General features: G+C 33.4%; 4 protein-coding genes and 1 long non-coding RNA gene across 5 annotated transcripts; 4 read left to right on the forward strand and 1 right to left on the reverse strand.

Moving 5' to 3' along the window:
- The first annotated feature begins 3,174 nt into the window (after window positions 1–3,174).
- Window positions 3,175–8,018, forward strand: LOC112780130 (cell division control protein 48 homolog C). Its single transcript, XM_025824470.3, has 10 exons — window positions 3,175–4,382; window positions 4,859–5,460; window positions 5,556–5,708; window positions 5,976–6,092; window positions 6,208–6,312; window positions 6,738–6,803; window positions 6,906–6,970; window positions 7,053–7,248; window positions 7,352–7,483; window positions 7,578–8,018. Exons 1-10 carry the CDS (start codon window positions 3,386–3,388, stop codon window positions 7,623–7,625), a joined length of 2,481 nt encoding a protein of 826 aa, XP_025680255.1. The 5' UTR covers window positions 3,175–3,385; the 3' UTR covers window positions 7,626–8,018.
- Window positions 8,019–18,314: 10,296 nt separating this feature from the next.
- LOC112777864 (uncharacterized) lies at window positions 18,315–19,550 on the forward strand. The gene has a single exon (XM_025822249.1). The coding sequence runs from the start codon at window positions 18,315–18,317 to the stop codon at window positions 19,548–19,550; it is 1,236 nt and encodes a 411-aa protein (XP_025678034.1).
- Window positions 19,551–19,566: 16 nt separating this feature from the next.
- LOC112777865 (uncharacterized) lies at window positions 19,567–20,487 on the forward strand. The gene is made up of 2 exons (XM_025822250.2): window positions 19,567–19,921; window positions 20,057–20,487. Exons 1-2 carry the CDS (start codon window positions 19,567–19,569, stop codon window positions 20,485–20,487), a joined length of 786 nt encoding a protein of 261 aa, XP_025678035.2.
- Window positions 20,488–36,497: 16,010 nt separating this feature from the next.
- On the reverse strand, window positions 36,498–43,693 carry LOC112779568 (uncharacterized). Its single transcript, XM_025823884.3, has 3 exons — window positions 43,329–43,693; window positions 42,770–42,899; window positions 36,498–37,715 (listed from the first exon to the last, which is right to left on the reverse strand). The coding sequence occupies exons 1-3, from the start codon at window positions 43,459–43,461 to the stop codon at window positions 36,740–36,742; spliced, it is 1,239 nt and encodes a 412-aa protein (XP_025679669.1). The 5' UTR covers window positions 43,462–43,693; the 3' UTR covers window positions 36,498–36,739.
- Window positions 43,694–67,677: 23,984 nt separating this feature from the next.
- On the forward strand, window positions 67,678–69,536 carry LOC112779569 (uncharacterized). Its single transcript, XR_003190766.3, has 2 exons — window positions 67,678–68,617; window positions 69,170–69,536. It is a non-coding gene; the product is annotated as an uncharacterized lncRNA (long non-coding RNA).
- The last annotated feature ends 2,553 nt before the right edge of the window (window positions 69,537–72,089 follow it).

Genomic DNA, 72,089 nt, shown 5'->3' on the forward strand with positions numbered 1-72,089 from the left:
TCAGTCAGTCCGGTCCGATTTTTACAACTATGGATCGGATAAAGAGTTTTAAAAATAGACCCGATTATTATTTCGGATCGGGTCAGATCAAGGTGAATCCAACTTCATTCGGTCCATGTGCATCCTAAAAAAAACTAAAAGAAATATATATGTTTTAAATTAATTTCAATATTATGTTATATTAATTATAAGCTTATTGTTTTATTTTTAATCACACTTGTTGAATTAGAAAATAGATCAAAGAAGCATCAAATTAAAATTTATGGATAAATTCAAGTTCAAATATAGATATCAATTTTTCGGTAACAAATTTCTTCTTTATAAATAAGTGCATCATAAATAAGTTTTTTAATAAATAATTCTTTTTAAAATTTTAAAAATCCAATTTTCACTCGATTTAGATTCGATATAGTTGTGGTTCGAAAATGTTTAGGTTTTATCGGATTTAGAATTGGATTAGGGTCTAAAAGATAGACTCGATATATATTTAAGGCCAGATCAAGATCAGGACAAACCTAATTTCACCTTAGTCATGAATTCATAATTCAAAGTTTGATATCCAAACTAATTAAGGTAAGGTATATTTGATTACATCGGATTATCATAGTAACTAAAATAATGGAATCAAATTGGATTTTATCAATAATTGGATTATCCGTTGTAAAATTTTTTTAGAGAAGATATTTGCGATTTTATTCTTGCTGAGCAATAAAAATCTTTTGAATAATTAATTTTATTTTGAAAAATATTAGAAAATCAATAAAATTTATTTTTTTAGCTAGTAGTTAGAGGAAGTATAGAAAGTCAATAGAATATTTATACAATGTGTACAATGGAGATTTAGAGATGTTCAATTCAGTAGGATATCAGATGTTTATTATCCTTGGTATCCGAATGGATATTCTGGATAATATGGGTGTATTGTGTTTGAGAAATTAGTAATATTTTATCTTGGATGTTCATTTTTAACTCATATTCGGTCAAATAAATAGCCCATTGTACATATTGTACAAATATTTCATTGGCTCCCTAACGAGATTCTTAACGATATTTAAAAATATAAACTAAAAATATATTGAATTACTAGACTAAAAAATTTAAATTATTAATTAAAAATACTGATAAAAAATAATAAATTTTATTCATTTTTAAATTTTTGTCTTTTACTTTTATAATGAATACTATACTACTTTTAATTTACTAAAAAAAAAAATAATATTTAATAAATTTTAAATATTTAAATATTTTATTTTTTACTTTTATATTGTGTTGAACAGTAAGTAAATTTGCATACCGGTGTAAAAATTGTGAAAAAACATTCTTATCGATATAAATTGCAGCTTAATTTGTTTTCTTCAAGTAAAGATTAATTAAGTAACGAAGAATATTTTTTACTTCTTAGTTAAACAATTAAACTACATGTATATATAGTCTAGGACAGTGGCGGATCAAAAAATTTTACAAGAGGAGAGTCAAATTAAATATAAAATAAATTAAAATATAATTTATAGTATATAGGTTAAAATTAATAATATATTATATAAAAATTAACATTCAATTACATACTTTTAAGTTTTAGTATTTTTAAATTTATTTTGTAATATTTTATATAACTAAAATGATCAATTTACTATCTGAAATAAATTTTGAAACATTCTCTTTTTCAACATATATAATCATATAATCAGCTAAAAATTTATTTTTTATTTTATTTTAATAATTTTTATTGTTTAAAAAATCTATTTAATTGTTATTGTTGTCATAAAAAAAATCAAAATAATTTTTTTTAGTTATTAATTTTTTACATTAATCAAAACCTATATATTTCAATAACTTTTCAATTATTTATATATTTATAAGCTTTTATTGTATTTTAAATTTATTTTTTATTTGCTACTAATATATTATAATACACATTATAATTTATACATATTAAATTATTATGTATTTTTTTAGTGTGTAATATATTAAAATATATTTAATTTATAATTAATATATAGGGTAAAGTACTAAATTCGTCCTCTAGGTTTGGGCGTAATTCTGTTTTGGTCCTTAAGGTTTAAAGTGTTCTATTTGAATCCAAAAAAGTTTCCTTTAGCATCAATTTAGTCCCACAGTGAAGTCAAAATTAAATAATTAACAAAATGTCCTACATAACAACAGTACAAGAACAAAATCGATAATCTGGAGAATAAGTACAAGCTCCAGAGGCATAAAATCAACCATTGATACATCAATACATTTATTTATTATTATTTTATAATATAAATAAAATATTTTCTATAAAACTAAAGAAAATGATAAATAAATGTATTGATGCATCAATGGTTGATTTTGTGCCTCTGGAGCTTGTACTTGTTCAGATTATCGATTTTGTTTTTGAACTGTTGTTATGTAGGATATTTTGTTAATTATTTAATTTTGACCTCACTGTGGTACTAAATTGATACTAAATGAAACTTTTTTTTTATTCAAATAAAACACTTTAAACTTTAAGGATCAAAACAGAATTACGCCCAAACTTAGAGGACAATTTAGTACTTTATCTTTAATATATATATATATATATATATATATATATATATATATATATATTATATAATAATAATAAACTAATAATACTATTTTTTTTAAAAAAGAGGGACCATGGCCCCTTGAAACCGCCATTGGTCTAGGATGTTCATATAATAATTTAAAATCCATTTCTTGAAACTTTACTGGAGAATATTTTTTAACAATTATTTTTCATTCCAAGAGTTTTCTCCAAAAAATAATCTAGACAACATAAAAAATATCAAATAAAAAAGTTAATTAACTTTGTATCAATGATCTAAATTTAAAGAATAAATATAAATGTTTTTTATCAGTTAGTCTTTAATATTTATATGAATTCATAATTTATATTTTCGTATATTAATGTGACTAAAATTTTTTAAAATAAATGAATGAATAAATAAAAACTCTTTTAATTTATTAAAACTAATTATATTTGTAAAAAAAAAAATCTTATGTTAATTTGGACGTCAAACACATTTAGACCTCAGTAATTTTTAACTTCAAATAAACTTGACCTCCAAGCATAAACTAACCTGACCATCAAATCTAACTCGTTAATGTGTTTCACATGCATATGATCTTCTACTTTAACAGTGAAATTCTTTCTGAGATTGAGCATTTGTGTCAAATTTTTGGCACAACAGTTATAAATAATTATTTAATATATAAATTGCATTCTTCATTTACATTATTAGGGTTTATTGTTGCTGCGGTGCTGCCTCGTGTGGCACTTTCTGTCCCTCACAGCCTCACTCCACCAATTACCAGAGGCAGAGTCTTCTTCTTCTTCTTCTTCTTCATCATTCTTCAATTTCTCACAGACGGTGAGATGGGGAGAAGAAACGGGGGAAGGCCACTGCTCGGAACTCTCCGTCGTCGATTGGATTCGTGCAAGTCCCGCTACACCACCGTCGATGACATCGTTAACCACCTCCGCTCCACTTACCCCGATTACCAGCGCACCAAGCAGCAAGCCCTCACTCGATTAGTTCAACAAGTCCTCGAGCCACGTGCCAAACACGCGCCGCCCAAAGTCTCTCCCACGCGCGACGACGAAGACGATGACGAAGAAAGAGGTCGAAGCGCGCCCCGAAGGAGACGGAATACAATCGACCAAGGCGAAGAAAGGTTGCAGAAGATGGAGGCTTTGCACCTGCGTAAAAGGATGCAGGGAGAAGAGGAAGCTCAGGGTTCTGCTTCTACGTCCTCTGCTTCAAGCTCGAGCGCGTCCGGGAGCAGCGGCAGTGAGGAGGAGGAGGATGATGATGATGGCGCAGTATCTATGTCGACATCGGAGGACGCAATTTACGGGGAGAAGTACGAACCTGCTTTCGATTTGATGAAGACGATGCTGCGGAATAAGTACACTCCCAAAAAGGATGATAATGTGAGGAAGAAGAAGCCAGTTGTGGAGGATAAGAACGTTGAATTGGAGGTGGCCAATAGTAGCAAGGTTACTAACGAGCTTTGTGCTGTGAACGGAGGCAGAGGCGAAGCGAAAGCTGCTGCGAAGGATGTGAATTCAAAGGGTTCCGTTTCGAATGGCACCGGTGGTGGTGGCAGCGATGTTGAATTGAAACAGAAGACGGGACCGAGGTTCAGTGATTTGGGTGGAATGCAGGATGTTTTGGAGGAGCTGATGGAAGTGATTGTGCCATTGTATCATCCCGAGTTGCCAAGAGAGCTGGGTGTTACTCCTACTACTGGAATCTTGCTGCATGGGCCACCTGGTTGTGGCAAGACCACACTGGCTCACGCCATAGCTAATGAGACCGGTCTTCCCTTCTATCAGATATCAGCTACTGAATTGGTTTCAGGAGTCTCAGGTATTTCATAATAATTTCCTTCCTTAAACTTGAGGTTTCATTTCGAATGTTCTTAGATCAGTATTAGGGACCAACCACAGGCATTATTTATGATGATAGGGATTAGGGTTTAGGGATTAGACATATTATTGATAGACATTAAGAAATGGTTGCGCGTGTTCTTGTAAGATTAATCCTAAAGAATTTGATCTTTCTTCGAAAAATGGAGTTTCAAATTAGTGCTTATTACAAATTAGTGTCCTTGAAGGGGAGCCTTGGAGCAACAGTTGAGTTATCTCCGTGTGATCTCAAGGTACCGGGTTAAGCTGAGGAAACAATATTAGGTTAGGCCTCGTACATTTACCCTTTGAGTGCGGCCTTTTCCTGGACCCTGCGTTAATGTGGGATGCTTGTGCACCAAGCTGCCCTTTACAAATTAGTGTCCTTGCCTGTTATTACTGCTTATTTTCATCCCTATTGTCCCATGAATTCTTAAGGTGCATCTGAAGAGAATATTAGAGAGCTTTTCACTAAAGCATATAGGACTGCCCCATCAATCGTCTTCATTGATGAGATTGATTCAATTGCTTCGAAAAGAGAGAATTTACAACGAGAGATGGAGAAGAGAATTGTAACACAGTTACTGGTTAGCATGGATCAATCAAGTAGGCGTATGGAATCTGCTAATGATTCGGACAGTTCTAAAGTTCATCCTGGCCATGTTCTTATAATTGGAGCAACAAATAGGCCTGATACTCTTGACCCGGCCTTGAGAAGGCCTGGGAGGTTTGATCGTGAGATTGTTGTTGGCATTCCTGATGAATCTTCAAGAGAGCATATCCTTACTATGCTTACACGCAATCTTAAACTTGAGGGTTCATTGGATCTTAAACATATAGCAAGATCTACGCCAGGATACGTCAGTGCTGATTTGGTAGCTGTGGTTAAGGAGGCTGGTAATTTGGCAATAAAGAGAATCATTTCTGGAAGGAAATGGGAACTATCTCAGGATCATACAAGGTGTCTTGGAGACTGGTGGAAGGAACCTTGGTCGCATGAAGATGTGGATAAGCTTGTTTGCACAATGTCTGATTTTCAGGTTCCCTAGATTTGTTTACTTTGTCTTATTATTGTTGTTATAATGTTATTATAGTTGTTAAACATGTTACTCATATTTATGGGGTATTCATGCAGGAAGCAGTGAAAAAGGTACAACCTTCATTAAGAAGAGAGGGCTTCTCATCCGTTCCCAATGTGAAATGGGAAGATGTTGGGGGCCTTGATTGTTTAAGGGAGGAGTTTGAATCCAGTATAATAAGGCCAATAAAATATCCCGAGGTTTATCAGGTATTTTTCCGAAGTACACTTTACTTTCTTGTCCTAAAGTCTAACCTAGAGAAAACTTGCTATTAGATTAAACAGGCTTTTTTGTCCATATAATAGGCTTTCGTATTCTCTGAGAATTGGTTGATAGCAGTCTCTTAGTTCTTGCACTAATTGCATTTTGTCATTTGAAAATTGATGAATTGATTTTTGCCTCCCCTCTTTCCATTGAAAATAGTGGTTAGTTTAATTTCATTGGTTGATGAATGTTGTTGGATTTATCTATTTCAGACATTTGAGGTGGTAAATGAGACGGGAATTTTGCTTTTTGGGCCCCCTGGTTGCGGTAAAACTCTTATTGCCAAAGCTGTTGCCAATGAGGCAGGAGCTAATTTCATTCATATTAAGGTTTATCTAAATACTTCATCTTTCTTATTTATTTTTGGTTTTGCTTTTGCTTTACTGAAACTTACACTATATCGAATAAACCCTTATTTCAAATTGGTTTTGTTGAATTATTCAGGGGCCTGAACTCTTAAATAAATTTGTTGGAGAAAGTGAGCGAGAAGTTCGACGAGTGTTTAGTCGTGCAAGGGCATGTTCACCCTGTATAGTATTTTTTGACGAGGTTAGTAATTTAATCTCTTAATGAATGTTCAAATATTTGACTCGATTTTATCCAAATTAACTATAAAAGTATATGTTAACTATAAAAGTCAGTTCCTGTGTGTTTAATTATTCATTGTTAAGTGCAAGTATATGCGCTAGAGGGGAGGGAGGCTTTAAACACGTTATGTGGCTTATCTGTTAACTTATTTTGCTTATACAGAGAGTGTTAATTTTGATTACGTTTGTGCAATTTTTTTAGAATGTTGTGTAAGGATCCCAATACTGAGTTAGTTAGAGAGGTTAATCACTATAAATGAAAGGTAGGAGAAATTATTTAGTCTCTTGGGAGAATTTGAGACCAACTCTTGAATTATGGTTCTTGTATTCTGTTACTTTGATTTGGGAATAATACCTGTTCTTTATGACTATTTTAATCAATTTTAGGTGGATGCTCTATCAACCAAACGGGATTCGGAAGGTGGATCGGTAGTCGAACGAGTAGTGAACCAGGTCAGACAATTACTAATTATTGGATAAATAATTCTCATGTTGGTATCGTACTACTGATTTAATTCTGTTGTTAAAAAATGACACCATTGTTTGCAATTGTAGTTACTTATTGAGCTAAATGGTGGCGACCAGCGCCAAGGTGTTTTTGTTATTGGTGCTACAAATAGGTAAAATTTTGTTCACCATATCTAACTAGTTATTTTTCTTCCCATCTCATCATTTCACTGAAGTAAACTTCTCATTTTTCAGGCCCGATGTGATGGATGAGGCTCTCCTCCGTTCTGGTAGACTTGGTAAATTTCTTTACGTTCCTGTGCCGAACGCTGACCAGCGATTTTCAATATTGAAAGCTCTTGCAAGGAAGAAGCCTGCTGATTCTACTGTGGATTTGAGAGCCATAGCTGAAGCTTGTGAAAATTTTAGTGGCGCAGACCTTGCTGCATTGGTTTGTCTCTGCTATATCTTTTTCAGCTTGTTTTAATCACTTTATCAAGTTATTTGTAAGAAAGGAGGAATAATCGGGGGAAGTTGTGATTTTCTTGATACAGATGAATGAAGCAGCTAAAGCTGCTGTCAATGAGAAATTGACCTCAGTTGAAGCTACTAGTGATACTAATACATACATGCCAAGGCATTTCGAGATAGCACTTACTAAAGTCTCTCCCTCTGTGTCTCCCGCGGTATGGCCCATTCTTCTATGTATATTTCTTTCCCACATTAAAGCTGCTATCTTACTGCAGAAATGTTGGAACTTGTTTCACTTATTTGGATCAGGAAAGGCGTAGGTACGAGCGTTTGGCAGAGCGCTTTAAAGCATCATGAGGATCATGAGTGTTTCAGAACATTATACTTGGAGTTCAAATGTTTATTGTGTTTTGTTTTAACTTTGTCTTAGTGATCTCCCTATGTTTTGTTCTTTTTGTTTAAAAGTTTGGTACTTTATTTAGGAAAATGAACATTGCCACTCTAATTTTGATAACACGACTCTTTTTTTTAAATATAAATAGCAAATATACAATACAAAAAAAATCATATGTAGAGTAGCATTATCAAAAAATAGGAGTGGATCTATTATTTCCCTTTATTTAGATGTAGTTGTTTTCTCCGAAAGACAATAGGTGAAAATTAAATTATTAGATAGCTTAACATTTTAATTAAATGATTATTTAACGGGTTTTTATTATTATCTTTAATATGAATACAATTTCATACCAATAATTTGCTTTTATTTATCAAACAAAAAATGGGAGATTACCTATGATATCTAAAATTTTATTCAATAACAAGAAAAAGTAATATAAGAATTTATCATGTTTCATATTTTCTGATTAATTCATTAATATTCACGTTTTACCATAAAAAAAATGTGTAATCTGAATTGACCCCTTTTTTAGTCATTATTCCAAGTTTCCAACGAGTATTTTTGTTAACAAAACCTCACATTAGGAGGGGAGAAACAATAAACTCCCTAAAACTTAGGTTCATGAATATTTCATATCCTAAATTTCTAAAATGTATAATTTGTTTTTTGATGTTGAAGTGTACAAGTCGAAAGGATGTTATATTAATATTTGGACAAGATACCAAAATAAATATAATCAAATGGACTTCAAAATTATGTAATTGTAATTTTTTGAAAATTGTTACAGATTTGTGTCATATACATGGGTAGCACGAATTAGTGAATTACGTTAAAAAAATTTTATGCAGAAATTCCTACAGAAATATAGCAGTTTTGAACATGCATAAACCGCACTAAGATACAACGATTTATAAAGAAGTAGTGCTCAACCGCAACAGGATACAACGGTTTATGCATGTATAAAATCGTTCATAAAATCGTTATATTGCGGTTTCTATGTGAAAAATTTTTCTACATAATCCACGCTACTTCTGTAGCGAATTATGTATTCATAAACCGCTATATTCCTGTAGCGATTTATATAGAAATATAAAATGACACAAATATGTAACAATTTTTAAAAAGTTGCAATTACATAATTTTAAAGTCTGTTTGATTTATTTATTTAACTTGCCCTTAATATTTCTACACTCTATAAATTCATTTGTATGTTAAGTGTTGCCACTTAGCTTTGAATAGATTATACTACTGTAAAAGACTTATAATTAGAATTAGGTATAGTAATAATCCTTCCTTTGTACTGGAATTTCTTACTCCTTACTTCTAATATGATCTAACCAGTGGTATGGATGTGCGGATAATTCACTAGTTATGATTTTTGGATTTAGATTCTCTAAAGTTTGAATTTCACTTTAAAGAGTAAAGTGTGATCTTCTACCCTTGAATAATTTCTCTTTCATATTTATTATTGGTCTCATCTATGAAATTAATGGTAAAAGATTACACTTTACTCTCTAGAGTGAAAATTCAAACTTTAGAGGATCCAAATCCATGATTTTTTATACATTACCTTCCTTTCTAATATGAAAACCAAAGTATTTATGAAGGAGACAAGATATGGTTGCATTTAAGAATTAAGAGAATAAGCAACAATGCAGATAATTCGAGTGCTAGGACTTCTAGAAGAAATGTTATATTCACTATTTTTTATATATCTTTTATGTATATTTATACATTTGGTATAAAAAAATGATTGATAAAAAATGATAGAAATTAAAAATTTGTCAAGGTGTATATTTAGTGGTGTAAATATAATTTTTCCATTTTTATTATTTTTTTGGAGTTTAAACATTATTAAAAAAAACTGAGGGGATAATATTATTATTAGAGAAATATAATTAAAAGACTCAGAGAAAGTATTAAATTTAAATACTACACAAATGTAAAATGAAAATGAGAATTTTGTTATAAAACTTTAAATTAACAACTCCTCAGTGAAGAATAACACTTCTGCCCCCCAACCCTTCCTTTTTTTTCTATATATATATGTGTGTGAAAGTACACATTCAAGATTCAGGTCGATCCTTAGCTATCTTGTCACTTTTCGGTTTGATTGCAACCGTCACCTTAAATTTATTTTTTATACACGTACTACAAACAATACAATGTGCATTGTACTATTTATATTTATGTTTATAGTACTGCTTTGTGATGGACCCAAAAAAACTAATAATAATAATAATAATAACTAGCACTGAAGATGAATAATAGTTAATGAATAGCAATGATGTTGATCGAGTCCTTATTTTGCATGTTGGCTATGGCAAATGCAGAGGGACATTATGGCAGATGGCTCGAACAAGAGGATGAAAATTTGTTTTATATTGTTCACAATGACATAATAAATTGAATTCACTTGGATACAAACAAACATTATTGAATAAAAGTAAAAGGGCTTAAATAAATTTTAGGATAAATTGCTTAAATAAATTAAAGGCATTTAGATATTATCCAATTGCAATATCTGTAAAACATCAATCAGGAGGTTAGTGTAGTAATATCTCTTAATTTAGGAGATTTTCGATTAGATTAGAAATGGTAATGTTATTGTTTATTAGAAATAGTTTTAGAATGATAGTAATATTGTTGATTATAGTACTGTTAGATTAGAAATGGTAGTGATATTATGTTAAAAATGCTAGTATTATTGTTTATTAGTTTTGATAAAGGAAAAGTATATGTAACCAAGAGGTGATCAGCCAAAAAGTAAACAATTTAATTAATTTATAATTATATTTAATTAATTTTATTTATTTTTAATTTATAATATTTGATATTAATTACTTCTCAACCCAAATTAAAATTCTGAATGATACGTTGGAGAATTAGAGGCGGGGATCACGGAACTCTGCTTCCAACAATCCTAATTCTTAGTATATAAAAAAATATATAAAATATATAAAAGAACATCCATTTAGTATGAAAAAAGAAACATTCTGATACTTAGTAGAAGAAACATCCTAATGTTTAGCATAAACACCATCTACCATCTACGTAGAGATTTTGGATTCACCCAAAGACATTTGGCTAATTTTTAGCTGATACCCTCTTGATTTCCTAGCATTGTTGTTTGATAAAATATCATTTGAAGTAGAATAGTAGTGACGATGGTGAGTAGATTAGGATACAGATTAGTATAGTGAATGTTTTGATAAGTAGTTTGGATACTTTAGACATAGTAGTTTGGATGGTATTAATCTATTTTAATTTATAAAAATTAAAATTTAGCAGTTAATTATTATTTTTAGAATTTTTATTAAATTTTTATTTTCATGTTGTAATTTAATATTTTTTTATTTGAATTTCTAATTATTTCAATTATATATTTATCGAGTACTTTTTAAAATAGCAATTTTTACTTTGTGATACAGCAGACTTATTGTATTATTAGCATTAGACGGTAACAGAATATGCTTCTACACGATTGTATCATTCTATATTTTGAGGCTGCTGACTTAAACCACCTTGTTAGGCTAAATAACTATTAATTTAAGTTGGATAAGCCTCTTATCAGCTCATTTATTGAGAGGTGTTGTTTCAAAATACACACGTTTCATATGCCATTCGAAAAGTGCACTATCATGCTACTCGACGTGGCCTACTAGTTGGGTTTGCTTATTGATGGCGAGGCAGTCAACGAGTGCCTCTTACGTTTTTCGTAGTTCATTCTGAATGAGAAGTCAGCGTGAGTTTAATTTGAGGAGCTATTAGACGAGCTTTTGCCAGCTAGATGCATCGATAAGATGACAATGACTTTCAAGTGGTTTCATGACACATTCAAGGTGCTCCCAGTAGATACAAATGAGGAGATATGCTCGGATCTATATTATGATGTTGCTCTCCACTCAGCTATTTGGTGAGAAGACTGCGACACAGGTGGTTCTTAGTAGTTCTCACCTCTGAAAATTTTCTCAACAATGAAATAGAACTTATAGATCTTTATCGCATCCTATCACAAATGAATCATACTTAACAGTGGTTAACACCATGAAAATCGAGATCTTGTAAACTAATTTTTTCACCCGTTTGATTCTATACATTCTGAGTTTTTACACTGGCTTTCCAATCAGCAAAACTACTTGATTCACGGATAAAAATACTTGTTGGATTTTTATCAGCAAACTTTATTGTATCTCTTTTTTTTTTTAATTTTCCCTCTATGATGCACAAGAGTTAAGAAATTTTTATCACTAGACATTGTATTTAGGCACTTTACAACACACTCATCATATTTAAGCTGTATTTATATACCAATGTCTCTTCATAATTCATAGCAATCTCAAACTGACTTTTATTTTCTTCATAATTCGTCGTTGTGAACAGCGAATTATGCTTTTTCATAAATCGCTATAACTTCTAACGGATTATCATGTGCTAAAATATCTTCATAATTCGCTTTAGCCTCTAGCAAATTAAATTATATATATAGAAATTTTATACTCTACAAATTCATTTTAACCTCCAACGGATTACATAAAATTCAATTAGGATCGAAATGTAACATTTTCATAACGCAATTTATAAACACCTAATCTAATTTATAACCATTTGATTAGATTATAGTCTCCATTTAATTTCCTCTGATTATATATTTTTTTAATATATATACAACTTTGATATATGTTTCGAATGTGTAAATGACAAGGTATGTTTGCTTTTTTTTTTCCCTATAAGGAAATAAGGGAGGGAAAATGTATAATCTATCATAGATCACATCTATATATATCTGAAGTCCGAGCACACAAAAACACCATCTATGTACTTTGCAATTAATATGTCATCATCACTGCCATGGGCTTTTTTAGCCATGCATGTTATTGGGAACAATAGGGCCCCCTTCCTAATCTTCCATCTTCCAAAGAAATTAAAGAGCGCATATTAATTAATTGTCACAACAGAAGACATGTTCATTTATTGACATAATACCCAGTGACCCATTAGTTCTTTCACCTACTTGATCTACCTTAGTACAATACCAACGATCCACCCCATTATCAAACAACAACCCCCTCCCCCCAACCACCCCCCAAAAAAAAGAGATTTTTCCCATTTTGTGGAATATGCTTGAAGAAACCTGTTGCAAAGCGAAGCCAGTATTAATTAAGTTGATCAAGTGATACGTAAGTTTGTTTCATATTTATTGTATCTCATGTTCAAATATTAGAAATGGAAACAATATAGTGTACACACATTTTTCAAGCTATGTTAATCATATTTCTCGTAATAATACCTAGATATTGAAACAAACATATATAATGAGCTATGTAGTTTAGTATTATTGCTGCTTTCTAACATTGTTTGTGCGGGGATTTATTGTCAAAGTTCGTAAGAACATATGTGATGGTTCAGAAAGAGATATTTAATCTTTTTTTTTTTTTGAAACCTTAAGATAGAAATTAACAATTTAGGAGATTTTTTGGTTTGGTCTTATAACGAACAAAAACAAAGCAAGACAAAGGAAGGAAAAGGAAGATGATATAGTCATATACCATAATTCAACCTCCAAGTGCAATGAAGTTTACACTACCAAAAATACGCTCATATAGTCAGATTTATCGGTGGTCATTACTGATGGTTTTATTGGTGAATTTTGCGACGGTTTGTATAATAATTTTGTCGAGGAATAAACCTTATAATCAAATTTAGCATTTCGCCAGAAAATCCAACAGTAATGAACGGCTGAAAAACTATTTATTAGAACTACAACGGTAATTCATTTTTTGAAAAGCACCGTTTTGTTAAATGAAACGATTAATTACCATTGAAAAATCTGACAGTAATTTGAATACTTAGGGTCCGCGACTCCCCCCATTCTTTGAAACCCCTCTCTCTCTCTCTCACTCTCTCCTCCTCTACCAACTCTAGGAAAGACATTGCCACCAAGTCTTCGTCGTCGTCGTGCACGTCATTGTTGTCTCAGGTCTATTTGTCTCACCGCCGCAACCTACCCTCTCCATCTCTCACCGCCACTGTGAAGACCGCCGACCTCCACAATGCCACCTCCAGCCACCACACCACCTTCAGCTACCCAAGCAACAACCCTAACCCTAGTTGTTTTTATTTGATTTTAGAAAGACCTTGAGACTAACCCCCTAATTTAATGCCACCCCAGTCGCCACTGCTGCCACTGCGCCTCCACCACCACCATTGCGTCTCCACTGCATCCAAGTTGCAGACTTTTTATATATATCTTTTAAAAACTTTATTAATTTAGTTTATTTAGTAAGAAAAATTATTTTTTTTTAAATTGTGTTTTTTACTTTTTTCTCTTCTAATTATATTACATTTTAATTTAAATTGTTTTTATTATCATTGGATTTACGGTGTGATAAATCCGATGGTAACGATTAAATTTAATATTTAAAATAATTATTATGATAATTTACCGTCGAATTTATTGGGGGATATAAATTCGACGATAACACGGCACGAAATCGAATACAAATTATGCCAATATTACAGTTAAATTTTCTTCGTCGATAAATTCTATCTAAGTTTGGCATCCTGAAACTGGTTACCGTTAAAAAAATCCGACGATAATTATTGATGGAATAAGTAAATTCGATGATAAGTGATAATCGACAAATTTTATACCATTTGTTTTTGTCTGACGATAAATCTGACGATAAATTTATTACTGTCGAATTTTTTAAAATTTTACCAATAAATTTAACGGTAATAAGCGAATTTCTTATAGTGTACTGTTATATCCAGTCTTTACTAAAAGTTGCAGTAAAATTATTACTATATATTGTTCAAATCAAATTAAATACGTCAAATCTGGTGAACTCACACTAAGTTAACCAACAGAAACTATAAGGACTCATTATTTCCCGTGTTTCACTTTGGCATGACAAAATGATGTTTAATATTTGAAAGCCGTTGTTTATCACTTCAATTCACCACTAATCAAATTTAGAAGAAAAGGGGTATTGGAACGTTAGAATTAGGTTGCGAGTTATCTAACCAAGTCATATCTCGAAGACAACACCACTGATTATGAATTAAAGGTGGATTTTAGGGTTCTGAACGTGAATTTAAAATAATTATTCAAGAAATTAAATTCGAGACTATAAAAGAGTTTTGACTTTAAGATTAGTCCTAGGATTACCTATCATAGTCCCTTCCAGAATATTAATAGAATTGGTTGAATTGTCCTAATAATCGGTGAACACTAAAATCTAGAAAGTCTATTAATGTTTATTAATTCAATCAAGTAAAGTTCCAATAAGTTCACCACTCAATTCTAAAAAAATAACTTGGAGTTATATATTACAAAAAAGACGTTGAATACTATGGAATTTACCGTTAGATTTAGTGGCAGACATTATTAGCAGCGATTTTACCAGTAGATTTACCGTAAGTTTGGTGTCACATTCGTCAAGTCAAAGTATTACCAACAGATTTTCATTTCCGACGATAAATTTGCCGGTAATAATTGGAGGGAAGACGAAAAAGATAGATGCAAAAATTAGTGTCGGATTTATCATCGAATTATTTCGCCGTAAACACTTTAGTGAAACGCAGGGGTTTTGGTGATCTGCAATGCGTTACTGTCAGATTTATCCGCTGGTAAATCCGACGGTAATCGTGTCCTAAATTCAAATCACGAACCTTTTTTCCTTCATTTTGAATCTCTCGCCTCCCAGTCTCTCTCTAACTCTCTCATCTCTCCTCTCTGTCAACACCTCATCGTTAGCCCCCTTTGACGTACGGCACCCTCTTACCGTTCTGCTGTCGCTACTGCTGCAAACGCTTCTGCCGCTGCTTCTACTCTTCTTCTCCTGCTACTCTTCTTCTCGGCACTGGCGTGAAGAAGAAGGTCAGAAGCTCCTACCCAGCCATTCCCTTCCCCTATTAAAGCTCATTTCAAGTAATGCTTCAGAAATTCTAAAATAGAATTAAGGTATGAGCTTACTTGTTATTATAAAATAGGATTTGTGTTGATTATTATTGATTTGTTTTGATTATTCAGGTTTCTTAGTGAAGTTTTCATTATATATTTTTTTATTAACAACAATCAACTAATAATAAACTTAGAAAATTAACAACAATAAACAATAACTCAATAATTAACTTAGAAAATAAACAAGTTAAGATTAACTCAGATAATTAACAACAATCAACTAATTAATTCAAAAAATAATTAACTCGGATAATAATAAACTTATAAAATTAACAACAATAAAAAATAACTCAACAATTAATTTAAAAAATAAACATATGAAGATTAACTTAGACAATTAATAACAATCAATTAACTCAGAAAATAATTAACTTAAACAACATCATAGCAGAAATTAGAACAATGCAGTTGGTGATCTTACACTTACAGAATAATAAACTGAAATCAGAACAATAAACTAATATATGAACTAAATCTGAAGAACAGTTAAATCTCTAATACAAACATCTTAATTGCAAATTTTCTAATACATAACAAATTAAAATAAGATAAATTAGAGTTTAAAGTTTAACTATCAAAAACTAATTAGTGAGTTACTTGAAAACAGTGGCGGCTCAAAGGACTTTTCTGGCGTGGTGGCAGCACGGACGGCGAAGTGGTGGCGGCGGTAGCCAATCGGTAGGGCTACATAAGGGTTTTTTTTAAATAAATTAAAAAAATAATAAAAAAAATGAGGAGGACAACATACTTGGGGAAGGAAGGAGGCAGTGACACAGGGAGCAATGGCGACAGTGGTGGTAGCAGTGGCAGAAATGATGAAAACGGTAGCAATAGAACGACCAATGCGTCGCAAGGAGTTCTCGCAGTCTTCAAACATTGTTTGTGGGGGGGGAGAGAGAGAGAGAGAGAGAGAGAGAGAGAGAGAGAGAGAGAGAGAGAGAGAGAGAGAGAGAGAGAGAGAGAGAGAGAGAGAGAGAGAGAGAGAGTTCAAACATGAGGGAAAGAGGATTCGTGATTTGAATTTAGGATAGGACAAAATTAGTGGCAGATAAATCCAACAGTAACACTTTTGCATACAAATGACCAAAATGTAGCGTTGCATTAATTCGGATAAATCTACCGATAAATCTGATGGTAATGATCGTGCCAATTTTTTTTCCTATTAATTATTACCGGCAAATTTATCATTGGAAAACTAAATCCAGTAATAATTTTTTTACCCAACGAATTTATTGTCAAATCTGCCGATAAAGTTACCGCTAATGTCCGATATTAGATTCGACGATAAATCAAACGATATTCAGCATTTTTTTGTAGTGTAAGGATGGATTATTGGAACTTTGCAAGATAAATTTTGAAATAATTTCAAAACTTGACTTGATGATTAGGTTCAACCTGACTTTGGTGTTTTTTTTTTCCCCGATAGTTTTGGTTACAAAGCATTCCGCACCGACAAAAAGCAGAAAAAATCGTAACCAGAACTAAATATTTATGCATTTTCATGATTACACTACCACAAGATAAACTCCTAATTCATATTCTCTTTTATTATTATCATCCAATTGAAAGCACTTATCCTTCAATTATCACAAAAGACTCTCTACTATCACAATTTTGGTAAAAAGTACTTGACAACTTTGATTCTTGTTACGGACCACCAAAGTCCAGCCCAACTAGTCGCCGGGTCGGATCACTGCCTCCGACCCAAGCCCAAGCTACCCCTTACAAAGGAAGCCAGCGGGCCGGTCCTTGCACCTGACCCGGACCGCACCCGGTCTCCCCAACTGTGCAACTCAGCACACCCTGGCAAACCGGTCGGGTTGGCTTCCCCTGGGAAGCTCCTGTAGCCCCGACCCGAAATCCGAAACGACCAGCATCTCCCACGTGGACAGGGGCAGCTCGCGAATACCCTGGCCAGTGGGTTAGGTCATCTTTTGGGCCCATCCAACACCATATATAAGGGGAAAGGTCAGCTCTCCCCCCGGGGTACGTCACATCTTTACCTAATTCGGCTATCCTTTGATACGGACTCTGACTTGATCGTCAGAGTGTCCTTGCAGGTGGCCACACCCCCGTGTTCCGTTCAACCTCCGGCATCGCCAGAACACCTCAACCCTCGCTCCACGTCCGCTCAGGGTCTCTCCCTTTCTCCTACTCATCACCATCCGACTACCCGAGAACATAAGGTAACGAACATTGACGCCGTCTGTGGGGACCCGATGTAGACATGGAGCGACCCATTACTTCGGAGGAGCTCTGTGAAGAAGGCGGGGCCCGCTTGAGTAGGGCGAGTTCGACAGCTCGCGTTGCCGAACAGCCGAGATCCTCTATTCAACCCAACCAACAAATGTACACCAAGACACCCGAAAGGCGTCCCTTTGGGGTGACGGGAGCCGACAGCGCCAAGATCATGCAAGAACTCAGGCATAGAGTACAAAACCTTGAGCGGAAGCTGGCGGCAAGGGACCGATCCCACGAAGGCGTCAGCCACTCGCACGGCGACGACAGCCGGTCCCACGCCCGTACCCGATCCTTCTCCCTAGCACACGACAGCCAGGGAAGAAGCCTAACAAGGCACGAAGAGGTGCACACACAAGCAACTTCCTGACCTACCCAAGGCGAGTCAGAAAGCCGCTGGGAATCCACGAGAAGGAAACCCAGGAGACAACAAGACCCCATTATCATGGGAGCCACCCCCTTTTACCCCTCAATCCTCAAGGTCTGGTTCCCGAGAAACTTCGACAAGCCGATGGACATGAGGTACGATGGGACCAAGGACCCCCAGGAGCATATCACAGCTTTTGAAGCAAGGATGAACTTGGAAGGGGTAGGTGACGCGGTCAGATGCCGGGCATTCCCCATAACACTGGCCGGTCCAGCAATTCGATGGTTCAACGCCCTCCCACAAGAGTCCATCACAACTTTCGTAGACATATCTCGAAGCTTTCTAGCTCGGTTCACGACGCGCATAGCCAAAGCAAAACACCCAATCAACTTGCTGGGGGTTACCCAAAAACTCGGGGAGCCGACTAGGAAGTTTCTAGATAGGTTCAACGACGAGTGTTTGGAGATCGACGGCCTCACGGACTCAGTCGCTAGTCTATGCCTAACAAACGGCCTGCTAAACGAAGACTTTAGGAAGCACCTCACAACCAAGCCTGTATGGACCATGCAGGAAATTCAAAGCGTGGCCAATGAATACATCAACGACGAAGAGGTCAGCCAGGTTGTCATAGCCAACAAACGGCAGATCCCTAGCTCGTCAGTCCGGCAGGCCCCTCAAGTCGATAGGTACAAAGAAGCTCCCAGGGACGACACCCTAAACAAGCCACCCAAGCACCCACGGGTAGGAAGGTTCACGAACTACACGCCACTTGCGGCGCCTATAGTAGAAGTCTACCAACAAATTGCAGACAAGGGAATCTTGTCCAGATCTAGGCCATTGAAGGAAAGAACGGGAGGCAACAAGAGCCTTTACTGCGATTATCACAAGAAGTTTGGCCACAAAACCCAAGACTGCTTCGACCTCAAGGATGCCCTGGAACAGGCCATAAGAGAAGGAAAGCTGAGCGAATTCTCCCGGCTCATTAGAGAACCGAGGAGGCGGGAAAGGGAACGCTCTGAGGAAGATCGGAGCCGAACTGTCAAACCAAGGCAAGAACCCACAGAGGATGCCAATAACCCCCCAACTTTCGTGGTCAACATCGTGGTCGGGCGCGACAGCCCCCCTAAATCCAAGTCGGCAGCCAAAAGGGACACCCGAGTACTCTCCATCTTGACAGATGGCCCCACCTCCAGCAAAAGGCATCCCACAATATCATTTGGCCCAGAAGATAAGTGGTTCAATGACCTCCCCGAAAACTCCCATGGTAGTTACCGCGCTGGTCGGGACAGGAGCAGATTCAAACATTCTATTTAGAAACGTGTTTGATGCCATGGGGCTCAGGGAATCCGACCTCAAGAATCACCAACACGGAGTCATGGGACTAGGCGATAACTACATTAAACTCGACGGGACGATCTCTCTCCCAATCTGCCTAGGAACCAGTGACGCCAGGAAATCGGTTATGGCAGACTTCGTAGTCCTTAGAGACTCCACTATCTACAACATCATCATAGGAAGAAAAACTATCAATGAATTCTCAGCTGTAATATGCACCAGGTTCCTAACAATGAAGTTCATAACGGACAAGGGAACAGTTGGTTCCATAAGGGGAGATCTAGAAACGGCAGTCGCTTGCGATAGCACCAATCTCTCTTTAAAGAAGGATCTAAGAGGGCAGCCAGCGTGTTCCTGGCAGATCTTGATGTCAGGATAGAGGACAAGCCAAGACCAGAACCAGAAGGGACATGGAAAAGTTCCAGATACGAAAAATGGCAGATCAGTTTACCTTCGTAAATAGAAACCTGCCCCATGAACTTAAGGGCCCCTTATAGAGATCGTGAGGGCAAACGGCGACCTCTTCGCATGGACCCCATCAGACATGCCGGGATTGGATCCCGAGGTCATGTCCCACCGGCTAGCCATAAAACCTGATGCCAAACCGATAGCCCAGCGGCGAAGGAAGATGTTGCAAGAAAGGGTTGAAGAAGTCGCCAAACAAATAGCAGGATTACTAGAAGCAGGGTTCATCAAGGAACTCGAGTACTCGACATGGCTGTCCAATGTCGTCCTAGTCAAAAAAGCCAGCAGAAAATGGAGAATGTGCGTCGATTACTCTGACCTAAACAAAGCGTGCCCAAAAGACTCCTTTCCCCTCCCCAACATTGACACATTGGTTGACTCAGCGGCAGGATATCGTTTCCTCACCTTCATGGATGCCTATTCTGGCTATAACCAGATCCCGATGCACTGACCTGACAAGGACAAAACGGCATTCATAACACCAGGGGGCACTTTTTGTTACAAAATAATTTCCTTTGGACTGAAGAACGCAGGGGCCACCTACCAAAAACTAATGAGCAGAGTCTTCCATGACCTCATCGGCAAGTCGGTAGAGGTTTACGTCGACGACATCCTGGTAAAAATAGCAGAGCCAAACAAGCTAATAGACGATCTCTAGGATGTCTTCAAGGCGCTAAGAAAATTCAACATGAGACACAATCCACTTAAATGCGCGTTCGCCATGGAAGCAGGGAAGTTCCTAGGGTTCATGATAACACAAAGAGGGGTAGAAGCCAACCCGGACAAATGTGAAGCCGTCCTCAAAATGACAAGCCTTGGGTGCATCAAAGATGTACAATGACTCACCGGGAAGCTTACGGCTTTGTCTCGGTTCCTCGGCACCTCGGTAGAAAGGGCCATTCCATTCTTCAACCTAATGAAAAAAGGGATCGCCTTCGAGTGGACCCCGGCATGCGAAGAAGCGTTCAGCCACTTCAAGAAGATACTCTCGGAACCTCCCGTACTCAGCAAGCCTAGAGAAGGGGAGCCCCTATACTTGTACTTGGATGTAACCACGCAAGCAATAGCGGCAGTACTGGTCCGAGAAGAGGACAAAACTCAGCACCCGATATAGTTCATCAGCAAAATACTCCAAGGAGTAGAGACGAGGTACACCAAGTTGGAAAAGCTGACCTACGCCCTACTGATCTCATCCAGAAGGCTAAAATAATACTTCTAAGGGCACACAATCATCCTGAGAACCGATCAGGCCATCCGACAAGTTCTCCAGAAACCCGACCTGGCGGAAAGAATGATGGCATGGGCGATAGAACTCTCTCAATATGATTTGTAATATGAGCCCATACAGGCAATCAAAGCCCAAGCCATGGAAGATTTCCTCGTAGAAGTCACAGGAGAGGCTCCCGGCCTACCGAACACACGGTGGAAACTCCACGTTGACGGAGCATCCAACCAAGCGTTCGGAGGGGCCGGAATCATTCTCGAAAACTCGGCAGGAGTAGCCTACGAACAATCCATCAAGTTTGACTTCTCGGTCTCCAATAACCAGGCCGAATACGAGGCCCTGATAGGGGGACTGATACTAGCCAAAGAGGTCGGGGCGTCTAGGGTGGAAGTCAGCAGTGACTCTCAGGTCGTCACCTCCCAGGTAAATGGCAGCTACCAAGCTAGGGATGCGCTGCTACAAAAATACCTGAAAAAGGTAAAAGAACTATGCCAAAGCTTCGAAGAAGTCACAATCCAGCACGTCCCCAGAGAAAGAAACGCCCGAGCCGACCTCCTTTCTAAACTAGCAAGCACCAAACCCGGGACGGAGAACAGATCCCTAATCCAGGGGCTAGCAACTGAATCTGCAATCGTCATGTGCACAGCCCAGGTGCCAAACCTTCCCTCATGGATAGACCCTATTTTCCGATATCTGGAGCATGCAGAAACACCCCCAGATGAAAAGGAGGCACAAGCTATCAAGAGAGAAGCTCCCAAATACACAATCATACAGGGGCAGTTGTACAACGAGGGCTCCATCAGCCCCTACTCAAATGCTTGCACCTCGATCAGACGGACTACGTCCTCAGAGAAGTCCACGAAAGATGTTGTGATCACCACATCGGGGGAAGATCTCTAGCAAGAAAGATCATCCGGGCAGGATATTACTGGCCTACAATGATGTCGGACGCCCAGGGGTTCGTGAAAAAATGCAAAAAATTCCAAGAAAATGCCAACTTCCACAAAGCACCACCCGAAGAGCTCAACTTAATGATGGCCCCCCGACCTTTCGCCCAGTGGGGAGTCGACCTCTTAGGGCCGTTCCCACCAGGACCCGGACAAGTGAAATACTTGATAGTGGCCATAGACTATTACACCAAATGGGTAGAAGCAGAGCCACTAGCCAGCATATCTTCAGCAAATTGCCAAAAGTTCATATGGAGGCAAGTGATCACCAGGTTCGGAATCCCGGAAACTGTCATATCGGACAACGGAACACAATTCACCGACAAGATGTTCAAAGGATTCCTAGAAGGACAAAAGATCAAACAAAGGTTCTCCTCAGTCGAATATCCCCAAACCAATGACCAGGTGGAGGTAGCCAACAAAGTGATCCTAAAATAGTTAAAGAAGCGACTTGAAGGAAAGAAGGACTCATAGGCAGACGAGCTAGCCTCGGTCTTGTGGTCCTATAGGACCACCCCCAGTCATCTACCGGCGAAACTCCTTTCCGACTCACATACGGGGTCGACGCAGTCATCCTAGTCGAGATCGGGGAACCAAGCCCAAGGTTACTGCAAGCAAAGGAAGAGAGAGCAAAAGTATGAATGATAGAAGAACAAAACAATAAAAAAGCACAAAGGAGAAAGAACTCACCAACATATGACCGACCGACCTCTCGGTCCCCCATAACCATGCGAGGATTAAGGTTTTTCTCGCAAAAAATAGTCAACAAAATGTCAGCAATATTACGATCCTCCGGGCTCAACCAGTCATAAGAGATTTTTATTAGATAATCGGATCTCGTCCCAAGACTCCAGTAGGTCAGGATCCGCCTCTCTCCCTCGGCCGTAAGCCAGAAGGGTTGATGACCCTTGATCGGCCTCACTTTGAAAAAAGTATACTTGTAGCCATGAAAGGAGTCCTCAAAGAGACCAAAAATCCGGCGACCTTGCTGGGCCCTAAAGGACATGTATCCCTTCTTCGCCTTCCCTTGGCGAGAAGGATTCGTGAGAAGAAAGAGGTAGAGAAAAACGTTTATAGAAATCAGGAGCTCCTGGTATTCGCAGACCATCTCGAAGCATCGGATGGCTGCCCATCTGTTCGGATGCAGTTGCGATGGAGCAACGTCACAACGATTGAGCAAGCCCATGACAAAAGGAGAGAAGGGTAAGTGAACCCCCAAGGTCGTGAACATGGGTTCATAAACCCACAACCAGTCAACAACCCGAGGAGCCGCCAAGTTCTTCTGGCAAACGCGCTCCCGGTTAGCAGGGACATAAACTTGGTAGAGAGCCTCCTCGGGACCACCCCCACACAAGAGCCTAGCCTGGCGCAACTCTTGGAGGCCCTCCTTTGTAACCTTGGAAGGGGTATCCCTCACATCAAAAGAAACCCAGGCATAATGATCAACGAAATCGGCCAGCAGCCGCTGGGCCTGGTCGGGGAGAACAAGGCGATCAGCCATACCTACAACGGGGGCACCACTTAATCAGAACGGGAGGTCGGAAACCCGTAAAATAGTAAAATAAGTTGCAGATTAAAACCACCTCCTAAGATACCCCTATCCTAACCCAGAATCCCTATCCTAACCCAGAACCTAAAAACTAACCCAGAAAACCCAGTGGCGCCCCCTCTAAGAGAAAAAGTGACAAACAAAGAGAGCAACAAGAAGCAAGTGAAACCCAAGCATGCAACGCATAAAAGCACCAAGGAAACCAAAGAAGAGAAAGGCAAGAGAAACCACAGCAACGTACCAGGAGTGTGGAATCTGAGAGAGTTGAAGGAGAAATACAAAGAACAAAGCAGCAGTAAGAGCTGGGATGGAAAGCAGAAGCAGCTCGAGAAAGTAGAAGAGGAAAAGAAAAAGAAAAGTGGAGAAATAAGGAGTTGCAAAGTCTATATAGGTGCGAAAAATGTAACCGTCAGAAAGAAGCGCCAAAAGGCAGGGGCATACCTGTCATTTCACACAAATTTCAAATCATGAGAAGATAGGGCATTTAATGACCCGCACAGAAGCCAAGGAGGCAACGCCAAAAACGAGGTAACCACGCGTAACAAGACACGAAGCGCCATGGACGAACTCCCAGGAAGAGAGAACACATCCCCTGGCGAGTAAGACAAACGCGCCTAGCCACAAGCTTCGAATCTCGAGGGTGGCGCGTTGGGGGCACTGTTACGAACTACCAAAGTCCAGCCTAACTAGTCGACGGGTCGGGTCACTACCTCCGACCCAAGCCCAAGCTACCCCTTACAAAGGAAGCCAACAGGCCGGTCCTTGCACTCGACCCGGACCGCACTCGGTCTCCCCAGCTGTGCAACTCAGCACACCCTGGCAAACCGGTCGGGTCGGCTTCCCCTGGGAAGCACCCGTAGCCCCGACCCAAAATCTGAAACGACCAGCATCTCCCACGTGGATAGGGGCAGCTCGCGAATACCCTAGCCAGTGGGCTAGGTCATCTTTTGGGCCCATCCAACACCATATATAAGGGGAGAGGTCAGCTCTCCCCCCGAGGTACGTCACATCTTTACCTAATTCGGCTATTCTTTGGTACAGACTCTGACTTGATCGTCGGAGTGTCCTTGCAGGTGGCCACCCCCCGCGTTCCGTTCAACCTCCGGCGTCGCCAGCATACCTCAACCCTCGCTCCACGTCCGCTCGGGGTCTCTCCCTCTCTCCTACTCATCACCATCCGACTACCCGAAAACATCAGATAACGAACAGTTCTCATAGCACCTCATTCCATCTCTGACCCTTCCTATGCCATCTTGGTGCCTTGCTTCTTTGTTACTTGCCACTTAGTCAAGCCAATTATTATGTTATAAGAAGGACGGTTCTATTTGCATTGGTATGGGAATAAGTATCCTGGCCTATTGTAATTTAAAATTTTTTTGAATAGTATATTATAATAATATTATTTATTTTTATTAAATTATCAACTTTGATTCCACAATAATATTTTATATAATTTTTAAAATTTGATATATTCAATTTAAAAATTTCATATTAAATATGTGTTATAATTATCAATTTTTAAATTTAAATAAGATTATAATTATAATATTTTTTATTTTAGAAATCGACTCGAAAAAATATTATTTATTTATTGATATTTTTTTTAGTTAGTTTCTTTTCTTTAACAATTGCATTAATTAAAAGAACTTTTTAAATTATGAATATCATTAAGATCTAATTATATGGGATGTGAATGTTTAAATGATTGATTAGTGATAATATAAACAGAGAAATATTTTAATTATATTATTAAAAAGAATTATTCAATCTTTTTAAAATATAAAATTTTAAAAAATAAAATTTTAAATTATATATTATTATTTAAATTAATATTTTAGTATTTTAATTTGATAATTATACATTTTAAAAATTAATCATATTTTATAATAATAAAATATAATTATTATTATTATACTACGTGTGCATAAAAAATAATTATTCGTAAAAATATATAATAAAATATAAAATATATATTAAAAATAAATTAAATAATATATATTTTTATACAAATATATAATAAATAATTTAATAATTAATTTTTTATATATACATAATATTTTTTTATAAAATTTATTATTATATATTATATATACTTTGTTTTTATCATCGAAATTTTTTGAATCCATCGCTGATTATAAGCCTCTTTTATAAAGACTATTGGTCGAACTAATAATTGGAATTAAACCAATACTGTAATCCAGTAACTCAAAACTTCATGGGATCAATTATACGCACATATAGAATACATTGACTTTCTTAAAACTAATTTATACCGTGTTTGTAATTTTGTCCATGGAGTAAAAACTAAAAAATTAAAATATTATTTTTATTTTTAACATAAATAATAAATTTAAAATTTATTTTTAATATTTAAATAATTTTATTTAAATTTTTAATATTTTAAAATTATTTTAATATTATTTTGTTGTTAGTAATTTGTTAACGAATTGATGGTAGAATAAAATTATAGCAATTTTAAAATGTTAGGGAGTTTAAATAGGATGAAAATATTGTGAATAAAAATGATATGTTATTCGTAGAAGAATGATCAAATAAAATAAAATAAAAGTAAATTTTAACTGAACGAATTGTATTATAATTTTAAGATTTTTATTCATTATGAAATATTTGTAAAATAATTAGTAAATAAATTTTTGAAATAGAAAAAATTATACATATACAATAAAATATAAATAATACTTTTTTATCTTTAATGTATCGAATTTCTTTAGTGTTTAATTTAAATATTTATTTTTAACTTTAAAATAAATGAGTAAAGTATCTGTTCATACCCTGGGTCAAGATGTCCGACCCGGGATGTTTAGCGACAAGCCGACTGACCTTTTCAGGTCAGACTATCCGACCTCTTCTCAAAGAGCTCGGACAAAACGCTACAGAGGCCCAATAAGGGCCCAAATAGAAGGAACACAGCCCAATTCAAAGGCGGCTCAAGCCTACAGAGAGAAGGGCGGTTCCGTTGAAGATAAGCTAACCTCGCCCAAAGATAAGATAAGATAAGATAAGATAACTAACTTATCTTATCTAAGAAGGTCACTTCTCACCATTATAAATACACTGGAGCACCCAGGTATAACTCATAATCTGATTCTACTAAAAACCTGCTTAATACCCGTGCTAACTTAAGCATCGGAGTCTCTTGCAGGTACCCCCCACCCTCCGGTGGCCAAGGATCAGCAGTGCAGCAAGTCCAACAAGTCGGACACAATAGCTCCGGCCGCCACCAGCCAGCCAGACACGTAATCTCCGACCAGTACAGAAGATCTCATCCGAGATCGACCTCCAGTTTCAGGTAACCCTCGGAACATTGGCGCCGTTGCCGGGGAACTTGGAAGTCATCCCATCACCATGGCGGACAACCATGACAACGATCACAACTCTAGTTTGGCGAACCGAACGCCAAACAAAGACACGGACGCCACCTCCAAAGATGCACCTCAAAACGGGGGAAATAAGCAACCACCAAACAAGAAATTTTGGAAGCTATCCGTGAGCAACAGAATCACCTTAAACAGCTGGAATAAGAAGCTGAACATCAACGGGAAGCCGAATGAGACCTTTGGAAGAGAAACAAGACGACGTCAGAGGACAAGCTCCTAAAACTCGAAGCAGATATCAAGGCCAAAACAACTCGATCCGGTCATGAAGACAGCCCCCACAAAGATCAAGACCCATTCACCAAAGAAATCATGAAAGCTAAAGTCCCAAAGGACTTCAAAGCTCCCGATATGACCCCGTACGACGGCACATCAGATCCAAGCCATCATCTTAGAAATTCCAGAAGCAGGATGTATCTCACGGAGGCCTCAGATGCAATCCATTATTCTCCATCCAGAAGGATAAAGCCGAACACGCTCCAAGCTTGCTAGGGATCAAGCAAGGAGATTGGGAAAGTCTTCGCAACTACATGGAAAGATTCAACAAAGCGTGCATGGACATACAAAGTCTGCCAACAAAAGCAGATATCATGGGTCTCATCAATGGCCTACGAGGAGGACCTTTTAAAGCCACTCAATATCCAAGAAGCACCCAACATCTTTAAACGAGGTACAGGAACAGGCAAAGAAACACATCAACATGGAGGAGAACTCTCAACTAGGAGAGAGCTCAGAAACCGAATTCTCCTAACCCACCACAGGACAAGGATAAAGAGTCCAAGAAAAAAGAAGATCAACCCGGGAAGCCTAGAAAATACCGCAATTACACCCCTCTTCGAGTATCTTTTGTGGAGGTTTACCATGAAATATGCAATACGGAGAAGATCCCACCACCTCGCCCAATCAAAAACAAAAGAGGTCGGACGAGTTGAAGGTCCACCTCACACCGAAGAGGTCGGGCGAGTTAACGTCCACCTCACAACAAAGAAGTCGGGCGAGTTGAAGGTCCACCTTACACCAAAGAGGTCGGATGAGTTGAAGGTCCACCTCACGACAAAGAGATCGGACGGGTTGAAGGTCCACCTCACACCAAAGAGGTCGGGCGAGTTGAAGGTCCACCATACACCAAAGAGGTCGGATGAGTTGAAGGTCCACCTCACACCAAAGAGGTCGGACAAGTTGAAAGTCCACCTCACAACAAAGAGGTTGGACAAGTTGAAGATCCATCTCACACCAAAGAGGTCGGACGAGTTGAACGTCTACCTTACACCAAAGAGGTCGGACGAGTTGAACGTCCACCTCACACCAAAGAGGTCGGACGAGTTGAAAAGGACAACGGAGTGCGAACAAGCCTTCCGAGATTTCAAAATCCTTGGGGCAACCACCCATTCTCACCAGACCCCAGGAAAGTGAAGAACTCATATTATACCTCGCAGTGGGAAGTCGGGCAATAGCCTCAGCACTAGTCAGAGAAGACGAAAGTGGGCAACAACCCATCTACTTCATCAGCAAAGCTCTACAAGGGGCCGAACTAAACTATCAAAAGATAGAAAAAGTTTGCCTAAGCCCACATACTCACCTCTCAACGACTCCACCCATACTTTCAAGCTCACACTATCAGAGTTCGGACCAACCAGCCCATAAAAGGCATCCTACAGAAAATAAACTTAGCTGGAAGAATCCTACAAAGGACAGCTCGGATAATTCGGGGGACCTTGGACAAAACCAGAGAACATCTCGAACAATTCAGGGGACCCTGGACAAAAACAGAAAACAGCTCAGACAAATTGGGGAAAATGAAGTCCAACACATACCTCAGGAGCAGAATGCCCGAGCTGATGCACTTTCAAAACCAACCAGCACCAACAGCTCGGACAAATCAGGGAAAATGAAGTCCGACACATAAAATGCCCGAGCTGATGCATTTTCAAAACTAGCCAACACCAAACCAGGGGGCAATAACAGAAGCCTCATCCAGGCTACATTACAAAGACCACAACAAGTCAATCTCGAAGGTGGTATAAGGGATGTACTCAGGGTCAGCCACAGTAACACGCATTAAAACTATGGAATTCAGCCAATCAGACATGCCGTCCGGGATCTTAGTATACATCTCAAAGACATAGGTCGACTATGGGATTACTACCAAACAACTCGGGCAAATAAGGAAACAAATCGGACAATAATAACAGAACATCAAGTGACAGATGTGGCAATAAAAAGGAAACCCCAGGACTCACACGAAAGTCCAGGGGCACCCTTTGGAGGCAACAACAGGGCAAGGACACAGAGAAAAGAAGTCGACAATCTATACCCAAACAGTCCGAACACCTCTCAAACAAAATGTCAAAACAAAAGCTAGAACTTTTGTACAAAAGGAGTCAAGGAACGATGAAAAGAAACAGGAACAGCAACCAAACCCTAAGCAAAGCACACATTCTTCTCAAAGGCGAATGACAAAAGAAAAGTGACAACAAACGATCAAAGATGCAAACTTTTTGCAGAAAGAACCAAAGTTCTGCAGAGCAAATACAAAGTCAAAGCTTTACATGCCAACTTCCCTATAGCCCCACCTGAAGAGCTCCCACAAGTCCTATGGGCATATCGGACAACCTCACACTCCACTACAAAGGAATCACCCTTCCGATTAGCTTACGGAATGGAGGCAATGATCCCAATGGAGGCCAAAGAAGGATTGCCCAGAGTGATCCACTACAGTGAAGAGGCCAACTCCTAACTTCAAAAGGAAGAACTCGACCTACCTCCGGAAACCCGAGAAAGAGCTCGAATCAAGAAAGAGGCGTTAAAACGTCAAATGGCCTCAAGATATAATCAGAAGGTAATCTAACAACAACCATCTCATCCTAATCCGAAATGACATCAAAATAGGTCGGCAGCCAACTGGAAAGGACAATACCAAGTTTTTCAGAAGAACTGGGGAAAGGTTGCTACAAAGTGTCCAACCTCGAGGGGCAAGAGCTACCAAGGTCATGGCATGCCTGCAATCTAAAAAAGGCGCTAGGCCGAGATCCAAAAAGATTGCCGACCTAGAAAGGTAAGTACTAACATGTAACATTCTTATCTTCATTTTATTATTTAAAAGATTGCAGATTCCCTATAAAGTTTCCTACCAAGACGCCCGACTACGACAAGTCGGCAAGGTGAACACCAAAGTCACCGCCCGATCACGACAAAGTCGGCAAGATGAAAACCAAATTCATCGTCTGATTACAAAGCGACAAGTCGGCAAGGTGAAAACCAACTTCACCACCCGACCACGATGAAAACCGAATTCATCGTTTGATTTCGACAAATGTCGACAAAGTGAAAACAAAATTCACTACTATACCAAGACGCATTAATCTGAAGCATTCATCGTCCGATTATAAAGCAACAGATCGGCAGAAAGTGAAAAACAATTTCACTGCACGATCACGATAAAGACAATCGTCCGATAAAGGTGAAAACGCGATTCACCCAAAAGACGATCTAGAGATGACAACCACTTTCTACAAATCGGCAAAGATGAACACAGAATAATGTAAGAAGTTATCGAAAGTGATCCAAAAAAGAACCTGACGAGGTCTTACGGATTGCTAAAATAATAACTTAAAGACTGGCGACGTTAAGAAGTCGGACCAAGTCAACCCAAGTTATAAGTAAACCCTGGAAAGAGGTCTGGCCAACCCTATTAAAGAGGATTACTTTAACTTAGAAGGGCCAGACATGACAAAGTCATCCCAAAATGAAAAAGTTATAAAAGTGGTCCCTGAAAGAGACCTGACAAAGGTCCAAGAAAGAGGATTACAAAAATAACTTAGAAGAGGACGACGTAAAGAAGTCGACCTCCTACAAACAAGTTATAAAAGTAATCCCTGAAAGAAACCTGACAAAGGTCCAAGAAAGAGGATTACAAAATAACTTAGAAGAGGACGACATGACGAAGTCGGCCTAAAACATAAAGTTATAAAAGTAATCCCTGAAAGAGACCTGAACAAGGTCCAAGAAAGAGGATTACAAAAATAACTTAGAAGGGCCCGACATGAAGAAGTCAGTCCGAACCAATTAAAGCTACAGATTGAACCGACGAGAAGAAGTCGGACCAACAAAAGCTACAGCTTGGACCGACAAGAAGAAATCGGACCAACAAAAGCTACAGCTTGGACCGACAAGAAGAAGTCGAACCAATGAAAGCTACAGCTTGGACCGACAAGAAGAAGTCGGACCAACGAAAGCTACAGCTTGAACCGACAAGAAGAAGTCGAACCAACGAAAGCTACAGCTTGGACCGACAAGAAGAAGTCGGACCAACAAAAAACGTGCGCTAAAACGGACATAGCTCCGCCCAAAAAGCCACGGCTCCACGACAAGGCTATCAAAATTGTTCAGAATGACTAAAAAGTGTTCTACGAGAACACTAAAAAGTCGTCGGATAAGTTAGCCCCAAGGACCACCTCGACCAAACAGAAAGTGGACAAAACCAAAAGTGATCAAAAGAGGTCGGACAACAAAGTACCGACACTCTACAAAGATCCACAAAGGGGACGAAGACATCTCACAAACGGTCAAAGGAAGGCCAGGAATGCTTTGCTGAAAGGTACGAAGTCTTGAAAAAAGACACTACTTAAAAAGCGAAAAGCACGGCCTCAAAGACGGAGCTAAAAAGTCGTCCAAACAAACTATACCTAAAAAGTTGTTGGATTATGACTAAAAATCCCGAACAGTGAAGACAAACAAGTCGGAAGAAAGCTGAAAAGACCTCTCAACAAACTAAAAAAGGCAATACCAGACTCGCACAAAGGAGAAACTACTCAAGATCGACCAAAGTCAGGACGCTTGAGCACGACTTCCTCAAAGAGATCGAAGCTCCGAAAGCACGATCTCACGGAAAGGTCCAAACTCAAGCAGGGGCAAAGTCGTACAGGTCGACGTCAGCTAAGAAGAGGTGCAAGTACGATCTCAAAAAAGAACAAGCCAAAAGGTTGAGAAACAACTTAAGGCTCAAATGTTCTTAGCTAAAAGGGATACAACTCCACTCAAAGAAGGCACAATCTCAAACAGGGCTACGTACGTCATCCGAGACTAAAAAGGTTCAATATAAAGAACACTAAAAAGTCATTGGACAAGTCACTAAAAGCCCGGATATCAAGCCGCAAGGATAACTTCGCCAAAGCAGAGGGTTGTCAACACAAAAGCAAGGCGTGATCCAGAAGGCAAGGGTAGAAAACCCACACTACCACTCAAAAGAGGACGAACTGTGACGTACCAAACCTCTAGAAATCTGCCAGAATTGCAAAGCAATGAAGAAACAAGCCAGACAGATGCTTGAGCACGACTTCCAAAGAGATCGAAGCTCGATCTCACGGAAAGATCGAACTCAAGCAGGGACACTGTTCATACCCTGGGTCAAGATGTCCGACCCGGGATGTTTAGCGACAAGCCGACCGACCTCTTCAGGTCAGTATCCGACCTCTTCTCAAAGAGCTCGGTCAATGACCGACCTCTTCACAAAGAGCTCGGACAAAACGCTACAGAGGCCCAATAAGGGCCCAAATAGAAGGAACACAGCCCAATCTAAAGGCGGCTCAAGCCTACAGAGAGAAGGGCGGTTCCGTTGAAGATAAGCTGACCTCGCCCAAAGATAAGATAAGATAAGATAAGATAACTAACTTATCTTATCTAAGAAGGTCACTTCTCACCATTATAAATACACTGGAGCACCCAGGTATAACTCATACTCTGATTCTACTAAAAACCTGCTTAATATCCGTGCTAACTTAAGCATCGGAGTCTCTTGCAGGTACCCCCCACCCTCCGGTGGCCAAGGATCAGCAGTGCAGCAAGTCCAACAAGTCGGACACAACAGCTCCGGCCGCCACCAGCCAGCCGGACACGTCATCTCCGACCAGTACAGAAGATCTCATCCGAGATCGACCTCCAGTTTCAGGTAACCCTCGGAACAGTATCGTTTTTGTCCCCAACATTTGGGGTAAGTCCTATTTGTGTCCCTAACGTTTAAATCGTCCTATTTGTATCCTTAACATTTATAAAAGTGATTCATCGTTATCCTACTATCAATTATACTAACAAATCATATTATATTTTTCAATTATTCTCTTTTGGATGTATTCATTCTCAATTAGGTCTCACTTGGATGTGTTCGATTTTAATATTATACCCACTATTTGTGTTTAGATTTAATTATGTCCCTAGAAAAGTGAATTATGTAAATGTTGTAGAAATTATTTTCAACATCTGATAAGCTATTTTTCAGAGTAGATCATCGATTCTATCCCAAACATTTATATTCTAACTTCAAGAAGAGATTTTTAAAACTCAAACTAAAGTGCTCATGATGTGTAATTGACGGCAGGATAACATTGAATCACTTTTACAAACGTTAGGGGATACAAATAGGACGATTTAAACGTTAGGGATACAAATAGGATTTACCCCAAACATTGGGGACAAAAACAATACTTTACTCAAAATAAATTTTACTTTTATCCTTTAATAATATCAATTTTATACGGTACATAGCTATTCAATTATTTTTTAATCACATCTAAGTAAATTATTCTTAATCATACTATTTTCATTCTAGGTAATTTTTTTCTTTATTTTACTTTTAAAAATTTTTACTCATCATAGAATACTTGTAGAATGATTAGTATATAAAGTTGTCAAAAAATAAATAAAAAAATATGATACATATACAATAAAATATAAATTATACCTTTTGTCACTAATGTATCAATTTTTTTAATATTTAATTAAATTAAATTTTATTTTTAACTTGAAACAAATTTTTTGTTTTATCCTTTAATAATTTTTTTAAATAAATAATTATTTAATTTTTTAATCACATCTAAATAAATTACTCTTAACTACATTATTTTTATTTTAAATAAATTTTTTTATTTTTATTCTTAATCACTCTACTTTCATTATAAGTAAATTTATTTTTAACTAAAAATAAATAAAAAAAACTGAATACTTATCTACTATAAAAAATTAAAATTATTAAAAAATAAATTAAAATTTTTTAAAATTTAAAAATAAAATTTAATTAAATTATAATTAAAGAAGGTTGGTATATTAAAAATAAATAAGTATAATTTATATTTTATTATATATGTATCATATTTTTTTTTAATTTATCTATTAGTCATTCTATAGGTATAAATAAAAATCTTTAACTTGTAATGCAATATATTTTATTAAAATTTATTATTATTTTATTTGATTTGATAATTTTTTTAAAAATAATATATTATTTTTATTTTATTTAAATTTTTAATATTTTAAAATTATTTTATTATTAATTATGTTAACAAATTATTAATAAAAAATAATATTAATATAATTTAAAATATTAAAAATTAAATAAAATGATTTAAATATTAGATACAATTTAAAAATTTAACCTAAATATTAAAGAGAAAATGGATACTTTAATCCAACTAGAACCAAAAAGCACCTTCCCGAAAAAAGTCAACTTATACCGGTCCACACATGCATATAGGATACACACCTTCATGGAAGCGACATAACCGGTGACATTGACATTTCTTCTCATCCACCGCATTTTTTGTTAGGTGGAATTCAGGTGGAGTCAACTTCATGTGAAGTTGATAACTAAAAACCGTTAGATGATTTGATTAATTTGACTAAATTTTTGTTTAACGGTTTTCGACTATCAACTTCACGTGAAGTCGACTGCACCTGAGTTTTCACCTTTTTATTACAATCCAAAAAGATAAATAAATCTCCGAACTTTATTATAAGGATAATTAATTTTTTACTAAATTTCATAAAAACATTTTTAATATTAATTTTAATTTTATTTTATTTTAAATTTTATAAAAATATTTATAAAATTATATATCATAAATAATAATTTAAAATTTAAAAAAATTATTCCTTCAATGTTTATTATTAGTTTAATTAAAATTTTATATTATTTTAAATTATTTTATTATTATAATTATACGAATAATAAAATTTTATTAGTTTTCTATCAAAATAATACTATATTATTAAAGTAATACTAATTTTATTTTATAAATAAACTTTAATACAAATTTTAATTTTAAATTAGTTTATTTTTTAAAAATATTAAAAATAATACTCTAAAACTACTTCATTAGAGATGCTCTAAATCCTCAATCTTTTTAGATAGAAGACTAAATGATAATATAGATTCTTTTGGCAATGAATTGAATGCAGTATAAAAAGATCTATAAGTTCCCATTTACAAAAAAAAATCTTCTATTTTTTAATTAAATTTGATAAAGAGATTTAAGAAAATTATTAAAAAATTATCAAAATTTATATTATTTTTTATTATTAATTAATAATCAATGTTTAAAAATATATTTTTAAGTATGTTATTAAACTAATAAATTAAAAAATTTGATTGATAATTAAAAATAATAATTTAAAATAATAAATTTTAATAATTTTCTAATAATTTTTGAAATTTAATACGAAGCTTTTCTCCGTGACGCAGCTAGCTAGCTAGTTAGAGCATGCTTGTGTTGTTGTGTTTGCCACTTTGCCGTCATTTGCATTGCAAATATCCATCTATTTTCAAGTATTTTTTTTTTCCTAATATTTGGTGCGTTAAGTGAAAGGAAGAATAAAATCATTGAAATATATAAGTAGTCAATTAAGCCAAATTATATCTATCTAAATTTTAAATTAAAAATTTTATAATTTAAAAATTTAAACCAATAATTGTTTCTAAAATCGAATAAACCGATAAAATCTAAATCACAATAATTTAAACTGAATTCAATTAAAAATAATTTTAAATCGATATAATGCAAATATCAATTCAAATCCATAAAATTTCAGTACAAGACAAATCGATATAATTTAAATCATAACCAATTATATTCATTTTACTCTTTAAATCAATCTAAATCATATTGAAAATATCATTTTTTTTTAGTTGTTCAATTATAACTATAAATAAGATAGATATAAACATAAGTGAAAATTCAAACGGAGTTAACTTTACGTGAAATTAATAACGAAGAGTCATTATATGAAAATTTAGTTAATCAAATTATTTAATGGTTTTTACCTATTAACTTTACGTAAAATTGATGAGTTTTCACCATAAATATATCTTATTTTTACAATAAACAAGTTAACGAGATGTATAATAACGTGTAAAAATATTTATATACTAGCATTAAACCGTATTTTCTTTCCTTTATTTCCGTTTGTTATCAAGAATATCAAAATAAACGAACATGTTTTGCTTTATTCTACAATAATGTGAAAATCTGAGTACTTTTAGTCTTTTGCACATCTATTCTAAAAAAAAAAAAAAAAAAAAAAAAAACCTGAAACCCTTTATTATGATCTAAAAGCCGAATATGGGCACATGCAGAATCTACTAAAAATCTAAAACACAACTGGCACAATAAAAGATAGAAAAGAAAGACAAATTACATGCCTAAAATAAAGGTGAGTTTGTGACATGAACTTTTAAGGAGAAGAAAAAAAAGCCTCATCACAAAACACACTCCAAAAATAGATTGAAATAAAGGGGGTTACACATGGTATTTTTCCCTTCAAGAGAGAAACCAAGCAACAACATCATCATCATTTTGTTTCTCACTACTATCCATCTTCTCCCCCAATTTCATGCACTCACTTTCCCAATCATCATCATCATCTTTCCACAGCCACGTCAGCAAATTTTCTTTCTGCTCCAAATAACAACCCTCTGATGACTCACTATTATTATTATTATTATTCATGAACTCCATAACACTCTCCCAATCCAAATATTCATCTAACCCTAAATTATTCCACTCTTCACTATTATTATTATTATTATTATTATTATTATTATTATTATTATTATTATTATTGATTTCAATATCTTCATTTAAGTTGTGAACCCCACATACAATTTCTTCCAACATGAAATTGTCCAACATGTCATCAAGACTCAACGCCCCACCGCCATTACTATTAATATTATTAGTAAGATCTTCAACTTGTTCATCATATGGTCCTAACAACGTGTCCTTGTTTTCTTTCTCATCATACGTAGTAGTAGGGCACTGAACTTTTTCTTTTTCTTCTTCTTCTTCTTTTTCCACCCCATTATTATTATTGTTGTTAGGGTCCAAATCCAACACCATGAGATCCTCAACAGTGTTGCAAAAACCCTCACTCTCAAGCGAAGGAGTTGGTGGAGTTGGAACCGCATCATCTTCTTTTTCTCCGGGGCTGAGTTGTCGAAGGGCAATTTCGTCTTTTTCATTATTTTGGTTGTTATTAATATTATTATTATTATTGTTACCCTTATTGTTGTGTATGTAGGTTTTGTTCTTCTTCATGGCCCAACGGCTTGTTCTACCGGGTTTAGGCTTTGGATAAATGGGAACATTGTTGGGTGTATCGGTGGACCCTATGTGGGTGGTGTCTAGGCTAGTTGCTCTCCGAAAACTGTAGATTTTCCTACTCAAGTGAGAGTTCCAATAGTTCTTGATTTCATTGTCTGTTCTTCCCGGCAAATGACTCGCTATCAATGACCACCTAAAATCAAAATTATTTAAGTCGTTAAAGATATAATTATTTATATATATATTTTTTTTGTTTAAATTTTTAAGAGAAGTGACATCGAAATAAGAAATAACAAACAAGTATAGAAAAAAAAATTAGCACAAGGCAAGTTAAAAGAGAAAATAAGTCTATGTAAAATTTTAAATAAATTTAAAGAATAAATTATTATTAGTATCCATAAAAGATACATGTTGACAAAATGTATCCATAGAAGAATAAAACGACAATTATAATTTTTGTGTGCCAAAAATATCCGGACATTGGTTACACAATTGGTCTGTTAGGGTATTCTTGGCACACGAAAGCTATCTTCCATGGGTACAATTGTCATTTTATTCATATATAGATACATTTGTTCGCGTTTGTATCTTTCATAGATACAAATGGTAAAAAATATATTACTTGAGACACATATTAAAAAAATAACTATTTATGTTTTTTTTTTAAATTTGATTTTGATACTTGCACTGTCAGTTTAAAATTATTTTACACGTACATCTAATCAGATAACGTTGCACTAGCAAAAATAACTATATTTTGTATTGACAGCGTGAATTGTTATTTAATAAAATGGTTGTAATTTATGACTGTGTAAAATATTTTATACTACCAGTATATTAAAATTAATTTTTTTTTGCTATTAGTTTAAGATTTTTTTAAAAAAATAACATTATGATACAAATAAATAAATTAATAAATAAATATTTCGTTCAACATTAATTAATTTCTTATTTATTATTTTTTGTCTTTTAGTTTGATGCCAACTAATATATATTACTCTTCTGTACTATATATTTTAGAATATATATATATATGTACATACATATAAGACGAAAATGAGTTGTCTAATTTAAAAGTTTTATATGGTTTTTTTTAAGAAGTTATTTTTACTGTTGATTATATTCGATATAGTGCAAAACTTCTATATACTAATAATCATGTATCAAAATTAACTTTTTTATATTTTATTTTATTAATTTTATACTAGTACTTGGTTATTATGATAAGGGAATTTTATTTTAAGTGTATATAATTATGAGAAATTTTCATACGAAATAATATTTATCATGTTATTATATAGTATTTCTTTCATTTTAAAATAATTATTGTTTTAATTTCTTTCGTTTATTAAAAAATTAATGTATCTAGATAAATAATTAATTTAAATACATTAACTTTTTAATGAATTCAAAAGATAAAAGCGACACTTATTTTAAAATGGAAAGAGTAAATCAACAAGGATGGTTTGATGAGTAAATAATTATAAAATTATAATAGTTTTATCTAAATGTGAGAAGGAAAATTAAATTCAAATTATCCTATAAAAATTTTGAGAAGTTTCAATAACTATTTCCGGTACGATTAAAAATATGTTATATTGTCACATGAAAAAATATGGGTTAGTTCCATTAATAACTAATTATTCACTAAATCACGAACAAAAGAGTTGACATAACAACAACAACAACAACAAAGTTTTGATTTGACAATAATAATAACTCTAAGAGTATTAAATTCAATTTATGACGAGAGTTTTGATCAGAAAATTCAACAATTGAGACCAATTGTCATTATATAAAATATATATAAATAACTGGGGCCTATTGATGACTAATTGTCGTCATCACTCTGTAATATTTTGATTTAACAGTATATTAGTAGTTAAAAGAAAAATGAACGTTGCAATTTCTCATATTACAAAATTTCTCATGTTGTAGAGTATCTGACAAGTAGAAAAAAGAAATATTTCTATAACCCATTGTATAAGTATTCCTTTGAGTACTATTATCACTTTATTGAGTAGCTAGTGGAATTAATATTCTATCCAATGATATTTAGGTGATAAATAGTTTTTGTTAGAGATATATTTATTTATATTATTTTTTTATTAATTTAAATTATTAGAATGAATGATATTTATAATATAATATAAAAATTTTATGTTTAAAAAATTAGAATTTAATTTTAAAAAGATCCAAAATATTAAAAAATAATATAAAATAAAGTTAAATTTTTTAGAATGAAGGATATCATAACATTTTTCAATCTCAACATAAAAAGTTGAACAATAGATGCATTTTTTTATGCATGTACAAATCTCATCAAATAGGTTAAATATATATTATTGAATGTAGTCAGTTTAATTCTAATTTATTTACATTCGTTTATGGTATGAGTAGTCACAGTTCACAATTAATAATTAACATTTCAACTGAAACACTTCAATTCTTTTTACTATAAATGTTGCAACTTATTGTTTTACCAAAAGAACATTCATGATGCATGCGTCTGTCGGCGCAGTTTTATTCACACTTTATTTATTTATTTATTAAAAGTATTATTCACTAAGAAACATAGTAGCCACATATACATTAATGTATATGTCATATGAGATGTGTCAACTTGTGAACTACCTTCAGTGAAAGAATTGAATTGAACAAATTATTTATATTTAAAATAAAAATTATTTGACAATAAATTAATTAATTAAAAAAAACTAAATTAACAAATCAGTTAATAAATATGATTAATTAATTTAAAATAATAAATAATAAAAAATTAACTTTTTAAAAATGATATCTTTTATATATAAATATATTTTTGTTTAATTTAATTAAATTTTAATTGAACTTTTAATCGCAAAAGGAATATTATATATTAGTTTATATAAATTAAATGAATTAAGTTAATTAGTGGTACATTTGTTATTATTTCATCGTAACACTATCATATAATAATTGAGATCTATATTTTAAAAAGTTGATAACATTATATAAAAGTTGCTAACATTATTTCAGACAGTTTTAACAACTCGTTTATCAATAAATACTACTTTAACATAATAATAATAATTTTAGTTGAAGAATATGGGAGAATTTATCATAATTTTAAGAAAAATAATTACAAAATAATATGACTTGGCTTGTTTCATCGTCATATCTTTTTTCCTTGACCCATAATAATTGCAATACTGTTTATATAATGCACGAGTCACTGTTTAGTTCTATATTTTGCAACAAAAAACCTTTACTGAAATTAGCAATTTTATATTAAAAAACAAACCAAGTACATGTCTATAATTGTTGTCTCATAACTATTAAAAGTGTGTACAAGATTCTGCAATTACAAATAATAATTATAAAAAATAAACCATATATCAATTTTGATTTATTTTATTCATTTGAAAACCATTCTAATAAATTTATATTTTAAGCTGGTTGTCACATCGAACATAACAACTATCTTTTCCTGGGTCTTTCTATTTTGTTCCAACTTAAGATCAATCATTTCTAACTCATTCAAGAGTTTTTGTTTTGTATATCGAAAAGGTTAGATACCTTTAATATAAAGTCAGAGGTTCTTGATAGAAGTCTCGATCTCCTATTATTACGGATAAAACCTTTAATATATTTTTTTTATCTTTAAAAAAAATTAATAGAAAAAAATTATTTTATATTTAAATAAATTTTTTTTAAAAAAATTAAGTATTAAAAATATTTTTTATTTTTGTTTTCTTTAGAAATAAGATATTACTAGTTTTTAGAAAAAATAAATAATTTATTTTTTAATAAAAATACTTTTTTTTAAAAGTCATAACCAAATAAATTTTAAATTAAATAAAAATATTTTTTAAAAAAATATTTTTGTTTACTAAAAAAATTAATCCAAACTAATACTTAGTGATATTATAATTGAAGAAATGGTTTTTTTTTTTTCTCCTCTAGATGTTAACTTTTCAGAGAGATTATATTCCAAGATGTATTATTAACGGAGAGTTTTTAAGTTATACAAAAGTGTTTTTCCACACTAGTACAAATGACTAGAAAATTGCCACACATTTTTACTACTAGATTCATTCATGTGACCATTTTGTTAAGATAAATAAAAATAAAAATGTTTAGAACAAAATAAAAATCAATTTAAAGTTACTGTATTTTTTATTTATTAAGTACTATTAATTATAATAGATTAATAATATTAGACAAAATAAGTATAATTATAAATATTAAATTAAATATAATAAAAATTAATTATTTTATTAATCTTTATAGTTTTACAAAATTTGTAAAATATCTGTAATATTTTTTTTAATTAGGTCTATACAATAATGCTTTTCATGTTATAATGAGGTTATTTTTATGTAAAAAATATTAAAATTAATAGAATATTTTTTTAAAAATATATAGTCAAAGATCTAATTAAATTTGTAATTGTGGATATTTTCAATTTGTAAAGAAGTATTTAATTAATTCTAATATTTTTTTTCTACTGAAAAAGATCTAAATACAAAATTAAAAATAATATAGATGAAAGATCTAATTAAAAAAATTATAAAAATTTAATTATAAAAACTAACGAAATAATTAAACTATATAATAACTTTAAATTATTTTTTATCATTAAAAAAATATGTTTTACTTATTTTTGGAGATATAATTATTTATATATTATTTTTATTAATTCACGTTTTCAAGAAAAGTACTTTTTGACACTTCTTTTCTTTTCTTTTTTTACTAAAGATAGAGAGAATCAAATTCGCAACTTTTTAAGTGAATATAGAAAGACTATGTTATTTGAACTATAACTCATTGACTTCCTAACACTTCTTAGAATTATAAATTTTGTGCACTTTATCTTTACACTTTTAGAATTTTGCAAATTGACTGCTCATATATATATATATATTCCCTTCATCTCTGATTCTCTTCTCCTTAAATTTCTATTTTCTACTGCACTTTTAAGACAAAAGTGCTGATGTAGGAGTTTACACGTCATTCTTAAAACTAAAAAGTTCATAGTAAAATCAACCCATGACATAAAGTTTACACGATAAAACATAATATTTTATTTCGTAATTTTTATTATTTTTGTAAATGTGTTCCAGTTAATTAGTAGCAGTAATTTTTTACTTATTTTTGTTCTTAAATTTTAAAATATAATTTTTATTTATTACGAATTATTAATTTTTATTTGTGAACTTAAAAAAAATAAAAAACTATTTTATTAAAATTGAAGTTGGCACAAACCTGTTGCCAAAAGTTGTATGCAACTTGACAATGAGATCTTCCTCTTCAGAAGAAATGTTGCCTCTCTTAAGCCCAGCTTTCAAATAATTAATCCATCTTAATCTGCAACTCTTTCCACACCTTAATAATCCTTCAAATAAAGCATCCCAAAAAAATGTAAGACACAGACCTATGAAACCATGCACAAATAATGTGATGACAATTTACTTTATGTGTTCAATATGCTAATTACTCACATGTAAAAATGAGAGATGAAAACTGTTAGATAACAGTTTAGTTAAATATATCAATTTATTTAATAATTTTCATATATTTATCAATTTTATTAAAAAAAAACTTTATGCATATTTGATCAAATCACACTTAATTATATATTTTAAGATCATTTCTACTCTCAAATTATAATTTAATGACCACTGATAAATAACTAAAGAAAAAATTTCTTCTCAATCAAACCAAATTATATTTTACCAACTATATATAAACAAGACTGCTCATCATAGAATTCAATAAAATTTAATGATTAATTTAATAATTATTGTTACCTCTACATATATACCTGCATTTTTGGGCAATGACCTCCATGAACCTTCACCGTTGACTTGAATATACTTTGTTAATAGTTCATCCTCTTCTTCTGTCCACCTTCCCTTTTTCAACCCCACTTTCTCACAACAAGGAGCCCTTCCCATATTTCTATACTACATAAAAATCAAATTAATTAACGGCTATATTATTTACTATAGCATTACTTGTTTTCTCACTTGCTAAGTTGCTATAATAAAGGTGTATATATATATATGGAAGGTATATAAGTGATTTGTGTATTGTTTGTTTGTGTGTTTTGGTTTTGGTGTTCGAAGGTAGCAAAGGAAAGCGAGGCACTCGTGCTAGTTGCTTTATGGTGTTGGAAGTGAAATAATTAAAAAGACACAAAGGAGTGTAAGTCATTTATAGGAGAGGCAAATGGGGGTCCACTATGGGGAAGAAGAACCTTTTTTCGGTTCTTAGGTTAAATATTTAATGTCTTTTTATAAAATTTTAAATATTTTTTTCAAAGCAAGTTGCCTTTTCTTTGTCCTTTTCTTCTTTTTCTTTTTTTTTTAATTTTAAAAAATAAATATAAATTATTTTTAAAAATATTAAAGTGTCAATAGAATTTATTATTTTTTAATTAGTATTTTGAGTTATTATTACAATTTTTTAATTTAATAATTTAATAATATGTTTTTAACTCACATTTTTAAATATTATTAATTAATTACGGACTGAAATAATAAATTCGACTAACTCTTTAGTATTTTTTTTTTTTAGGATGAATTCAGTTATATAGGAACAAAAATAATAGTTAAAGTTAAACCGAAGTTTTTGGTGTTATATATGAACATGGTTAACTTAACCATGAATTTTGTACCGGTAATTGCTATGATATTTAAAAAATAATGTTTAACTTATAAAAAAAATTTAAATATGAATATTTAACTTAAAAAATATAAAAATAAATTATTTTTAAAAATTTAAAATTTGGTATAAAAATAAATTAAGTAAACTAATTCATAAATACTATAAAATTAGTCTTCTGTACTATTGATTTAATAAACTCAATTTCATAAAAAATAAATAATAAAAAATTATAGATAATGAATAAATTTTTAGCCAATATACAATTACTAATTTTATTTTAATTTTCCTTCCTTTAAGAAAAACGATATATTTAATTAATTAATTTTTTATTTTTGTATTAATAGTAAAGTCTTACGTCAGTTAAGACTTAAGAGAGAAGTGTTGAGACTTAGACCTCTCTTTTTTTAACATCTTTTATGGATGAATGTGAAAGGTTTTCTCGTCACTTACTATTAAAAATTGCAAAATTTAGCGTGCCAAACTGAAAAATAATATTCAACTAATTTAGATGAAGGGCGTTAAAAAATCAGTAGATTTTGTAATTTATAGTTATCGATTAATTATTATTAATATTTTTAATAATATAAAATTATATTTAATAATATAAAATTATTTATTTTTTTATTGATCAAATATTGATTAAATTTTAATAAAAGTACTGTTCTAGATTTTTTTAATTTAGATTGTTCAAAAACATAAATATTAGAATATGTCGCATAATTAAAAGGTAATGGAAAATATTAGAAAAAAAATATTAGACGATATTCACAAACGATTAAACCGGACTGTTATACTAATTACATGTTAATCAGGAAACTGTAAATATGTCGCATAACCTAATATTTATATGTACAAAAAAATAATAAATAAGAGAGAGAGAAAAAGAGAGAATGATTGGGGACCGGGGGGCATAGTTGTGGGGTTAACGATAACGACAAATATGTGGTGAGAGATTGTGCCACGTAGGGCGTGTATGAATGCTACCGTCGTGGCTCACCCACCGTCGAAAACCTCGTGACGGGGCTTCCATCTTCCCACGTTGGTGTCTTTCATATTTATTGTTCACCGTACTTACACACAATATCAACTTTACATTTTTTTGAAAATTTAGTTGAAATTAACTTTGTGAAATTGATAATTAAAATTTATTAAATAAAAATTTAGTATATTAATTTTACGTAAAATTGATTATATTAAATTTTTTTTTTTAAAATAGTCATATCATCATTATTCATTACACTCTTTTAACTTGTAAGAAAGTCCACTTAGCTAACTTCTTATCTTCAACTTTAGATTACATATGTCATGATATGATGATCTTATTGGAGATTAGCTACGAAGAGTTTGAATTGTTTGTATCCAATTATTTTAGATTGTACTACATATTCAAATTCTATATATTATTGCCAATTTGGCATCATCTTCTTGAAAATGTGCAAGTCAAAGGGAGAGATGTACGTGCATGTATGTTTACTTGTTATTAGTTTAGAAGCTTACTAATTTTCTTCAAATTAAAGCCTTAACTTACACTATGCATGTGTGCTATTATTAATGTGTTACTTATTGTGCCAAATCAACATATCAACTAACCATGTCATCATCATATGATTCATTCGTCAGAGTGATCATTAATTTGAGTTAACAAAAATGGTCAATTACATTTATATCTTTTGAACTTTATCAAAATTATATGCACCACAACGTAACATTGTTACGAGCTTCGTAAGACTAATTAGTAATTACCTGAAAAAAAGTCGCACATTGGGAGACTAATAACATCTATAAAAAAAATAAATAAATAACCATTTGTATCAATGAAAGATAAAAATGTTGACATATGTATCCATACGGGAGTGGATCCTCTCCAGTGAAAAAAAACTGGATGATATCCAGTGAAAGATCTCACCCTTCATTGCATTCTCTCTTATATTTATTTCTAGTCCCACTTGTAGAATTAAAGGTGGGAGATTACACTTTATTCTCTCCAGTGACAAAAAAAATGGAGAGGATCCATTTCCGTATCCATACTAAATCGAAACTAAACTTGTATCCATGAAAGATATCTTTTGTGTGATAAAAGTATCCTGTTTTCGGAGGGTTGGAGTGCTACGTAGGATACTTTTATCACACAGAGAACATCTTACGTGAGTATAAATTTAGTTTCAATCCAGTGTAAGTACATATGTCAATGTTTTTATTTTTTATGGATACAAATGGTCATTTATTTAAAAAAAAAAAACTTATAAGGTCATGTGCTCTCCCATGGAGCATTCTATTTGCCAGATGAAGTGGTTATCGGTAGATCACGTTATGTCCAAATTGAATGTTATAAAACTCTTTTATAAGTATTAGTTCTTTGATGTGCGACTTATATATTGCTACAGAATATTCGTAACATGTATTTACATCGAATAACGTTAGAGAGATAAAAAAAAAAGTTAAAATTTGTTTTATTTAACTTTTATTATTAATTATTATAATAATTAATTAATGTTATAATAAGATAAATTTTGACTGTTTTTAATTAATTCTTTTTTGTTACTAAACATTTTTGTATTTATATTGAATAAAATATATTTTTTATCAATAATATTTACGATTTTCTTTAAAAATATCTTTAATATTGAATTTTATTTCTAATATTTTTAATTCATTTAATTTTGTCCTTTAACATTTTTTATTTGTATCAAATTACTCCAAAATATTCTTAATTTTGTCTCTAACATTTTAAATAAAGTCAACATTCAAGAATAATTTTGACACAAATAAAAAAAATATTAAAAACAAAATTAAATAAAATTAAATTTTATAAATATTAAAAAAATCGCAAATATTAGGAATAAAAACTTTAATTTCCTGTATTTAGATACGGCTAACAAATTCTTATATATGTGTTTGTCATTTAGGACGTAATGTTTTTATTTTTTCTATAATTAGAATGATAAAAATATCTTTCAAAACAAGGTTAAAAGTAAAAGAATTGTGTGATTGTTTTTCTATCTATACGCATTCTCTCTACACAGAGAGATTATATATGAAGGTTAAAGTTGACTTTTGATAGCCTATTTTTTATGCCATTATAATTTATTGATATATACGATAAAGAAAAAGCAAATGTATACTGTATACTGATCAAATAGGAAAATGGTAGGTGAAATTTTGAGAAATTTCAAGAGGTGTAAGTGAAATTTATCCAAATTAAAATAAATAACTCTTTTATATAACTACGCGATAAAATACAAATATATTTGATTATACACTAATGATGTCTGGAAAAAAGGACAATAGTATGTGTCTCTATCTTGCCTTAGTATCCTATTTCACCTTCTCTTTCATTCTAAATATAGCCATAATAATGAACATTAACCCTTTAAAAGTTACGAGAAATGGTAGGAAAAAAGATTATAGTTGCCAATTTCAACTAATACTATAACATATATTCAAACAAGTTAAATATAAAATTGATTAAAGATGAATATTTGTTTAAGTTTAAATTTTAAATATTTATTTTGGTTGAGTTTTAGATATTTTCAAGAATTTCAAATTATTTTTTTTATGTTAATATTAACTGCAATATTGACTTTCAAATTTTTTCGAAAGTTACTTTTAATTTATACATTTGACGGTTACGTTATTATTTATCATTTATGTTTGGGATATTATTATTTTTAAAACCAAATTTATTCATAGGCAATTATAGAATTCTTCATATAGGAGGGGATTTAGTTTCCATTTTATTAATAAAAAATATTAAAAAATTATCAAAATTAGTTTTATATTTTTAAATATTAATAATTAACTAATAACAAAAAATAATAATTTTGATAACCTTTTAATATTTTTTTTATTAATTAAGTTAACCTCATTAATTAATTTAAGGGACCATCATACTACTAGTAGTGGGGCTATGGCCTATGGAAATTAAAAAGAAGCACCCAGAAAGTATATTTAAGATATAATACGATAACTTTCATAAATGTGGAGTGCTAATGATAATATATATAGGGATTTTTTTATTTAAATTAAATAAATATATTATTTATGAAAATAAATAAACGGTGAGATAATTACAAAAATACATTTTCAGCCACATCTCAGACGTTGAGAGAATTTTTTAAAAATGGGCGTATCTCGAATACACAGACCCCGTTTTGTGATGAAATGGCTGCGAGTCACATCTTGGATGCACTCGGAATATGAACATGCGCTGATATCAGACACTGAGTGTCACGAACCAAAATGAGCTATGATCGACGCTGATAAAAATAGTCCCCTAACAAGTTTAACAGATTTAAATATAATTTAAATTACAAATATTTTACAAATTCTAAAATAAATAGTTATACATTTTGAACAAAAATTAAAATAATTAAGAATGATTGGATCCTACCTGTAACATATGGAGCCTATAATATCTAGGAACTCGACAAAGAATAGGTACTCAGTGCAGATCGTTACTCTTGAATAGAAAGTCTCACATAGTCGTATTTGTTCCTGAAAAATATTTTTTAGAAAAACGGGGTGAGTTTTACAACTTAGTGACTAGACAATACATCTATAATCGACATGAGACCATATAAACATTATTATCAAAGTAATTTTAATTGGAAAATAATAGTTGATAATAATAAGTGAATCAATAAGGGAGTTCGCATACATAAATTAAATCAAAAGTCCACATTTGGACGACTCCACCTCTATGGGTAGTCCTTTCCTCTCGTGTGTCCGTACGAAAATAACAGATCCAACGTATGGTCTACACGTTAGACTAGCAACGCCCCTGCTAGCTGAGATCTGAGCCAGATGCATTTAGGTTAATGTCATAACTGCCATTAACTACAGTTTTCTAATACAAGCCTTCCAAACCAATTCAAAATATATAGTTTCAAATACAATAAATCTCCGATCTTTCAAATATATAAGATATCGAATCAGAAAATACTTTCTCATCAGAAATCTTTTCCAATCATACTTTTTCAATCATAAAACATATTTCACAATTTTAAAGTAAGTGAACGTCAATAAATACTTCAATACTTCAAAATTATATATTCGAGTAAAATCAAATATTTTAAAATAATATAAAACTTTATCATATATATATATATATATATATATATATATATATATATATATATATATATATATATATATATATATATAATTAAAAACTTAGAATAGCATAAACCAAAAGATTAACGATTATAAATATAAAGTCTACTCACAATGTGGTCCTAAGGGACCGAAGAGACTAAATCCAGAGTGCCGAATTAGAGGGTGAAGATGGTTGAAGTAGAATGGAACGAAAGAGTACAAAATTTGGATCGGGGCAATAGCAATTGCAATTCTCACCGCAGCAACATCAACAACACCCTAGTAGGCTAGTAGCCACAACATGGGGCAACCACGGTAACAATAGCATCGAATCTAACAGCCTACGATGGTTTAAAACTAAGCAAAGGCAAAAAGGGACATCAAGCAAGATAGGACAGAGTCAATAGTAGAACTTTACCGCAAAACAAGGCAAAAATAAGATTAGTCTTACTAAAGGAAACAAGGGGGTGGAGTATAAGCAACTCCAGTGACCCTCTCTAGCGTTGACGGTGAAGGACACAACAGAATAACGGTGGCGGCGGTTCCTCTCCTCTGGAAGTGATTCCTGCAGCAGCACAACAAGCTTTGACGAACAAGGGAGAGGCAGCGGTCAGCCGCCGTGGAGCAGAGTAATGGCTGAGGTAGCTTTAGGGTGCACTAGCGGTGAGCTTCGGTGACGGCAATGACTCCCTCCGACACGGCCCCTTCGACAGCGACATCTGTGACTCCAAAGACGAGTCCCAGCAATGACGATAGTGGTGCTGCCTTCTCTCTCTCTCTCTCTCTCTCTCTCTCTCTCTCTCTCTCTCTCTCTCTCTCTCTCTCTGTGGCTCTATAACTCGATGGCGGTGACGGCTTCCTTTTGCTTCGTTAATGCCGTCATCTTCTTCTCTTCTCCCCTCGGTAGACCCTCTTCTCTATTTTTTTTTCTTTTTCTTTTGTTCAAACTTCAGAGTGTGTGCATGTGTGTGAGTGAGTAAGAGTGTGTGAGTTTAATATGGGGATTAGGATTAGGGTTTGGAAAAGAGAATAAGGACAGTGTAGGAATTTTGATAAAATTAGAGGGTAAATATAAAATGTTTCAAAAAAGTTTGGGATACGCGCGTTTTGTGATAGGGGTCTCAGCATCCGAGATAAACGCAACTTCCTAATGCCTCCCTCAGCATCCGAGATATAGTTAAGGATATAATTACGGTCTCAACACCCGGAATATGTGTATTATGGTGTAGATGTCTCTGCACCTAAGATATGTTGTAGAATAAGTCTATTTATAGAGCCAATCCCAATACCTCCCCTCACACAATTCACAAACCAATCTTTTCTGTTTCTTCTTTCCATTTTGTTCTGATGGAAAATAATCAATTCTTCTTTGTTGTGGTTTATCCAATGGGATAGTCAGACACGGTGATGAATGAGTGATTTTCGAGTCTGACAAGACTGTCATGTTACGCACTTACCGGGTTGATAGCCTGGATGCGCTAAAGATGGTCATGCTAAGAAATATAGGGGGAGTAAGAACGAAGGAGGTTGGGCGGGTTGCATATAGATTTCTACACGCGCTTCAGAACGGTGGATTTACCAACCGATTATTTTGGATTAATGGGGATCAGCATGTAAGGATAATGTTCGACGTACATGCACGGCTAATGCCGCAACACGTGATGGAGTTGTATGCTGCGGTCTGTGATGTAGTTGTTGGTGGTGGATCATCTCCTTTGACTCCTGAAGTTGTGCCGCTCGAGGCAACACCGATCCACTATGCCCAGCCTCATGATAGTGCCGACGAGGACGATAGTGAAGGCAATTCAACTTATGTTGCCAGAGACTCCCATGTGCGGTGTTGGTAGGTTTCTCCTACGTCCCCCTTTTGCCATTCCTCGACTGTCGGATGTTCCTAGCCATTATTAGACATTGAACTTAGATGCAATGCAGCCAGACAATCTTCTGAATGCTGGGGACGAGGAGAATTACAACACGGATGGTGGGGTGGAATTTCAAGTTGGGCATTGGTTCAGGAACCGTGAAGCAGTTCTAATGGCGGTGAAGAACTACAGTATTCGACGAAATGCGTAGTATAGAGTTCTGGAGTCAGATAGGCTTAAATACCACTGTCGATGCAAGCAATTTACCAACGGTTGTCCATGGAGTCTTCGTGTGGCATTACGACAGAATTGGAATTACTGATACATTTTACGATTTATTTTGGATGCTTTAAAGTCTATTATGTTAGTTTTTTGTTTTGCATAATGTTGACATCTGAGCAAAATTTGTAGGGAGGTACGTCGGTTCAGTGGATCACATACCTGTCTGGCACCTACCATGTCTCAGGACCATGCTCGGCTGAATAGTGGTTTGATTTGCAAGGTCATCTTACCTATGATAAAGACTGACCTGTCGGTGTCTATCCCAGTATTGCAAAGTGTTGTGCATCAGAGTTACCATTTCAAGCTCTCATATCGAAAGGTGTGGATGGCAAAGCAGAAAATGATTGGCAAGATCTATGGCGACTCGGAAGAGTCATACAATAGGATATATGCTCAAATGCCAGTGCATCGATACAACGACGTAGACTCTGGATCCTGCCATCATGGCGATCTCTGCTCTATTGCTCTAGCCCTGCCAACCTACGCACAACAAAGACAGTTTAACAGAATTTAATTAATTATGTTCCATATTTAAACACGTGTTCAGATGTCAACCACATGGTAAATTAAAAATTATTTACAATATATACGTACCTAGAAGCAAGTAGAACCTGACGATGTTGTATCCCGCCGGACTAAAAGACAAGAACCTATGGTAGATCTACGAGACAAGAAGCGACATACACCTCGCAATGTCCGTCCCATCACGCGATGCCGCTGTGCACAATGAGTGGTAGGTATGACAGAGGTGTGCAGACCCTCATGACAACTAGTTGCAATGATCGAAATCCTCCAGCAGCGGCAGCCATCTCAAAGGCACAAGTGTAGCCGACTTGTCCGTGAACAGAAACCCCCAATCAGTATCATCAAGTAGCATCGGGCATAATGACGGAGTGTATCCGGGGCTGCTCCATCAAGAATGTGTGCCACCCGGTCCTTGAGCCACGTCATCCTGATCCCAAAAACCTGCTTCCCTCCCTCCGGCTGTGGTGGCAGCCCGGTGCCCAGTAAATCCTCAATCCACTCCCATGTCGGGTGTTCATGCCACTGCTGGAAGTCTCTGGTACAACCTCCAACGGACTCTCCACCAGTGCACAGACCAATGTGGTAGGCAACATCCTGGAGCGTGATGCTGACCTCATCCTATGGAAGGTGGAACGTGTGGGTCTCCGGCCTCTACCACTCGACAAATGCAGAAATCTAGGAATTGTCAAATATAAAATCCCTAAACTCTACTGCATGTCCAAATCCATCCTTCCTTATATAGGTGATGAGCGAATAATTTATACGCTTTTTGGCATTGTTTTTACATAGTTTTTAGTATGATTTTATTAGTTTTTAATATATTTTTATTAGTTTTTAAATAAAAATTACATTTCTGGACTTTACTATGAGTTGTATGTTTTTCTGTGATTTCAGGTAATTTCTGGCTGAAATTGAGGGACTTGAGCAAAAATCAGATTCAGAGGCTGAAGAAGGACTGCAGATGCTGTTGGATTCTGACCTCCCTGCACTCAAAGTGGATTTTCTGGAGCTACAGGAGTCCAAATGGTGTGCTCTCAATTGCGTTGGAAATTAGACATCCAGGGCTTTCCAGAAATATATAATAGTCCATCCTTTGCCCGAGTTTAGACGACACAAACTGGCGTTCAACGCCAGCTTTCTGCCATATTCTGGAGTTAAACGCCAGAAACAGGTTGCAAAGCAGAGTTAAATGCCAAAAACAGGTTACAAACTGGAGTTTAACTCCAAGGAAGACCTCTACACGTGAAAGCTTCAATGCTCAACCCAAGCACACACCAAGTGGGCCCGGAAGTGGATTTCTGCATCATTTACTCATTTCTGTAAACCCTAGTAACTAGTTTAGTATAAATAGAACTTTTTACTATTGTATTTACAATCTTTGATTAGTCTTATGCTATCTTAGACCTTTATGGAGGCTGGCCATTCGGCCATGCCTGGACCTTATACTTATGTATTTTCAACGGTAGAGTTTCTACACACCATAGATTAAGGTGTGGAGCTCTGCTGTTCCTCATGAATTAATGCAAAGTACTATTATTTTTCTATTCAACTAAAGCCTATTTCTTCTCTAAGATATTCATTCGCACACAAGAACATGATGAATGTGATGATTATGTGACACTCATCACCATTCTCACTTATGAACGCGTGCCTGACAACCACTTCCGTTCTACATGCAAACAAGCTTGAATGCATATCACTTAGCCTCCTGATCGTGAGATCAGAGTCTTCGTGGTATAGGCTAGAATTATTGGCGGCCATTCTTGAGATCCGGAAAGTATAAACCTTGTCTGTGGTATTCCGAGTAGGATCTGGGAAGGGATGGCTGTGACGAGCTTCAAACTCGCGAGTGCTGGGCGTAGTGACAGACGTAAAAGGATTACTGATTCCTATTCCAGTATGATCGAGAACCGACAGATGATTAGCCGTGCAGTGACAGCGCATTTTGGACCATTTTCACTGAGAGGACGGGATGTAGCCATTGACAACGGTGATGCCCTACATAAAGCTTGCCATGGAAAGGAGTAGGAATGATTGGATGAAGACAGCAAAAAAGCAGAGGTTCAGAAGGAACAAAAGCATCTCTATACGCTTATCTGAAATTCTCACCAATGAATTACATAAGCATCTCTATCCTGTTTTATATTTTAATTATCAAATATCCATAACCATATGAATCTGCCTGACTGAGATTTACAAGATGACCATAGCTTGCTTCAAGCCGACAATCTCCGTGGGATCGACCCTTACTCACGTAAGGTTTATTACTTGGACGACCCAGTGCACTTGCTGGTTAGTTGTGCGAAATTGTGACAAAGAATTAAGATTATAAACGTGCGTATTAAATTTTTAGCGCCGTTACCAAGGAATGAACGATCACGATTTTGTGCACCGATAGGGCAACAGGATGAACGGTAGGGGAGATCCAGGGTCACACGGCGTGCAATAGTAACCGTGATCTCTTCAATTTTCAAAACCTTTACTAGGGCAAATTAATTACAACTAAACCATTAATTGTTGCTAAACATTACTAAAACTTATAGTCCACCTAGATAAGCATTTACATTAAATATAACAGATATCTATTTATTGGACTAACAGGTTCAATGAGAGTTACCTATTTTATTTCTTTAACTTAACTCACAATAAATAAAAATTATTCTTCTATGTAAGTTTGTGAAAATTATTTCTATGCTAAATCTCATAAATTACCCTTTTATGATTCTAAATCTATTTACTTTGCCCCTCTTCAATTGGTGTGTTCTGATGTATGGGTCCTTCTCCTATGATTTCTCATCTTGGCTACAAATATTATGTTATATTTATTGATGTTTTTAGTATGTATACATGTCTTTATTTGTTGAATACAGTCACATGTTTTTTCAGCTTTTATTTAATTCAAAAAACCTTATGAAGAATCTCACAGGATGTAAAATCAAAGAGTTCCAATCAGATCATGGTAGTGAGTACAGTTCATGTCTTTTCTCAATTTTTTTTTACTCAAAAAGGTATTCTTCATAGGTACTCTTACCTTCGTACACATGAATAAAATAGATTGACTGAGAAGAAGTATAGACATTTGATAGAAACTACCTTAGTTATGCTATCTATAGCATCCATGCCTCTAACCTTTTGAGATGAAGCTGTAATTACTGCAGCATACATGATAAATCGACTTCCAACTCAAGTGTTAGATGACAATACACCTTATGAAGTTCTATTTAACAAGGTATCATATTATCATTATTTTAAAGTCTTTGGAAGCACATGTTATTCTCTTCTAACACCTTACAATAAAATTAAGTTTACATACAAATATGAAAAATGTATATTTGTTAGTTATGCTGCTGATCATAATGGATATAGGTATTTGTCAAAATCTGACAAATTATATGTCTCGGAAATATTATTTTTGATGAAATGCATTTTCCATACAAAGAATTATTTGTTAAGGATCAACATTCTCTGGACAGCAAACAATTCACTAATAAATCTAATAAATTTTTTACCTGTATCACTAACAATATACCTTCAATTGTTGAAATGAATCCTTTTGTTATATCAGATTCTACACAATATAATAATACATTACTGTTTACTCATGAATCTCCAACACCTAATCCCTCTTTATAAGACTCAAAAATACCTCTAACCCCCATCCATCACTTCAAATTCAACAAATTCTATCCTTCCTTCTTTTGGCTTTGAAGTTCACCCTCCCTTAGATAATCTCATCTCTTCTTCTATAAATTCACTTCCATCACATTCTAATTCTAAAAATAACACAAATATACATCCTATGGCAACTAGGACAAAAACTGAAAAATTAAAACTTAGGATTTTTGCTGCTACTAACACAAATAGCTCTCTAAATGATGATATTCCAAAGTCTGCTATAATAGCTTTAACTATTCCTCATTGGCATCAAACCATGAAAGAAGAATTTAAAGCCCTAGTTCAAAACCACACATGGACTCTAATTAATCCTCCACCAAATGCTAAGATTATAGGCTATGGATGGGTGTATACTATGAAAAGAAATCCAGATAGATCTATACAAAAACATAAAGCTCGATTGGTAGCTCAAAGTTATACACAATCTGAAGGAATAGACTTTGATGAGGTGTTTAGTCCTGTTATTAGACCAACCACCATTCGAGTAATTTTGAGTTTAGCTTTATCCAAGAATTGAGTTATTAGGCAGTTTGACTTTAATAATACTTTCCTGAAGGGTGATTTTAAGCAAGTTATTTATAGATTTTCTGATTCTAATTGGGCGTGTGATTTAGAGGATAGGAGATCCATTTAAGATTTTTGTGTGTTTTTTGGCTCTAATTTAGTGTCTTGATCTTGTAGAAAATAACATACAGTAAATAGGTCATCGACTGAGACAGAATTTAGGAGTTTGGCCTTTTGTGAAGCTAAGATAGTATGGATTAAGAACTTGCTGATGGAACTGGTGGGAGTGTGATGAACAGATATTTTATACGCTTTTTGGCATCATTTTCATATAGTTTTTAGTATGTTTTGTTTAAGTTTTATTGAGTTTTCATAGGTTTTAGTACCAAATTCACATTTTTAGATTCTACTTTGAGTTTGTGTGTCTTTATGCAATTTCAGATATTTTCTGGCTGAAATTGAGGAGCTGGAGCAAAAGTCTGATTCAGAGACTGAGAAAGCACTGTAGATGCTGTTCGGATCTGACCTCCTTGCATTCGAAAGAGCTTTTTGGAGCTACAGAAGTCCAAATAGAGTGTTCTCAATGGCTATAGAAAGCTAACATACAGAGCTTTTTATCAATGGATAATAGTCCATACTTTGCTTCAGAATTGAACGCCCAAAACTAGCGTTCAATGCTAGCCTCCTGCCCTATTCTAGCGTCCAACGCCCAAAGGAGAAGAGACCAGTGTCCAACGCCCATAAAGGAGCCCTAGCCAGCGTTGAACGCCCAAGAGGCCTCCTAGCACGTGGATCTCAATCAAGCTCAGTCCAAACACTCACCAAGTGGACCCCAGAGGTGGATTTTAGCACTAAAAGTCTGTTTTACCCTTCTTAATGTAATCCTTAATCATTAGTTTAGTATTTAAAGACTTTTACACCTCTCATCAAGGGAGGATGCACACTTTATGTCATATTTTCGTTTATCATTGTATTTTCTATCAGTATGAGTTTCTAAACCTCCTAGGTTGAGGGGAGGATCTCTGCTGAGTTTTATAGATCAATAAAGTACTACTGTTCTATCTCAATACGTGTTTGATTCTCTATTCTAAGATGTATATCCGTTCTTCATCATTATGAATGCGTTGAACCGGCACAAGGTTATCTCATTTTACAGTGGTTCAGAGTGAGTCTTTCATCGGACAATGATAAACCACTAGTTTGATTATACATCTCCTAGACGGCTAATCCACAACTTCGTTGGGGACTTCTCGAGACACCAGTTCAGTCGAGGTATGGGGAGATTAGAGTCTTTGTGGTAGAGTATATAACCAAAGGTGCAGCATCCGCTGATCTGGAAGATTCGTCCTTGTCTGTGGCGTTTTGAGTAGGATCGCAAAAGAGAATGAACTGCAGGAGCTTCACCCTCAATTAGAATGGTTCCGCACTAACCCCGGGGTTCAGATCTGGAGGAGCATTGGCGACCTCTCAACCGGCGTTGATCACATACAGCCTGCCATAGAAGAAATCATTCACAGTTGGAATAGACAATAAGACTAGAATTAATCCAGAAGAACAAAGCATCTCCAAGCCTTAACCATCTTCTTATCATTGCATTCACCATCAACTGAGTAACGTTTTATTTATTTTCTTTTTATGCTTTCAAACAAACAAACAACTTTTCTATCCATCTGACTAAGATCTACAAGATAACCATAGCTTGCTTCAAATCACAATTTTCATGGGATCGACCCTGACTCACTCAGGTATTATTTAGACAACCCAGTGCACTTACTGATTCAGTTGTACGAATTGTGAGAATTCGTGCACTAGAGTACATCTTCAAGCTTCACCAATAATATTTTGTGATAATTTAAATACTGTAATATTAACTCAGAATCCAACTCTTCATGAAAAATCCAAGCATATTCAATTGGATATTCAATTTGTGCAAGACAACAAGGTTCAGAAGTAGCATCTTCAGGTTGTGCATATACCTGGTTCAAACTAGATTGCAAACATATTAACCAAACCCTTGTATGTAGCTGCTTTTGACAAGTTTAGGAGTAAACTTAGAATTGTTCTAAGACCAATTCAAAATCTGAGGGGGGATGTCAAGCATAATATGCTAATAGATTTAACAGAAGTGTCAAGAGAAACAGACTGTTAGTGCAGTATTAATCACTTAGAATTCTTGATTTTCTTGATTAGTGGCTAGCCTATATATTATGCTCTTTCTGTCTTTTTAGGATTGTATCACTTTATTCTAATAACACATTTTTATAATTCAATTCTCATTATAATCTCTCTACTTTTATTCTCCTTTCTTGTTTTCATTCTTTGATTTTTCATTCAATTCTAAATTGTTGTGCACAATTAAGTGAAAACTCTGACATTGAGGAATTCAATTCTAACACCGATTTAATTTATACAGAAAATGAAATTCAAAATTCTTTTTCTTCTTATTAGACTTCACCATTACTCGGTGCTCAACACTCATATACTTCATTGCTCTAAACCTTTGCAACAATACACAGCGTTTTATTGTTACAATGATTCTACATTATTTTTAATTCCTAATTATTTGTGTTTAAGTGTTTGATTATTATAATTTAGTGGTTTGATTATTTATATTTTAGGTGGTATTAAGTCTCACAAAGTAAGAGACTATTGTGGCCTAACGATGCCTAAATCTAGTATCATTCTCTCAATATTGTCTTAGTTCTCGCCTCAAGTGGGGTCGCAACCACTCATATGACTTCCTTCCCGTTGCGAACATCCGAGAGCATCTGCTGAAGACATTGACCAATGCATTATAATCACATCATGTGTAAGGTTCCACTTGAAGTCCTCCTACAAAAGAAAACAAAAACACATTAATAAGAAATACTATGTTACATGTATATCAAAATTAGTTACAAAGCTAGTTACCAGTATAAAATATATATTAGAATACAAATACGCGTTAAAAATAAATTAAAACACACATGTATTTATACACAAATATATTGGTGGCTGATTTTAGGGTACGAATAGCATTTTTGCATTAATACCACAGAAAGCGATAATATAATATACCTTTCAATTACCGATAGGACTGTCAAACGGCTAGTCCGGCCCATTTAGTCCCAACCCGTTAAGTCCGTGGGTTAAATAGGTTGGACCGTTTAAGCCATTTTATTTGCGGGCTATAATTTTTCAGCCCGGACCGTTAATGGTCAGTCCGATGAGTTAAACGGGTCAGCCGCGTTTATCCTTTTATTTTATTTTTTGAAAAATATTTTGACAAAAATTATTACTTTTAGGTCAAAAATCTTTAAAAATAATATTTTTTATTTGATTGGTCAGATTTTCGGGTCGAATCAGGAGAAATATCAGCTAAAAGTACTATTTTTTTTTAAATATAAAAAAAAAAAAAACGGACCACCCGTTTAACCCGTAGACTAGTTCGTTTAACCCGTCATTTTTTCGAGTTAATCGAGCTCAGTTCATTTAGCCCGAAATTTAATCGAGCTTAATTTAAAAGTAAAACCCGTCCATTTAAATGAATAAACGGTTTGGCTCGATGGATTTAACCCATTTTGACAGCCTAGTTACCGAACCATCGATCTCTAACCTCACAGAAATATTTTCATAACTAGACCAAGTTGTATCATATGTCAGCCTTATGACTTCTTTTAAATCTTGGGTGCAGTGACAGTATTATTATTAGATGGAAAACTAAGATATATATAAAAATGACAAAAATAATAAAGATGAAATTAGTGGAATTTGGTTTGGCCCAATTTAAAGACATTCCAACTCTAACACTGCAATATTCTTGATTAACTTTTGTGGCTGGCTGGAGTTACAAAATAACAATGCAAACAAGAGTTGATGATACTTGATGAGCAGAAATATAAATCCAGGATCAAAGAGACAAAACTCATATATGTACACTTTTATGGTCAATGTTCTTTCATAATTAATATTAGATATAACAGTTATCCTATGTGTATATCAAAATCAGCCATTAATAAAATCAGTTAATACTAATATAAAATATATGTTAAAATATAAATACATATTAAAAATAAATTAAACTACACATGCATTTATATACAAATACATTAATAACTAATTTTAATGACTGATTTTGATATACGAATAATATTTTTGTAAATTTAACATATTCCATTAATAATCAGCGTCACTCATATCTGTAGATAATAGGATTATGAAAAACAAAGCGAAATCTATCTTGGACATCATATTAGGTGAAGTCATTGGTGACTTAGAAGAGCAAGAAGCAATAACATGCATGCATACACTTGCATCTTATGGAGGGGTTTGGCTTACTTACATTTCGAAAACTTTTCAAGTAACTCTTGCCACGCCAATAATAACTACAGCAACCAATTTGCATTTGATATAATAGTTATTAAAAATATAACTATTTATAAAATATTGTTAGACATATAATTATTTATGTATTTTTTTTATTAATTTAAATTTTTTTAAAACGTAATTTTATGATATAGTTAGTATAAGAACTTCTATGACCTAAGGTATACAATTCGGTCCTTGTTATTTAAAGAAGACCTATACAAAAATTTAAAAATTAATTTTTAAATGAGAAGCGTGTTAGAATTTAGAAATATAATCATCATTTATGTACCTCTTCTATCAGTTTAAAATTAAAGAAAAATGATTTAATGACAATTTTTTTATTAATTTAAGTTATTAAGAGAAGTAGTATCACGAAAATAGTCAATCTTATTTAATAATAGCTATATATGTTAGTCATTATTAACTTCATATTTGAGTAAGCTAAAAAGAATGCATAGATGTTAGTTTAAAGTTTTAAACTTTCAAAACTAAACAAGTTATTTAGTTTAAGTTAACTAGAGATAGGTTAACTATATATATAGCTAGTATTGATTGTAAATGGCATGTAAACTCTAGCTTTAACTTCTCAAGGTGAATTCTGTGTTGATAACAAATAAGTGTCGTAAGAACTAAGAAGTAGTAGAAGACAATGATGGATCTTAGTAATTATTAGTAAGGTTGGGATATGACATGGAATTTTGAAAGAAACACCTCATGGTATCGATAATTATTTGATTGTTGGTCCATACACCTACTTTTATATAATCTTAAATCTTCTACATACGTCACTAGATTTGAATTGGTGTCACTAATAGAAGCCAATTCAAATTTGCAATGATCATTTTCCATCGTTGTGTCTCACTTATATTAAAAATTGTGGCTGAATATTATTTTAATTTTTAATATTTAAATTTAGTCTCAATTTTGTTTTTTATATTTAAAATATCTTTATTTTTATTTTAAAATTTTCAAATATCCTTAATATTATCCTAATATTAAGTATGAGTAACGTCATTAGTGCATGTATAAGATACTCTTCTCTACTTTTTATTTTTATTGTTGTTTACTGTATGTTGCTTTATGTTTTTATTTATGCTATGTATAATTTCTTTTATACTATATGTAGAATAATTTAATCCCAAAATAACTTCGCTAAAGAATATAATAATGTATTTATAATTTTGACTAATTTATCATTATCATTATTATTACTACTATTAATCTAGTAATTATAATTATGAGAAAGATATTATATTTTTATTATCAATTATATTACGTGTATATAAAAAATTAGCCACTAAATTAATTATTAGTATAAAATTTGAAAAAATTTAGGAATCAACCTCAATATAAGTCAACTTTCTTTTATTTTCGATTTTGAAATTCGAAAAATTAGGGTAGTAGAAAATTTTTTTTATAACAAACTTGTTTTTCAACTAGTTAGTTAGAATTAATTTTACTCCTAGTTAATTTCTTAATAGATATGATAAAATTTATATATTTATACATAAATCCATAATAAATTCTTTTTTTAGCTAGCACATACTATTTTTGTTTTAAATATTTCTTCTTATTTTTGATGCACTTTGACAAATTGAAATTATTTTTAGAAGACCAAAATATCATTTTTCCTTTTTAAAAATTATTTTACAAATAATTAATTTTTATAAAATCCAAAATAATAATTCATATATTTTCCTTTCTTTGTTAATATTCAAACTCTTACTCCTCTTGCATCATTGAATTTAATTAAGTGTGACACCAATTAATAAATACCAGGTAGAAATACACAACCCCTACATATACTACTAATCATAGTTCATAGATCTTAATATATTATATATACCTCAAATATAGAGTGTAAGTAAATGATGAAAGGGATTGAAGCATTATTTGTCTCTTTCACCTATTGGCCCTCTAGTCCTCAACCGACTCTTTCAGTTGCACTTTGCCACCTTAATTAACTGTTACGTGTAATCAATTACACTTATAATAAATATTGACGGCGTGGCTTGTTATCTTCTACACAATTTTCATGTTGGACACGTCCCATAATTAACTAGTGTTCACTAATGAGGCTACATGCATTTTTTTTATTCTTTGCCTTTTTGATAGAATATCCTAGCGACAATGCTTTCGTTTTGGGTCATGTCATTAGTCAATCATCAGCTAATTAAGAAAAAGGAATTGAAAAGGAAGGGAAAAACATAAACTAAATATCTTATTTCAGAAGAGAATTAAAAAAGAAACACTTTGAGAGCTAACATCGCGATTATTTTGATAATTCAATGCCTATACTTCATATAGTTAAGCAGTGGTTTAATTTAAAGAATATATTTGATAAAGAAAAGTATTTATTTAATGCATTAAAAAACATACAAATTTTTGTACTTATTTCATGCTAAAATCCTTCTTGAACTAATTTTGATTTCAAATATCAAAATAATGCTAATACTACTAATACTACCAAAATATTATCTTATTGTTTCAAATCAGCACGTGTATCTCTAACTTGAATCTGAATTTCTTTACTTTAGAAGATCTTGAATCCCATGAATCTTGCCAATTAGCGTCTACTACAACGCAAGTTGCATTTTGGATAATAAAGCGTTTGTTTTGAGGTACTAGGATAGAAACTGAGAGACTGAGACTCAATATTATGTTTATTGATTCAGAGACTGGTACTAAAAGTTCTGTCTCTGTCTCCAAAATTTCAGTATTTCAGTACCTTCAAAAAGTGAGGACACACAGGGGACTGAAATTTTTAAAGACGGAGATTGAAACTTTAATAACATTTTATACCTAAAATACCTTTATTTCAATTAATTAATTCCAATTTTACCCTTTGTGCAAATTAAATTAGAGTTATATTATTGTTTCAATTTCTGTCTCCTACTGTGCACCAAATAGAATACTGAGATTTATTTCAATCTCTGTCTCTTTCTCTTAGTCTCTGTCTCTCAATCTTAGTATTTCAGTCTCTGTCTCTCCACCAAATGCTACCAAAGTGTATATGAAGTTATGAACTGATGAACAATTGATGAAAAACCTAGCATTTAATTTTGCAATTTATACGGGTAATTATGTTTCTATCTTATTAAATCTGAATAATTAATGAGAAATCAGTTATTATCCTTTTTGTTTCACTACAAGTTTTTGTTCTTTTCTTTTTGGTCAGCAACTTTTCATTCTTTTGAAAAGTGGATCAAAAGATTGATGATAACTGGTAAGCTCGAGCTCAATAATTGACCTGTAAGCCCAATTAATATAAAGCCCATTTAGGCCCAACAAGTTCCTTACTCGTCTCTTATATAATTATTATCATTCTGTGGATATACAAGTTTGTTATAATTCAAATTTAAATCTAAATTTAAAATTTTAATTAATTTGTTAGATTTAGATTTTAATTTTAAATTTATGTTATTATTTTGTTACAATTAATTATTATAAATTTATAATCACTTTTAATTATAATCACTCAAAAGTATTGATACATGCGTTGTACATTTTTTTTTATATACCTTTTATTTTAAATATTAAAATATTGATAAAAAGTAAATAAAAAATCACATATATTCTCCCCACCAATTAATTAAGAGCACGGCTGAACTCAGAACTCTAATCTTTGTAGTTTTCATAGAGCTTCTACATCCTGTTAGAGGAACAACAATAGGCAGGTTCAAAAAGCACTAATAAGATGATCTCATATAAATTAACTTTACTACTATACACACATGTGGTTTTTGTAGGTTTTTTGGTAATTTCTCTTAATATAATAACTTTAATCTTTTGAAAATTATTTACAAAATAATTATTTACACTTATAAGGCTGTTTCAACACTTCATTTTAAAAAAAAAAAAAGTACACAAGTAATTGAAATCTTTAATAAATAAAGTTATAATTTTTAATTGCATCTTCAAAAATTTAAAATTTAAAATTTCTATTAGCGTCTTTCATATTTACAAATTTTTGTTTTTAATTTAAAGTTTCTATTTTTTTTAAATTTAAAATTCTTATATTTTTAGTTTTAAAGTGACATACTTAATTTAGTTTTTCTATGTAATAAAATCTCAGTCATAATATGTGTATATACAAAATTAATTATTAAATAAATTATTCGTATAAAATATATATTAAAATATAAAATATATATAAAAAATAAGTTAAATAATATATTATAATAAATATATTATGTCTAATTTATGGTATTTACATAGTATTTTTTATAAAATCTTTATTCCAACCATTTTTAAGTATTTTTTATCTTTTCTAAAAGATATTTTAAAGAAAGATTTTTGGATTCGGATAGAAATATAAGAAGTTTCTTTTATATTTTATTCAGATAAATAGAACATTATTTAAATATCCTTCACATTTTAAATTTTTAAATAAAAGCATTATTTTAACTTTAAAAGCATTAATAATACCCTAAAAATTTGATATCTCCATGGAGGAAACCGTTAAGATCCTATATCATGATTCAGATTTATATCTTTATAACCTTAACAATTTAACATTCATCTTCAAAACTATTTGAATTATAAGAGGGTGACTACTAACACTGAAACTAAGCATCATTGTTTTTTGTTTATTTCTTTTTTCAAGGACATGGATAATCTGCAAGGATCTTCTTCCTCTGATCAGAAGCCACAAGCTGATTATGTAATTGGCGGAGAATGTGAGTTTTATAAACTCATCCACAGTAAGCAAAACATGGCAACTTTGTCAGCAGCAACAAACCTTTCGGAAAGCGTCATCGAAACCGTCGTCCAGGAAACCATTAACGCGCTTCAATCCAAGAATCTAATCAAGAAGGAATTCCAACTGCCAGAGGAAAACACCTCAGCTGGTGAGAAATTAATCCTTTGAAAAAGCTTGAAAACTTTTATACAAACTTAATAATACATTATTTTTCATTCGGGAGTGCTAGGAGAATAATGAAAATTTTGAACAACATGAACAACTACCAATCAAATAAAAATACACTACACCTTAATTTAATGCTATTAGTTAAATTTATTTTTTTAACCTTATTAATTCACATTGTTTACACATTGTTTAAAAATCTTGTTGGTTACCTATACTTTTCCTATTACAGACGATAATAGCTACATTGTTTCTGTTTATTTTCTTTTGCAAGATTCTTCTTCCCTTGACGGTAAGAAAGAAGAGAAGCCTTGGCCGCCGGCGGCATCAGCAGCGTCCTATAATCTAACTCTTGAAACGCGTGAAGTGTACGATGTAATCAAGAAAAAGAAAAACATGGGAATTAAAATAGAAGATATGATCCGAGAAACAAACCTCTCGGAAACCGTCATCAGAGAATCTATTAAGATTCTTCTGGCAAAGAAAATAATTAGGGTGGTTGTGATTTCAGGGGAGAATTGCTTAATGTTGAAGGAATACGAACCGGCCAAGGAAGTCTCGGGAGGAAGATCACGTTATGATTTCTACTCCTTCAAAGGTTTTATTTATTATTAGTTCTTGGTTCGTTATTTTTCCTAATTTTGATGTTCGTTTACTTCTTTGGCAACTCATGTAATTTTATGTTTTAGTATATGAATACATTAATCATGAACTGCTGAAAGTAAAGGAAAGATTTAGATAGTAAAAAGAGGTGAATTTAAGATTTTCGGTTTACATCAAAATACTAGGAGTAAAAGAGTTGAATAAATAGTAAATAGATATTTCATTAAATGGTTTTATGATCCAGTAATAAAATATATTTTTTAAATTTTTTAATAATTAGTAAATAATTCTTGTTTAATTTTAACTACAACTTAATTTTTTATATATTATTTAATTATTAAATTTATCCTCTATTTTATAAATTATTATTTTATTATTTATCTATCATATTTATTAACAATTAAAAACAAAACAACAATGAAATAGATCTTTCATTAATGATGACCTTAAACTATATTTTTTATACTTGATCCTACATAGAGTATAGAGAAAGCAAATGTGACACTAAAATCTAAGCTCTGTGAATCCGTGTGAATCCGTGGTCATCATATTAGAATACGAGTAATCATTCATAAAACTATCCTCTACATAACCCACCCCATAATTTAGTAAGAAATTCATCTTTTTTTTATCCAAATCTTTCCTTCTACCCTAAATCCTAAACCCTAAATTCTATAAAGGCCAGAAAAATCGTGTTTCTTGGTAATTCAATTGATTTGGACATAAAACACAATCGATTTAGTTGTGTATGTTATAATCATGAAAAAATAATGTATCTAATTTGTATATATAAAATTTTGTTTTATTAGTTATGGCCGTCTTCGTCATATATTAAAAGTATATAAATATTATTTGAAGTATAATTTTTAATATATTAAAACTGTTCAATTAGCTACGATTGAATAATAATAAAAGTTACACATTTTCAAAACAAAAATAAAAAATTTCATATTAGTCACAGCAAATATTTTATTCTACATCACAATTCAATCTATTGTGTTACTATGCCAATTGATTGAATAAGAAAATATCCTTATTTTTTTTTTGTGAAATAATTCAATTGATTGTGTAACTATTTAAATCGCTCTACTAAGAAACACGATTTTCTAGAAGATGTAACAGATCAAGTTTTCTGAAAGATGTAATAGACCAAGTATAAAAAATCTTGTTGATCTGCATGGTCAAAATATTTATGAAAATCACGGTTAATGAAATAAAGGGTAGATTTAATAATTAGATAATATATAAAGAATTAAATTGTAGTTAAAATTAAATAACAATTATTAAAAAACTTGAAAAAAATATATTTTATTATTAGACCATTTAATGGTCTAAACGTTCTGAGACTGTCAAATCTTATGCCATATTTGTAAAAAAAATAATAGTTGTAAACGAGTAACAATGAGATCATGAGTAAATAAATGGAGTTGTTACACCACAAAATTCATATATATTTGTGGGTGTTTTTTAGTGAGTAAAAACCTCAATAATATATTTTATCTATGTCCCGCCTTGTGCATGCAGCAACCCATTGGCCAGCGGCAAACCCTTAAATGGAGCTCAGTACCGCGACGGATTAGTCCTTGACCTGCCGGGTTGGGGGATACCGTGGGAAACCAAAAAAAAAATATATTTTATCTATGATATTTTAATAAACTCTCACAAAATAACTAACAATAAAACACATTGTTACCACTTAAACTATCGGATAATTATAACTCTTTTCAAAAACCAAGAGAACACTTGAAGAGAAATAACAGAGGATGAGAGCTCACTGAAACTCTAAGACTGTGATAGCTATCTCCACCGCCATCTCCGCCGCCTTCGCCGTCTCCTCTGCCATTGCTGACGTCGTCACTACTAAATTTCATCTCCTTTATGCTGTTGCCAGAAAGCTACTGAGATCGAGTCAAGACGCCTCCTTTATCAACACGTTTCTAGATCTTGTCGCAATGCCCAAGCCTCCGAGACCAAGAGAAAGCACCTCTTCTGTCAACTCTCCTCCACCAATGACTCTCGTGTTCTCCATCGGCATTCTCTCGCTTCTATATGCTCTTCTTCGTTCCACTCATTCTCAATTTTCGATTCTCTTTCTCTTTTTCCTTTTTATTCATTTTCTTTATTTTTCATTCTCAGATTCTGAATACTTTGCTATATGATATAACAGTCAATGAGTTTTATTATCTCTTAATTGATGAACATTGTTTCAAATTCGCAAGCACTCCAAGTGTTTGATGAATTGTTTATTCTCTTAATCGTTGTAATGATACTGTGTCTTATTTGCTCCCTGTAAATTAAATCTGACCATAGCATAGATTAGACTCTCCTGATAATAGCATTTTCCCTATTTCGTGTTATACTGCAAGTGGCAGCAACTATACTATATATTTGGCCACTATATATTTATAAGCAATGAATTTAGTATTTCATTGTAATGAATTTTTTGTTTGATCTATTCAAGTTCAATTCCCTGAGTATATTGTGATCTTTTCAGGTTCTTGTAGTGTTATAGTATATATAGAAAGTTTTGTTTGTTATTCTTGTTTATAGTTGAGTTAGTAGATTGAATATTAAATCCTAAGAATTTTTCTGTACAACATTGTTAGACAGATAGCTGATGTTACTAGAAAGCATAGGTGGATCAGTGTTAACAATGAAGTTACATATTTTGGTTTATCTTTTGAGGTGAGTATTCTTGTTCTCAATGTTATCATCTTTTGAGGTGAGTCATCATTGCTTCTAAGAAATTTGTTCACTCCATTATTTTTGCAGTAAGTTTCTGTAATTTACCTCTATAAATAATCTTGAACTTGGATAATTATGAAAGTTCTGTGATGATTGATTTTCTTGCATATTCTATAATCCAAAGTCCAAATATCATGAGTCTGCTTCATATGAAGCTCCTTCTAACTTAGGTTCAAATTCTTGCATATTCTATAATTCCTTGGATCTAGTAGCTTGTAGAATTTTATTATTTATTGATATTAATTATCTGTCTTTTCTTTTTCCATAGAATGTCAAAGTGTATTTTAGAAGAGGTAGAGCTAGAGAGATGCTTGGCTACTATACCGATACAATTGATGATAAAATCTTTCATTCAGTTTAGACTTGTGTGCGACAAGGATCTGCATAGGCTACTATATTTCTTTGTTTACATCTTTGTTCGATTGTTGCTCTTATTTTCATATGAAAATTTCAGAATTTTCCAAATCATAGGTGAACTATTTTTCTTTGCAGATTTTCAACATGCCTTGGTACTTGAACCAACCAACAAAATGGCATCCTCCACTGCCGAAAGATTGAGGAAACTATTCCAATAGATATATCATTCTGTCCACTATATGTGATGGCTTTGGTAAGTCGTCGTTGGCTGCCAAATGCTTCCAAAAACATGAAGGTTTTGAACCTACTCATTTCTTGTTATAGTATTCATACAACATTGTGTTAGGTGGTGTCAGCAAAATTATACTTATTCTTTGTTCTTTAAGGGAAGAAAAGCTAGTATTGTTCAAGTTCTACATCACTAGTGTTATTGCCAAAAGTAATATAAGGTCATTAGGATTGTAATGTACTACAAGTAATGTGAGGTACAGTTAAGGGTGTTCATGGTTTGGTTAATCCAAAAATCAAACTAATTTTTTGGTTAACAAAAAATATAGTCTTGGTTAATTAACCAAATTAGTTGTACATAATAAAATCAGTTATTAACCGGTTAGTAAAATTTGAAACCGATTTTTAACCAGTTATTAAAATAAAACCGATTTTTACACTAAAAACCGATTTTTATACTAAAAATGGGTTTTTATACCAAAAAATTGGTTTCTACACCTAAAAATCAATTTTTACACAAAAATTAATTTTTTTACATACAAAAACCCAGATTTTTAACTTTTTTTTTCAAATTGAATTTTTTAATCTAAAAATTATTTTTTCTTTTTAAATGATACGAGTAATATTTGTAAATAATGAAATCCCTTCCATTGCTTCATTCTTTTTTCTAATGTAAATAATTTTCTTTCTAAATGATACAAGTAACTTTTTCTTATCTCCTTCTCTCCATTTCTCTCCTTTTCTCTCCCCCTCTTATCCTTTCTTCCTTCTCTCTCTCTTTTCTTCCCCTCTTTTTCTCCTTCCATCTCTCTCTTTCTCTCCCTTTCCCCTCCTCTCTCTCTCTCTCCCTCTCTCCCATTTCTCTCTCTATTCCTCTCTTCATTCTCTCTCTCTCTCTCTCTCTCCTCATGTCTTCCTTCTCTCTCTCTCTCTCTCTCTCTCTCTCTCCCCTTCCTCTCTATCTATCTATCTCTCTCTCCCCTTCCCCTTTCTTTCTCTTTATCCTTCTTTCCCTCTCTCTCTCTCCCCTTCCCTCTTCCCTCCTCTTTCTCTCTCTCTCTCTCCCCTCCTCTCCCTCTCTCCTTCCCTCTTCCTTCCTCTTTCTCTCTCTCTCTCTCTATCTATCTCTCTCTCTCTCTCTCTCCCTTCTCTCTTTCTCTCTCTCCTTGTCCTCTTTCTTCTTCTCTCTCTCCTCTCCTTCTTCTCTCTTCTCATCTCTCTCTTTTTTTTTCTCTCTCTCTCTCTCCTCCTCCTCTCTCTCTCTTCTCTCTCCTTTTTCTCTCTCTTGCTTTAGAGAAAAAAGAAAAAAGAGAGAAGAGAGGGATAGAGAGTGAGAGAAGGCTGTGAGCGAAAGAGAAAAGAGAGAGTAAGGAAAGAAAGGGGATAAGGAGAGAGAAGGAAGAGAGAAAGACGAGGAGAGAGAGAGAGAGAGAGAGAGAGAGAGAGAGAAAGAAGAAAAGAAAAGAGAGAGGAGCGAGAAATAGAAAGAGAGAAAAGAAAAGAGAGAGAGAAAGAGAGGTGATGGAGAAGGAGAAATGAGGGAAAGGGAAGAGAGAGAGGAGGAAGAGGGCAGAGAGAGGAGAGAGAGAGAGGAGGAGGAGGAGGAGGAGATAGAGGAGAGGAGAGAGGGGAATGGAAGAGATGAGTAGAGAGAGGAAGGGAAGAGAGAAAGGAAGAGAGAGAAGGGAGGGGGAGAAAGAGGGCAAGGAGAGAGAGACAAAAAGAGAGAGAATGAGAGAAAGAGAGAAAGACAGAGAGAGGAGAGAAAGAGAGAGGGGGAGAGTGATGATCGGATTTTTGACGGGTTAGAATTTCACTAATGAAATCTCGTTACAAGTATAGTCTCTAAACCAACAATAATCCTTTCATACAAAAATTTGTTTGTCACAAGTACAAACCCCTAAAATCTATAAACTGAAGTATTTAAACCTCGGGTCGTTCTCTCTAGGAATTGCAATAAAGTGTCCTTGTTATTGGTTATGAGGTGTGTTTTGGGGTTTTTGAGATTTTAGACAAGAAATATAAATGGCAAAGAAAATAAACTAACAACTAACAAAGCTCTTGGCAAGATATGAGAACTAGAAGTCCTATCCTAGTTATCCTCCTCAATTGTGACCACAAATTGTCCATTGCTACCACTTAGTTAACCTCTAACCACGGAGAAAAGTCAAGTGGATAAATCAACTTGATTCCACAAGTCCTAGCCGACTCCCAAGGGAAAGACTAGCTTTAGTTGTATCCAAATCAATTAGCAACTTCTCATTATCAATCAACAAATGAATTAGATAACTCAAGTGTCACTAATTACTCCACCTAGGCCAAGAGGAATAAAATCTATACTAAAATCCAACCAAGCATTTCATCAAACACTTGGAAGGTATAAAAGGAAAGCAAAGTAAATTGGCAACAACAATGGAATCTAACAACAATTATTGCAAGGAATTAATAACAACAATCAAAAGAAACACAATTACCATGAATTACCTCAAATTGAATTGAAAGAAAATAGAATGAACAAAAGTAGATCTACATCAAAACATAGAAACAACATAAAGGAAATTGCAACAAAAGAATAGAAGAATTATGAATGTCACAACAAAGGATTGAAGAGTAGAAGTAGATGAAAGTATGAATTAAAACCTAGATCTAAGATTATTGACCTAAACCTAATCCTACTCCTAATCCTAGAGAGAAGTGAGAGCTTCTCTCTCTAAAAACTAAACTAAAACTAAGCCTAAAGTGTAATGTGTGTTCTCTGATGAGTGAGTGATGCCTCCCCCTTCATTCCTTAGTCTATTAAGCCTTTTCCCGCCAAAAACTCAGCTCC

This window comes from Arachis hypogaea, chromosome 19 (genome assembly GCF_003086295.3).
Source record: "Arachis hypogaea cultivar Tifrunner chromosome 19, arahy.Tifrunner.gnm2.J5K5, whole genome shotgun sequence".
Classification (NCBI taxonomy): domain Eukaryota; kingdom Viridiplantae; phylum Streptophyta; class Magnoliopsida; order Fabales; family Fabaceae; genus Arachis; species Arachis hypogaea.

Coding starts and splice junctions, on each gene's coding strand:
- LOC112777864 (XM_025822249.1), top strand. CDS start 18,315: ATGGGAGCCACCCCCTTTTACCCCTCAATCCTCAAGGTCTGGTTCCCG.
- LOC112779568 (XM_025823884.3), bottom strand. CDS start 43,461: ATGGGAAGGGCTCCTTGTTGTGAGAAAGTGGGGTTGAAAAAGGGAAGG. Junction 42,900..43,328: donor GTCATTGCCCAAAAATGCAG/GTATATATGTAG, acceptor CTTTATTTGAAG/GATTATTAAGGTGTGGAAAG. Junction 37,716..42,769: donor CATACAACTTTTGGCAACAG/GTTTGTGCCAAC, acceptor TTTTGATTTTAG/GTGGTCATTGATAGCGAGTC.
- LOC112777865 (XM_025822250.2), top strand. CDS start 19,567: ATGGGGCTCAGGGAATCCGACCTCAAGAATCACCAACACGGAGTCATG. Junction 19,922..20,056: donor TCTAAGAGGGCAGCCAGCGT/GTTCCTGGCAGA, acceptor CATGAACTTAAG/GGCCCCTTATAGAGATCGTG.
- LOC112780130 (XM_025824470.3), top strand. CDS start 3,386: ATGGGGAGAAGAAACGGGGGAAGGCCACTGCTCGGAACTCTCCGTCGT. Junction 6,313..6,737: donor GTATAGTATTTTTTGACGAG/GTTAGTAATTTA, acceptor AATCAATTTTAG/GTGGATGCTCTATCAACCAA. Junction 6,971..7,052: donor GTTATTGGTGCTACAAATAG/GTAAAATTTTGT, acceptor CTCATTTTTCAG/GCCCGATGTGATGGATGAGG.